This window comes from Mytilus galloprovincialis, chromosome 3 (genome assembly GCF_965363235.1).
Source record: "Mytilus galloprovincialis chromosome 3, xbMytGall1.hap1.1, whole genome shotgun sequence".
NCBI classification, from domain to species: domain Eukaryota; kingdom Metazoa; phylum Mollusca; class Bivalvia; order Mytilida; family Mytilidae; genus Mytilus; species Mytilus galloprovincialis.
The window spans coordinates 32,032,229-32,085,864 of NC_134840.1; the positions used below are offsets into that span (position 1 = coordinate 32,032,229).

The 53,636-nt window shown below is 32.7% G+C and overlaps 3 protein-coding genes across 3 annotated transcripts; all 3 read right to left on the bottom strand.

Annotated features, from left to right (window-relative positions):
- Positions 1 to 456: 456 nt before the first annotated feature.
- Positions 457 to 17,773, bottom strand: LOC143067721 (cilia- and flagella-associated protein 300-like). Its single transcript, XM_076241193.1, has 7 exons — positions 17,600 to 17,773; positions 10,179 to 10,260; positions 9,519 to 9,591; positions 7,166 to 7,332; positions 6,324 to 6,496; positions 4,941 to 5,007; positions 457 to 599 (listed from the first exon to the last, which is right to left on the bottom strand). The coding sequence occupies exons 1-7, from the start codon at positions 17,695 to 17,697 to the stop codon at positions 471 to 473; spliced, it is 789 nt and encodes a 262-aa protein (XP_076097308.1). The 5' UTR covers positions 17,698 to 17,773; the 3' UTR covers positions 457 to 470.
- A 9,359-nt stretch (positions 17,774 to 27,132) lies between these two features.
- On the bottom strand, positions 27,133 to 32,605 carry LOC143067722 (transmembrane protein 256 homolog). Its single transcript, XM_076241194.1, has 4 exons — positions 32,324 to 32,605; positions 28,891 to 28,934; positions 28,241 to 28,321; positions 27,133 to 27,391 (listed from the first exon to the last, which is right to left on the bottom strand). The coding sequence occupies exons 1-4, from the start codon at positions 32,520 to 32,522 to the stop codon at positions 27,248 to 27,250; spliced, it is 468 nt and encodes a 155-aa protein (XP_076097309.1). The 5' UTR covers positions 32,523 to 32,605; the 3' UTR covers positions 27,133 to 27,247.
- A 7,737-nt stretch (positions 32,606 to 40,342) lies between these two features.
- Positions 40,343 to 45,214, bottom strand: LOC143067724 (uncharacterized). The gene is made up of 2 exons (XM_076241200.1): positions 45,002 to 45,214; positions 40,343 to 41,536 (listed from the first exon to the last, which is right to left on the bottom strand). Exons 1-2 carry the CDS (start codon positions 45,027 to 45,029, stop codon positions 40,419 to 40,421), a joined length of 1,146 nt encoding a protein of 381 aa, XP_076097315.1. The 5' UTR covers positions 45,030 to 45,214; the 3' UTR covers positions 40,343 to 40,418.
- Between the last annotated feature and the right edge of the window lie 8,422 nt (positions 45,215 to 53,636).

Genomic DNA, 53,636 nt, shown 5'->3' on the forward strand with positions numbered 1-53,636 from the left:
AGTTGGACATGTACACCTTACAGTCCTTCCATACACCAATATATAATACTAGACCTATTGCTTATAGTATCCAAGATATGGACTTGACCACCAAAACTTAACCTTGTTCACTGATCCATGAAATGAGGTCGAGGTCAAGTGAAAACTGTCTGACTGGCATGAGGACCTTGCAAGGTAGGCACATACTAAATATAGTAATCCTATTACTCAAAATAAGAAAGAAATTAACATTAAAAAAATTCTGAGTTTTTTTTTCCGACACAGATATTTCATGTAACAAACTTATAGCTGTTAATTTCTGTGTCATTTGGTCTCTTGTGGAGAGTTGTCTCATTAGCAATCATACTATATCTTCTTTTTTAAATTGTAAACATTTCATTTGCTGCAGAACAACCCATGATGAATCAAAACATGTAAAATGCAAGCAGGGTTACTGTTGTCAGATACATAAAAAAGTAGAACAATAACATTTATTCAAAAACTCCATTTCCATAACTATGATAAAATACTGAAATATGTCTCTTAAATGGATCAACTACTAAATAAGCAAAACTTTGTTCATGATCTGTATCTGTAGGGTAGATCTGAGTATCTTCATGCTGAAAATATATAAACAAAAATTAACTTTTCTTCATAGGACTTCACAGCAAAATGGGGTTTTTTTTAATGAAAAATGTGAAATATACAAACATAGATATATATGTGTTACAGGCAATTTGTAAAATCAGGGATTTTGTAAAATCACTATAAGTTTCAGTGGTTTTGTAAAATCCCTGAAATTGTTATGGATTTTACATAATCACTGAAAATGGAGCTAGGGATTTTGTAAAATCCCTGATTACAATTAAGTATAACTTGCTATTAGAAATGTGTTTTTCTTAATATAAATTTCAGCTTTCAGCTATAAAACTTCTAAACCACATTGTGAACTCACTTAACACTTTAATCCATAAAATATATAATAATGTAGAGAAAACAAGTAAATGGGTAAACATTGTACAAGACTGGTTAAATCAATTAAGTTTTGGCCCTCTCACTTTCGATACTATTAATTTAAAATATCACATAGATACTATCCAACAAAGAATCTTTGACCAGGCATATCAAATTATGAATTATGAATACCGTTTTTAATGATTTTATCAAATCTCTACATTGAAGAACTTATAACTACATTAAAAAGTTGAGAAAGTTTAGAATCTTATTCAAAGTTATATCCCTTTGTGATAGAATACATGTATCTAATATATGACCAAAGTAAGTAAAATCTTTTTTTGTGTTTGCTTGGTTAGAACCTATTCATAAACATGCAAGTACAAAACAAAGTATTTTTACCTATACATTTTCAGTTGTCTTTTTTTTATTATTATTTTGTGAATATAAATGTTATTTTGTAGGCAAAAAATTAATATACATCACTTATTTGCTTTTTATATATCAATTTTCATGCAGCAATAAGATGATCTTGCTCTGATATCATATCATGTGCGTGTAATATTTGCCACTGGATCACATACCCTAACCCACTCAATTTCTTATACCTAACATATGTGTTTTTCTTCTCTTATGACAGCAATCAACCTATTGTTCCGTTTTTATATTTGATTTAAAAAAATTGATATAGCTGGTTTTATTTTTCACAGTAATTACAGAAAAACTATAATAAACAGTAACTTTCTTTCAAACAAGGAAGTGATAAGAGCTTGTTTTGTCTTCTTTCTGTTGCTCATTGACAAAATGTTCCAAAATTTCATCATATTTTCCCCCGGGTTACATATGTTGCACTTTAATTTTACCTCATTTATTTGAAGTAGCTTTTTGTGTGTATGTTTGCTCCTGATTTAAAGACATCTGTGTCTGACCCATTGTTCTATAGTATGTCAGTTGTAAATTGCATGACAACTGCTCACTTAATATAAAATAAAGGCTAGATTAACCCCAAACTTATTGAGTGTTACTGTTGTAGGCTTTTTTTCACAGTAATTCTTAATAAAAAACGAATGCATTTATTTTCCAAATTCCCTGAATTTAATCAGTGAATCTGTGAAAAAGATCTTAATTATTTCAGGGATTTTGTAAAATCACTAGTCAAAATCACAAATTCCCTGTAACATATACAATGTAGCTAGTATAATGGCAAACCAGATGCTTCACAGGGCACAGCTTTATACGACTGCAGAGGTTGAACCCTGAACGGTTGGGGCAAGTATGGACACAACATTCAAACTGGATTCAGCTCTAAATTTGGATTGTGATTAAATAGTTGACACAGCATAGGTTTCTGACACAGAATGATTGTGGTCTAAGGAACTTAAAATATATTTTTTTGCCTTTGGGCAATTCACTATGATGTTGAATTTAACCCCCCCCCCCCCCCCCCCCATTTTTTTTCACACACCCCTTTCCCTTTTTCCAAAACTGATCTCAATTAAAATTTTTAATGGGGTTTGCAACAATAACTACTCATTTAAATACATCAAAAAATATTAAAATGTAAAATAAAGTGATTGTTATCACTGAATGGTAAAGATTGTTTTAATTTATCAGTTGGTAGTAAAAGTGAATATACATTGTATATTGTATAAAACAATGATTTTAGTTGATTCAACTACTATTCTGGACAAAGAAAGATAACTCCAATTGAAAATTTCTTGCTATTGCACAATATTGTGCAATTAGATATTTCTTGCTATTGCACAATACTGTGCAATTGAAAATATTTGCTATTGCACAATTGAAGATTTCTTGCTATTGCGCAATACTGTGCAATTGAAAATTTCTTGCTATTGCACAATACTGTGCAATTGAAGATTTCTTGCTATTGCTAAATACTGTGCAATTGAAAATTTCTTGCTATTGCACAATACTAAATATAATAATTTTGGATCCTGATTTGAACTAACTTGAAAACTGGGCCCATAATCAAAAATCTAAGTACATGTTTAGATTCAGCATATCAAAAAAGCCCAAGAATTCAATTTTTGTTAAAATCAAACTTAGTTTAATTTTGGACCCTTTGGACTTTAATGTAGACCAATTTGAAAACAGGACCAAAACTTAAGAATCTACATACACAGTTAGATTTGGCATATCAAAGAACCCCAATTATTCAATTTTTGATGAAATCAAACAAAGTTAAATTTTGGACCCCGATTTGGACCAACTTGAAAACTGGGCCAATAATCAAAAATCTAAGTACATTTTTAGATTCAGCATATAAAAGAACCCCAAGGATTCATTTTTTGTTAAAATCAAACTAAGTTTAATTTTGGACCCTTTGGACCTTAATGTAGACCAATTTGAAAACGGGACCAAAAACTAAGAATCTACATACACAGTTAGATTCAGGATATCAAAGAACCCCAATTATTCAATTTTTGATGAAATAAAACAAAGTTCAATTTGGACCCTTTGGGCCCCTTATTCCTAAACTGTTGGGACCAAAACTCCCAAAATCAAACCCAACCTTCCTTTTATGGTCATAAACCTTGTGTTTAAATTTCATAGATTTCTATTTACTTATACTAAAGTTATGGTGCGAAAGCCAAGAATAATGCTTATTTGGGCCTCTTTTTGGCCCCTAATTCCTTAACTGTTGGGACCTCAACTCCCAAAATCAATCCCAACCTTCCTTTTGTAGTCATAAACCTTGTGTTTAAATTTCATTGATTTCTATTTACTTATACTAAAGTTATTGTGTGAAAACCAAGAATAATGCTTATTTGGGGCCTTTTTTGGCCCCTAATTCCTAAACTGTTGGAACCAAAACTCCCAAAATCAATCCCAACCTTCCTTTTGTGGTCATAAACCTTGTGTCAAAATTTCACAGATTTCTATTTACTTAAACTAAAGTTATAGTGCGAAAACCAAGAAAATGCTTATTTGGGCCCTTTTTGGCCCCTAATTCCTAAAATATTTAGACCAAAACTCCCAAAATCATTCCCAGCCTTCCTTTTGTAGTCATAAACCTTGTGTTAAAATTTCATAGATTTCTATTCACTTTTACTAAAGTTAGAGTGCGAAAACTAAAAGTATTCTGACGACACCAACGTGATACCAATATACGACCAAAAAATTTTCAATTTTTGCGGTCGTATAAAAATATAAAACATAAATTTCAGGATAGTTTTTAAAGATGCCTTGTTGTTTCTCAGAGTAATGGTCTAGATAAATCTAAGAATAAGAAAGAAAAAAAAATTGAGGGTTATCTATCAATGATGAACCAAATTGTACATTGATGTTTGGATTTTTTGTTATACTCAAAATATGTATACATGTTGTACTTCCAACAAGTTTTTGACACTCCAAAAAAATTATTGTTAATATTAGCAAACTGTCAAAAATTAAAAATATCAATAGTGTCTAAAGGGGACTATTGATATTTTTCAGTGTCAATAGTCACCAATGTTGTTTTAACAGTTCAATTAAGGTTATGATAAATCAAGGGTTCACATGCAATTCAATTCAATATTTTATTTAAGTCTCATCTCTCAATAATATATAATACAACATTACATTAAATGTAAAAATATATAGATATAAAAAGAGAGCCATTCTGTACAGAATTACAAGAGACGTTTAACTTTAAAAATTATATAAAGAATTCATCTATTATTTAAAACATATTGACAAGATAATGCATATACAGTTGTAAATTGATGTTGTAAATTGATGATTTGATTTGTATGTAAGCTGCATTTGTATTCCTGTGTACTTAACTTCATGAAAAATATACCTACATGTACTAAAACGTTTCATGAAAATAAATACATCCCAAAAAAATGTACACAATGTACAGTACTCAAGTGAAAAGTAGATTCTAAAATTGTCATTGTAGACATATAAGCCAATGCCATACATATTGGATACAATTCTCAACAAATTTATATATTAAAATTGTGAATATTTATTATATATGTACATGGTATAAGAAGTCTTACCTTTGCTGATATTTTGAACACATGTGATATTATGTTTAACTCCTTAGTTTCTGAATTTTTCTGCACACTGAAAATGAATTAAAACAAGCATTCAAATTGAGGTTACATATATCTAATATATAATGTTTTAAAAGTACACTGCAAAAAAACTTATGACTAATATAGTTCTGATTTTATTGTTCCAGTGTTAACTAAGGGACTGTATCTTTTACAAAAAAATACAATTATTCAAATCATGTAAACTAACTAAAGATTCCTTGTTTGTAAATAAAATTGAGAATGGAAATGGGGAATGTGCTTAAGAGACAACAATCCGACCATAGAAAAAAACAACAGCAGAATGTCACCAACAGGTCTTCAATGTAGCGAGAAATTCCCGCACTCGGAGGCGTCCTTCAGCTGGCCCCTAAACAAATTTATACTAGTTCAGTGATAATGAACGCCATACTAATTTCCAAATTGTACACAAGAAACTAAAATTAAAATAATACAAGACTAACAAAGGCCAGAGGCTCCTGACTTGGGACAGGCGCAAAAATGCGGCGGGGTTAAACAGGTTTGTGAGATCTCAACCCTCCCCCTATACCAATGTAGAAAAGTAAACGCATAAAAATACGCACATTAAAATTCAGTCCAAGAGAAGTCCGAGTCTGATGTCAGAAGATGTAACCAAAGAAAATAAACAAAATGACAATAATACATAAATAACAACAGACTACTAGCAGTTAACTGACATGCCAGCTCCAGACTTCAATTAAACTGACTGAAAGATTATGATTTCATCATATGAACATCAGGCACAATCCTTCCCGTTAGGGGTTTAGTATCATACCATCATAACATATATGAGAAGAACATAACCCGTGTCATGCCAACAACTGGTTTTTGAATAAATGTGTTTAGTTCCGATGCAAAGACCCTATAAGTGAATCAATATTAACGCCAAAATATGCAATCTTTAATGACCTGACAACAGTATCGTAACTATATCCCTGCTTAATAAGTCTATTCAAAGGTTTTGTTAGTTTTTGAGGTGAATACTGACACCTTTGTGCTTTATAAAGAATATTTCCATAAAAAATTGGATGTGAAATACCTGAACGTATAAGAAGTCTGCATGTTGAGCTATATTTACGAATGATGTCCTTATATCGATATATTTACTTCTATGTATTTACTTTAAACTTAACCTAAATTGTTGTAGTTTATGAAAGTAAACTACAATTGTAAATAAGATTTTGAAAATCAGATTTGTTATCCCAGAATCATTTGACTTGAAACTGTCAGATTTAAGGCAATTTGCAACCCATTACAGGATAATACCCAAAACATCTTTTTTACTAAGTTACCTAAAGTTTTTTTCTTTGACAGATAAAACAATACCTTATCAAATCTTTATATATGTTTTTTGTGATGTCTAAGTAAGGTTCAACATTATCTTCAAATTGACAAAGTTTCCCTCCAAGACAAATGTGTTTAAATATACAAAATAGAAGTTCTTCTCTCTCTGTGTCACTGTATAAACAGTAGTGATCTGAGTCATCTATCAGTAACATCTGAAAATAAATTATAAAAATAGTACAAAGCTGTGGAAAACATGAACATGTATTATGTGAAACTTCAGCAATTAAAAATGTTTTAAAATCTAATATTGCTGTAAACTGAGAATTTTTGCTTCATTCTTTGAAATGAAAGAAGAATGTGTCCCCAGTACACGGATGCCCCATCCGCACTAGCATTTTCTATCGTGAAAATCTCTAATATGGCATTAAAATTAGAAAGATCATATCATGTGTACTAAGTTTCAAGTTGATTGGACATCAACTTCATCAAAAACTATCTTGATTAAAAACTGTAACCGGAAACGGGACAGACAGACGCAGAGACCAGAAAACATAATGCACATAAATGGGGCATAATAAGCAATAAAGTGATGTAAATATACAATAGCTAAATCCCATGATTTAGAAATTTTCTGCTCCGTCTAATATTTTCTATCTTTATAAAGCAGTTTTTAAAGATAATAGTCAAAACTTGCATTTTACCCCTATGTTTTATTATAGCCATGTCAACCATTTAGGTTGGCAACTTGGGCATCAAACATATTTGTTTTTTACTTGATACCCCATTGATAATTGAGGCTAAGTTTGGTTAAATTTGGCCCAGTAGTTTCATAGTTTTTTGTCCTAAAAGTTTTAAAATATTTAATAGTTATAAAACAATACCTTTCTGAGTTCATCTGACACAACCATGTCTTCATAAAACTCATCAAAACATTTCTGTATAGCTCCAGACTCCCTCACAACACCATCATTATGAATACGATCAAAGAATGACATTGATAAAACTGTACAAGGTACAATTTCTGCTTTTACACTTGTTGCCTTTACTCCTAAAGTTAAAAATAAATATTGATATGATTTATTTATATACACGTCTCCGGGTGTGGGAATTGCCTGCTGCATTGAACCCTGTTTGTGACCTTCTGCTCCTGTCTGTTTTATGGTCAGGTTGTTGTCTCTCTGACACACACCCCATTTCCATTCTCAATTTTATGTATGTAAAGAATGCAAGTTTATATCATTGCCAACCTCATATTTTTACATTATTTACATTAAACGTAATTAAAGACAACAACACCCATCAATTACCGCATGGTGATTAATTTATTGTGGTCGACATGTTTCGCCAACAAGCGTGGCGTCTTCAGGACAATATTATACATGAAATCAAACAGTGAAGTACAAATTTTGCGGTTGTGCGGTTTGCCTTAACAATAGAGGTTGTTATGACGACGTTATAGATATAAATAGAAAGTGAAAGTGAAAGTAAAATAAGAATCTAGTATAGTTCAAAGAGAAAGTTAGTCAATAAAGTTATTAACGATGTGGTTATCTCCTATTCTTGCACGTCTGTGTAGTGGTCCTCATAGAAGTTTCTAGTGGTAATAATGTAGAAATGATGGAAGTAGCTCATAAAATGTCAGTTCATTTCCAAATTGGACAACACCCCATTGGCCATCCCGTACCAATTCAACTGGCTTCGCTCCGAGGGAGGTACTGCTTCCATTGAGTTAGTAAAAGGTGAAGTGTGTGATCGCCGCAATTTTGGGAATTGTAAATCTTGGTAGATGTGTTCATAAAAATTAACTTTGCTAATAAAATGTCCGTGGATGAAGCTTTTCTTTATAAATATGGTTTGTGGTTTATGTGGTTCATCTTGGTTCTGGTTCCTTCCTTTTTTCCCTAAGTAAAATGCCTGGTATTCCGAATTTCTTTGACTTTGTGTACTTATGTATGGTATGTAAATCTTCAGTGATGGACTTCTTCTTCTTTGTATGTTTCTGTGGTTGCTTCTGTTTCCAAATCTCTCCTTATTTTTTCTCCGTATCTGGTAATTTTTGGCAACAGATCGAGAACTCTTTAAATGGTCCGGTATTTCGTTCATGTGAACCCATGCATCCAAGAGGATCCACCTTTGCCAAACTAGCGTTGTACCTAACAACCACACAGCATGAACGAAATACCGGACCATTACGTTTATTTGCTTTTTAGTGAAAGACAACTGTGAATACCGCGTGGTATCCACCTGCTATTACCCAACCGCACGAAAACCACTTCAGGTGTTGGTTCACCATTTTTCAAGTTGAAGATTATTTACATTAATAAAAGCATTGCAATAATTTTGAATTTACAGTAATTTATAATTATGTTGAAAATCTATAAGACCAAGGTCTAACTGCAAGTATGAAACTGTAGCAAGGTCCGGCAAGCACTGTGAGATTTGTAATACAAACCAATTTAAATTTAAGAAATAATTGATGCAAGCTATACTTTAGTGTAGTTTTAACATGGGTAGGTATTATATTCTTGATTATTTTTGCCCCAGCGATAGTGAGGGCTAAAATAACACGAATATAATGCCTACCAATATCAAAACTACAATAAAGTATAGCTTGCATCAATTATTTCAATTCAGAATAGGACAATTAAGGTAATTTATATGTCCAATAAGTATAAGTGTAAAAGCATTTGTGTAGGCTCTTCCATAAACCCCCCTTTTTTGTTTGTAAAGAAGCAAACGGCTGGCACTGTGATTTTTTAGAGGGAGGAGTTTGAACAGCCAGCATGAACGTTTGTAGTATCTAGGTCAAATATGTCAATTTTGGAATGCAACACATTGCAGTCATAATAAATGAATTAGTAACATCATGTGCACCATTTAAAAAGTGTTTTAAAGTTAAGGAAATATATTAAGTGCATGATAATTTGATAAAATTCATTATTCTGAAGAAGTCAATATACGCATGTGCCATGTGCAAACAATTTTATTGGATTTAGAGCATGGGTTTGTTCACAAAGCAAAAGAAGCACTTCATATTAGAATTACTTATAAAATTAGTATACACATATCTTGCTTTCAAATACTGTTTGCAAGAAGACAATACTATTTCTTTAGATACAAGTATCAATTGATACTCCTCCTGCTCTATTAAAGTCAAGGAAGAACTTCAGAATCAATCATGTCCTAGTAATTTCAATATTCATATATTTCATTATTTTCAAATATAATTCTTACCAAGAGTTGACCATCCACCACCTGAAGATACCACTTTTAGTGTGTGAAGGACATTTGGATCTGTTAAAAAGTCCTATTAAAAAGAAACAGGGTTATGATTTTTTATCACATTTTTCCCAGTAGGCAAAAGAACCATTGTATGCATATCGGTTATTTCATTAACAAATATTGTCAATCAGACAAATTCACCAGTAAAGAAGTCCATAGTTCTTCTGATTAATGTCCCATAATCCCCACCCTAAATATGTCAAAAAGTTTTCTATTCTGTTGAAATTGCATCCTTTGTAATAAAAATGAAAACAAAAATCCAACCTAAACACAAAAGTGAGAACTTCAACTAACATTTTATTTTGTCACATATATATTAAACTTGTTTTTTTTTATACATTAAAGCCAAAACAGTGAAATCATTTGTAAACATTATCATAATGAGTGGTAAAAAACAGAAAAAAAATAATTTCTCACAAAAATATTGTGAAAATTACACAATTACAAAAGTACAAGAACTGTATAATATACAAATGTATACATGTATATATATTAAAAAAAAAATTATAATGAATACCGAAATAAAATTAAAATGTATTAAATGTTAGGGTTTGTATAGAAAGATCGTACTATACAAATCCTTGTATAATGTTACAAATTGAACACACATACCATTACAAAACTGTCTTTTTCATATGCTTGGAATGACTGGTCAAAGCTGTACATTTGTGCACATATTCTTCCTTTCATAGACCTGTAAAACAAAGCATCTTCATAGTACTCTCATTGTGTATTTAAGATTAGTAGTATAAAACATGAAGTCTTAATTTGATAGAACTTGAGTGTTGTCATAACATAATTTCTGCCCAAAACCATTAATTTCTATCTATGTAGCAACTTCTCTTAATGGTTTGATACACTGAACACATTTTTATATACATGTTCATGTAACATGGTAAAATAAAATTTAAGTAAAGTTCCATTATCAGAGTATACCGGTAATATGTATAATTTCAGATTCTATTCTGTTTCTGACCAATTAGATATAAGGAAATGTAGTATGAGTCAACTCTCCATCCAAGTCACAATTTATAAAAGTAAACCATTATAAGTCAAAGTACGGTCTTTAACACAGAACACCGAACCATTGTCTGTTTTAATCTGTTGTTCAGAATTTTGATGAATAAGTTTAAATTTTTTCCAAAAATAAGGATAATGATAATTATTTGAGACCTCTGAGGTATTACCGGAAATTTGAACCACTTTGAAGCTAACTTGAGCCGATAAATGACTGTTTGTAGCCTGACGGTAAAGGGCATTACCGGTACTACCCTCACTAATGGGATCTAAGCATGTGTTGATTAATGTGTGCAGAATGCATATTATTCGCTTTAGTGAATATTATTCCTCTGTCATCTGTTTCATTAGCCAGTCTGCAGATATCAACACACAAATACAGATTTCCTTTATAGCTCGTCTGCCTCCCATCCCTGGTCAGTATTCATTTTCAATGGCAGACAAGTAAAATTGACCCCCCAAAAAAATAGAATCTTTTTAAACAACTTCAATGCAAGAAATGTATCAAATTTTAAATATCATTTATGATCATGTGTGTACACTTAAGCAAAGAGTGCTGAGCTTGACAGTCAAAAAATACTTTGATTTCTTTGAAATAACATAATCAGTGATATTGTTGGCTTTTTTCAAAACTACCTCTACCCTTTTTTATTGGGAAAATATGCATAATTTTCATCAAATTGGGAAATTTAAAATAAACCATGAATTTGACTAAAACTTCAATTTACAGACCCATTTTCAAGAGTAAAACCCTGCTATAAAATAAGACCCCATTTTGTCAGTGATGATACATAGATAGACCCTCAAATGTGCACATATAGTCATTTTAGGCAAGAACAAGAATGTGTCCACAGTACATGGATGCCCCACTCACACTATCATTTTCTATGTTTAAAGGACTGTGAAATTGGAATAAATTCTCTAATTTGGCATTAAAATTAGAATGATCTTATCAAAGGGAACATGTATACTAAGTTTCAAGTTGATTGGACTTCTACTTTATCAAAAACTACCTTGACCAAAAACTTTAACCTGAAATTTGCACTATCATTTTCTATGTTCAGTGAACCTTAAAATTGGGGTCAAAACTCTAATTTGGCATTTAAATTAGAAAGATCATATCATAGGGCACATGTATACTAAGTTTCAAGTTGATTGGACTTAAACTTCATCAAAAACTACCTTGACCAAAAACTTTAACCTGAAGCCAAAAACTTTAACCTGAAATTTGCACTATCATTTTCTATGTTCAGTGAACCGTAAAATTGGGGTCAAAACTCTAATTTGGCATTTAAATTAGAAAGATCATATCATAGGGCACATGTATACTAAGTTTCAAGTTGATTGGACTTCAACTTCATCAAAAACTACCTTGACCAAAAACTTTAACCTGAAGCCAAAAACTTTAACCTGAAATTTGCACTATCATTTTCTATGTTCAGTGAACCGTAAAATTGGGGTCAAAACTCTAATTTGGCATTTAAATTAGAAAGATCATATCATAGGGCACATGTATACTAAGTTTCAAGTTGATTGGACTTCAACTTCATCAAAAACTACCTTGACCAAAAACTTTAACCTGAAGCCAAAAACTTTAACCTGAAATTTGCACTATCATTTTCTATCAGTGAACCGTAAAATTGGGGTAAAATCTCTAATTTGGCATTAAAATTAGAAAGATCATATCATAGGGAACATGTGTACCAAGTTTGAAGTCGATTGGACTTCAACTTCATCAAAAACTACCTCGACCAAAAACTTTAACCTGAAGCGGGACAGACGTACGAACGGACGAACGAACGGACGAACGAACGGACGAACGAACGGACGAACGGACGCACAGACCAGAAAACATAATGCCCCTCTACTATCGTAGGTGGGGCATAAAAATTGTTTAAATGGGTGTTTTTCAGTTTGTATTCATGCACAATTACTACTGAGACTGCACTGTTTGGGAAGAAAGTTGTCTTTTTGGGAATAATTTTAAGCCATTTTTTTTTCAAATTGGGATTCTTCTTCAGGGCAAAAGCCTTTATTCTCCACTAATTTAAGGCAAACAATATCACTGATAATCTACATACTCCAAGGTTTCACCACACTCTTAGGCCACACCAATTTAATTTCTTGTTCTACGGATTTTTGGACTCCAAAATTTGGGGCGAGCCGGGGGTTTGAAAATTTTAATAAAAAAATATTTAATTTGCAAATTTTTGAGGCGAAGCTTGAAAAGTAAAGGCGAGCGATTATAATTTTTTTTTGTAAACATAAAATAGTAGGTTTTGACAATATTAAAGCTTGATTTATCACTTGTACTTTGACATTTCTTTAATTTCTGAAGTATTTTTTCCCTGTTCACCAAGAAATAATTAAATCTGGTCTATGTATGTGTGACTGAAAATGAGACAATTCTCCATCCAAGTCATAATCAGTTTGGGGACAACCCCTTTATGTTATAAATATCCCTTTTACATGTTTTATGAGGGATCAATATAAGTTATAATAGATTTGTTTGTACAAAAGGGCTCATATTTTCTCAAAGAACTATATATCTATCTGGTATTAAATGGTCAAAACATGTCCAAGAATTTTGTAATATTCCTGGACTTTAACCATGTTAACACATTTACTTTAACAGTTTAATATTATTCAAAATAAGTGGACATCTCTTTTAGAAAAAGTTGTTTAAAATATGATGTAACTCAATTCTCTTTTTGAGTAAAAAATTCTAAGTTTTCAAAGGTTTTGTATAGAAGAACTATACAAATTCTTGGTATTTCTATTTTCTTTTCTACATCAGTAAAATGACCCCTTGTCTGAGGGAGGGTTGTTCTCAACCTGATAATATAAACAAACACAGGTCAAAGTACGGCCTTTTACACAGGGCTTTGATACAGACCAAACAGCAGGCTATAAAGGATCCCAAAATTATTAGCGTACACAATTCGAACAGGAAAACCAACGATCTAATTTATATATCATGTATATCCAAACGGGAAAATACCAATGAACAACATCAACAAACGATAACTGCTGAACGACAGGCCCCTCAATCAATCAGGACAGGTGAATAAACATGCAGCGGCTATGGATAGTTACTTTTGTTTCGCCAGCATACAATATAACTGCAGTTGAAGGCAAATCCTTCAGAAGTTCTTTGTACTTTATTCTAACAACGAACATTTTTTGATAGGGAATATAAGTAAGGGGGAAAGTAACCAATATTTTGTTCTTTACAGGTTTTCGCTGTTATAAATTTATATCGGAGCACTCCCGCTTTGGATAAATAGGTTTTATGCTGAAACAAATATTCTCACAGATATTTACAAAGTGTGGTGGGGTGCTTTTATGTTTAAAATTGTTATATACAGGTTAGACTGTGATTTTAAAATCAAATGTTGATATCTTTTCATAATATTTACAAAAAAAACGGTGCGGGAAATGGACATGATTACATTTCCGGATGCAGGGAGCGGGAATATAAAAAAAATAAAAAAATTCTGTTTTGAAAAAAATAGGTGCGGGCGGGTCCGTTGAACAAGGAATCAAATTGGTGTGGACTTAAAGAAACAAATTCTCTTTTTATCGAAATTGTTTAATTCAGAATGGAAACATTGGATGTCCATAAATTTTGTCAGTAAAAATGGAAACCTAAACGGAAAATTTTTTTTTCAAGAGAGCAAGGACTTATAATACATTATACGTCCTTGAAGAGAGCAATAAAATAAATTCAGTCTGGTCTCTGATATTAGGGGCGGGGTGTCAGTGAATGGCAAACAAAAATGTCAAAGCAGAACATATTCTTTCCAAGATCGAAAAACATTATCATTAACTTCAGAGTTCTGATGAGTGTAAGTTCCTGATTCCCACACTAGTAAAAGATCCAATCCTGAAATCCCATAAACATTAAGCCCAGTACCTAGAAGATCTCATCACAAATCCTGGCCAAAATGAATATGCCAAATCAGAAATTGGTGTGAAAATAATGTATCCTTTCCTGAATCACGAAAAGACGCAATATTATAATAGCCTCTCAAGTGGATCTAATTGGGGTCTAAGTGTGACACGGATTGGACGATTTTTTTGAAAGGTGACACGTGAAAGCAAAAAACATAATCTTGAAGGCAGGAAACAAAGTCTGGCGAAACACAGGAACTTACATGTGCTATTATGGCTACAAGAAGCATGATACAGGATTCTCACTAAACAGCAAGCGGGATTCAAGATCAGGCCCCCAATGAGACCTCCTCTCAAGAGGTCATAATTACAGTACAGACTGTGACGGGCGTATTGCATTTCCGCTAATTTTTCAAAGTCCCAATGCTACGTTTCCGCAAATTTAAAGTATACGTTTCCGCAATTTGTAAATATTACTTTTCCGGAAATTTACCTGGTAAATTATAAATATTTGAAAATATATTGACTTGAAAAATGTTGCTATGTCCTTATACAGAGACAGGCGAAAACAGTTTCCAAAATGACCTAAATGTAGATTAGAAATTCACGAGACATTTTAAGACAAATAGATTTGAACACTAACAAAACTGAAACTTATTTTCACTTTTAATTAGTCAATGATTTTGATTCGGGAATCGTTATACTTTTATGTTTCACCAACTTGGTATGTCTATGTAATGAAATGACTGATATTTTCATAGATGGTACATTTAAATCCTGTCCGAAATTCTTCTACCAACTCAGTTTATTCGATACATGGATGTAAAATGGTAACTACATTCGTCTTGTATTTGCGTTACTTCCACTTAAATCCGAGGAATGTTACACGAAACTGTTGGATCGGCTTATTGACGTGTGCACTACTCAAGAATAACTCTCCAGCCCGAGGTAGTTCATAATGACTTTGAATGTGTAATGCATACTGCTGTTACGAAAACACGAGTCTTTTCATGCCCACTTGAACGAGCAGTTTTACGCTAGCCATCCAAACATTTTTGTTTTTATCGATGTGTTATTGAAACTGCAAACAACATCTTGCATAAAGATGAGAACTCTAACTGTAAAAGCACCCGTTTGGAAATGTGAAAAGGAGAAGATGGACTTCCTTCTTGAACAAAATACAAAACTTGTAATCGGTGAATGTACTACTGTGGACTTTGTACGGCGTGTTGGCTACAAATATTCTGCCAGAACTGACTTATGAACTCATATCAAGATATTTCTGATTAGTGCTGACTTTTGAACATACGTTTTTATAGATTTAAATGATGAATTTTACTTGCATCAGAGGCGGATTTAGGGGGGTAGGGGGACCGCCCCCCCCCCCTTTTTGGGAAAAAAATTTGGTTGCTTATATAGGGAATCACTGAAGCGTGACTGGAGTGGGCCCCCTCTTAGGCAGTCAGTGGTCCCCCACTTATGAAAATTTCTAGATCCACCACTGTGCATGTTATGATGACCTTTGACTTACTTAATATTTATTTTATATTATGGCTTTGCTTTCGATCAACAGGTATTCCTCAATTATTTGCGGAAAAGCAATAATTTATTTTTTCCGTAATAGTTACTTTTTTTCAGGAAAAGTAAGATATTTATTTGCGGAAAAGTAAACTTTTTTTTCCGGAAACTTCATCTTTTTTTTCAGGAAAAGTAATGCCAATTTGCGCAAACGTAAAAGGATACCTTATCTTGCCTGGTCAACATCTAATGGTGGCCATTTATTGGGGTATTCAATCTTGAGATGTTTGCCATTTATTGGGGTCATAAAACATAGGTTGATGTTTTATCTAATTATGTTACCTGTTGTAATCAATTAGGGTTGAAGATTTCAACTTGTATGTTTCTTTAAAGTTTACCTGTACAGGTAACTTAGGGTTTCTTTCAAAATTGACATTTCACCTTTTTTTGAAAATGTAGAATAAGACATTGTTTTAGTCTTTGTTAATTAATATTATTTTTGATTTTTCTGTCTTTTGAATTTATTCAAATTTATTTTTTTTATTTTTTTATTTGTTTTTATTCATTTTTGTATGATTTTGTTTCTTATTCTTTTAATGTCTTCTTTAAGTAAGAATCTTGAGAAGCAAAATGACAAAAATGTCAAAGATAAAGTTTTTGACTAGCATTTGAAAGACAACAGACTATTTTTTTTTAAAAGTAAAAAAAAAAAAAAATTAATGTACATGACATGCATGATGTTCATTGTATTCAATTTTTTATTTGCATTATTTAATGAATTATCATTAATAATAACTAATAATCAAGCAAATGATATTTTTAAGAAACCATGACGGAAGTAATTTTTAGCAAGCCTGTTTCTTAACAAAATAAAATGATCAGACCATATTAATTCTCTTATAATAAATTTTTATAACATCTATTATTATTCAGGAAAACTACAAATATCATTATACGGTTTTAATAGGAAAAAAATATTTTTGTCCATCTTTTTTTTTTAAATCTGAAATCAGGAGTTAACATAATGGACATGTTGAAGAGACTTATTTTCCAAAAAAATATTTAAAGAAAAAAACTGTCTTGCTTTGCCTTTTTGAAACAAATGTGAACTAATTAAATATGACATCTTCAGTTTGGCTAATATCTGTCAGTTTTAAAAATCCAAAATTTGACAAAATACACTTATATCATAGATGGTTACACTTTTATGGTCTTAATTAAATCATTTTTTTTTTTCTGTGTACATTTATATTGTTGGAAGTGCCGGACTGGTATGATACATATTCTTGGTATACATTTGCAAATATTTCCCTAAACCCAGGTCTTTTAGATAAATTTTGGAAATTCAAGATGCTAAAACCCCTAGATCAGGTAATGCAGAATAGAGCTTCAATGTAGCTCGCAAACACAGTCAAAAGGTGTCCTTCTCTCCTGTTGAATAAAAGTCAGAATTTGGTGTCTTCAACGTACACATAGAGATTCAGACAGATTGATCTTTCTGGAAAAAAAATATTTAAGCGTCTATGGCAACAATGTTATATTTTAAAGATTCCTATTTAAACACTGCCAAAAAAGTAGCAGTAGCTTTACTGACTATTAGTTACCATTTAAGAAAGGATTCTTGACTTTCTTTACTCTCTATTGAAGAAAATTTCTTTGAATTGAGATGTTGAAAAGAGAATTTTCTTGTTTTGACTTCCATCTTGGATACTGATTGCTGCAATATTGTATTTTACCAAAATAAGTATATCGTAAACAGTGAACCAGCTTCCGAGTTAACTGTCACGTGGCTTGTCAAAATATATTTGTTAGTTACTGTACAGTATTTTTCTTTGGAACAAGACATTTCGCACATGGAGCCGGTTCGGCCTTGTAATAAAAGTCGTTTTGGTCATACTTTTATGTCGAGTGGGTGGTGGCGCATATTCAGTGGACACATTTTCGCCGTTTTGCTTTTTTTTCTTTTAAGATTTGTGTGCCTTTACCCAGGACTTGCCTTACGGCGAAAACATGCCCCCCCCCCCCATCCGGTACACGAACAACTTGACTTTGCTCTTCAGTTTACATTCATTTTTTTTCATGAAGTAAAATTTCTGAAACCTACATAAAATAGGGACGAAAGATACCAGAGGGACAGTCAAACTCATAAATCGAAAATAAACTGACAACGCTATGGCTAAAAATGAAAAGACTAACAGACAAACAATAGTACACATGGCACAACATAGAAAACTAAAGAATAAACAACACGATCCCCACCAAAAACTAGGGGTGATCTCAGGTGCCCCGGAAAGGTAAGCAGATCCTGCTCCACATGTGGCACCCGTCGAATTACTCATGTCATAACAAATCCGGTTAATAGTCTAATTCGGTAGGTCACATTCATGAAAGGGAAGGGGGTTGTAGTTACGAAGTAAGGAAAATATCAGATATCATCTGTGAAACGATTATTCCATAACGGTCAACCAACTCGTGATTGCGTCCGTAAAATTTACGAAGGGTCCAAATATTCGAATGCATGTCGTATGTTAGTCCAAATGAACGAATTATGCGGCGAATATTGGTCACTCACTCTCATAAAAAAGAATAATTTCACGTTTATATTAATGAATGATGTTTAATTGTAAAAAGGTTCTGAAGATAGTATAGGTGGAATTTTAGGCCTTGAAATTCCGATTTCGCATGCGTCGTATTTAGCCCATAAAATATTCTATCCACTTGTGGGTTTTATTTTAAAAAGAAAATTGTATGTCTGGAAAAATAGATACCAAAAGGGCAGGATCTTTTCGGGAACGTCGGGATCGGGTGTTTTTAAGCTCGGGAATTCGGGATAAACTGGAATCCGCTTGTATTACGCTACACTCAAACAAAAAGTAGTAGTCAGCCGAGAACCAGCTTAGAATCGGAATCGATACTTTCGGTATCCGGGAATTCTTTTTTTCGAATTTCGAAATGTCGGGATTTAAATTTCTTTAAATTCGTGACCTCGAAATTTCGGGATCAGGACCCCTCCGACACCCCCCCCCCTTTTTTTCCTTCTCTTCAAAAAAGGAAAATAACGAAGACGCTGAATTTTTTATTTTTGAAAACTGATTGTAACTCAATTTTTTTTATATTAACTCTTGATATCTTCGTACTCCTACTCAATTTAACGATTGTTTACATGTTATCCAGGGCCGTAACTACATTGAGGCAAACGAGGCAAATGCCTCATGTTAGAAATTTAAAAAAAAAAAAAATGAAACAAAAGATTGTCTTAATATCAAATTGTTTTCACGGAAAGTGTCTAACAAGAAGCAAGTTCTCTTCACTCTCTGGTGTCGCCCCTGCATGTTTTTCGTGATCAATGTTTCTTTTTTACTTTTAGTTTTTTTTTATGGTCTTTGTTTGAACTTCTGTGTCCCGGGTTTGTCTTTTGCTCATTTATTGTCCTACTTTATGACAATAGTCTGAGTGTTGATTTTCATTTGTAAACGTGTGGTTTTGCAATGTTGCATGCCTACCGATGTCCAGATATTGTGCGAGAAAATATTTTAAGAATATACAAGACACCGAAAAAAATGGTAGTTTCTGCATGGAGAATTGAATTTGATATCAAAGAATTCACAACTGGCTTCTTTTGGTTGGTAAAACTACATGTAGATAGCTGACATGGTTTAAATAAAAGTAAAGTCACCAATTTCCCGGTATCAAATAATTTGAAAAAAAAAGCAATAATGTATTGCCATATGACCACTTCCATTGATGGGTTAAACTTGCATTATATTTAAGTCATGTTCAGACCCTTTTACAGAAAATAAAGAAATATGGAGTAAATGTGCACGAAACCTAATCGCACACAAAGTCAATGCATAAAAATACTAATGATCAATTATTTGGTCAAACTTGCTGGAGGGTCTTCAACAATAAAAGAATCATTAATACTGTAAAACAGGGTCAAGATGGTCCCTAGTGTCGACTTAAGCAGTACTAGTATTTAAAGCATAATACTGCACTGTCACTATATTTCAATCTAGTCATAGTCATAAAAGTATCACCAAAGTCTAAGCACAATACAAGACTAAAACAGACAGACAGATCCGGTATTAATGATTATGAGAATTATGAATTTTGCTTTGTCCTACATATCGGTTTTTTTAATGTTGTCCATAAAACCTTAGTCTTAAATTACAATGAATCTATGCTCAGAATGCACGATTTTGCGTTATTTTTCTCAGAGCTTCTGGGGGCCTTGAGTGGCCCCAGTCCCTTCGCCAAAATTTTTTCGCCTCGCTCCGCTCGGCGTTATTTTGCCTGACTATTTAAAGAGGCTAGTTACGGCTCTGTTATCTCTACTATAGTCTTGGCGTTTTTCCTTTCTTGCTTGTTTCCAGAGAGTTACACACAAAACTAGACAAACTGATTCCCTCGCACTCCACTCTGAATAAAATGTATTATAACAAAGTCAATGTAGGACTTTCTTTAATATATTATTGTATCTGGGAGACACACTTGGTTCCCCTGCAGATGCAAAGTTTTTATTTTAAATAACAATTACATTCAACCGCTTATACCCCCAAAATGACAATGTTCAACTACTAATATCTCCCAAAAGGGCAAATATTGATAAAAATCGAAACCCTGTCAGACCACATGCACACCTTTAATATTTGCACAAACAGACAGAAAAGTGAAAACTTCCTTCAAACTGTAAGAGGACCGGTTAAGCGGAATAACTATACACCTCATAACTCGAGAACGGACGGACACAGGTAAATCAATATGCCCCAACTTTCAATTGTGGGGAATAACCAGAGGCTCTCAAGAGCCTGTGTCGCTCACCTTGGTCTCTGTGCATATTAAACAATGGACACAGATAAATTCATGACAAATTGTGTTTTGGTGATGGTGATGTGTTCAGAAAACGACATCTGTAACAAACATTAAACTTTTAGCTACCGCTTTACAAGCAGAGCCAAATACAATGAAAGTCCCAACTATGTACTGGCTTCCGAAGCTACACAAAACACCTTACAAATATAGATTTATTTCGTCTTCAAGCCATTGTTCCACTACTAAATTGTCTATTCTTCTTACCAGCACACTTGGTACAATTAAAAATCTGATAATAAATTGTTCAAATAAGGCCTTCGAAAATAGTGGAATTAACTACTTTTGGAGTGTCAAGAACTCGTTGGAAGTACTTGATAAATTGCATGCTTATATTGGTGATTTTGAATCTGTTCAAAGTTTTGATTTTTCTACCCTGTATACCACATTGCCTCACATTCTCATTAAGAAAAAATTCACACACCTAATTAAATGGGCATTTAAAAAGTCAGAATGTGAATATATATGTTCAAACTCTTTTAGGTCATTTTTTAGTAGCAATAAACAAAAAAACTATGTCAATTGGACATGCTTTGATACTATATATGCCCTTGAATTTTTACTAGATAACATTTTTGTTCGCTTTGGGAATTCCGTATATCGTCAGATTATCGGAATTCCAATGGGGACTAACTGTGCACCACTTATTGCGGACCTGTTTTTGTATTGCTACGAGTTACAATTTATGACAAAAATAAGCAAAGACCCATCGAAACAACATCTGATAAACAAATTTAATAATACTTTTAGATATTTGGATGATATTTTGGCTCTCAAAAATGACGACTTCAGTATGTATATTAAAGAAATTTATCCTGCTGAACTTACTTTAAATAAAGCTAATACTAACAATGACCACTGTCCTTTCCTCGATCTTGATATCTATATCACTAACGGAAAGCTGAATACTAAAATTTATGATAAAAGAGATGATTTTTCATTTCCTATCGTTAATTATCCATTTTTAGATGGTGACGTTCCCTTGTCACCATCTTACGGTGTTTATATATCTCAACTTGTACGATTCGCTCGTGTATGTAACAATGTTTTAGATTTTAACGAGAGAAATTTATGTATTACTGAAAAATTATTACACCAGGGTTTTTGATATCACAAACTAGTTAAAACATTTACTAAATTTTATCATCGGTATAAGGACATCATTCGTAAATATAACTCAACATGCAAACTTCTTATACGTTCAGGTATTTCACATCCAATTTTTTATGGAAATATTCTTTATAAAGCACAAAGGTGTCAGTATTCACCTCAAAAAATAACAAAACCTTTGAATAGACTTATTAAGAAGGGATATAGTTACGATACTGTTGTCAGGTCATTAAAGATTGCATATTTTGGCGTTAATATTGATTCACTTATAGGGTCTTTGCATCGGAACCAAACACATTTATTCAAAAACCAGTTGTTGGCATGACACGGGTTATGTTCTTCTCATATATGTTATGATGGTATGATACTAAACCCCCAACGGGAAGGATTGTGCCTGATGTTCATATGATGAAATCATAATCGTTCAGTCAGTTTAATTGAAGTCTGGAGCTGGCATGTCAGTTAACTGCTAGTAGTCTGTTGTTATTTATGTATTATTGTCATTTTGTTTATTTTCTTTGGTTACATCTTCTGACATTAGACTCGGACTTCTCTTGGACTGAATTGTAATGTGCGTATTGTTATGCGTTTACTTTTCTACATTGGCTAGAGGTATAGGGGGAGGGTTGAGATCTCACAAACATGTTTAACCCCGCCGCATTTTTGCGCCTGTCCCAAGTCAGGAGCCTCTGGCCTTTGTTAGTCTTGTATTATTTTAATTTTAGTTTCTTGTGTACAATTTGGAAATTAGTATGGCGTTCATTATCACTGAACTAGTATATATTTGTTTAGGGCCAGCTGAAGGACGCCTCTGGGTGCGGGAATTTCTCGCTACATTGAAGACCTGTTGGTGACCTTCTGCTCTTGTTTTTTTCAATGGTCGGGTTGTTGTCTCTTTGGCACATTCCCCATTTCCATTCTCAATTTTATTGTAGATCTTACTTTACTGAACATTCTTGTCGCTACAATTATCTACATCTATAATGAACTTTGCCCAGTAATTACAGTGCAAAATATTTTCTAAACATTTACAAAAATTTACAAAAATTTATGAAAATTGGTCAAAATTGACTATAAAGGGCGATAACTCCCTAAAGGGTCATTTTAAAATTTTGGTTATGTTGACTTAATTTTAGACTTTTCTTTGCTGAACATTATTGCTGTTTACAGTTCATCTCTATCTATAATCTATACTATTAAACGAGAAGACCTCATTTTGTGTGTCGCTTCTCTTCCTTCCACAATAAATCAATCATCATGCCTCTGTGTCCTATAGGTAACATGCATAGTCGCATTTGTCATCCATTCTTACGACTATTCAGATTGAGTTATTTTGGGAGAAAAACGACAAAAAAGAGTGCGGATATGATTCCGTCATCAGACTGACTTTTAGTCATAGATTAGACTTCCGGTTTGAAACATGCACAAATACAACCAATCGTATGATAGATAACAAAAATGAAAAATAAATAAGTCATTCAGAGCGTTCTCCATATCATGGTGTTTAGATCGCAAGAATCACAACTATTATAGAGGGGGAGGACAGGGGGGTATCCTTCTCCCTTCTCCCACCCCTCTTCTCCTTTCTCCTACCCCCGTTCTCCTATCTCCCATTAGAATAAAACATCTCCTTTTGAGATATTTTTTCTTGAAATATTAGATCATTTTTTAAAAGGAGAGATATTTTATTTTTTCTCCTTTCTCAAACTTTTTCTCCTTTCTCCCAGCCTTCCTCTCCTTTCTCCACCCCCTTTTCTCCTTTCTCCCACCCCCTTTCTCCTTTCTCCTACCCCCTTTCTCCCTGTCTCCCTTACCCCTGTCCTCCCCCTCATTATACCTCCTTAGAGATGACAATTATTTTTCGTGTTTATCTACATGTAAACTACGATTATACTACTTTAATATATAGAGACTCTCTGTATTTTGTCAGGGACTTTCTATGTTAGTATAGAAAGTTCCTGATTCTGTCTACTGTTTTCTTTGAAATGTTTACTATTTAAGGGGTCATACCACTTGCATAAATAAGTAAAACTTCATCTAAAACTACCTCGACCAAAAACTTTAACCTGAAACGGGACAGACGGACGGACGACGGAAGACCGAACGAACGAACGCATGGATGCACAGACTAGAAAACATAATGCCCATAAATGGGGCATACAAATTTATTGTTGAAAGGGAAAATAGTGATTTGGCAAAAATGAAAGTAAGGTAAAGATTAGAGGATTAGGCAGGACCTTTTTGGGGGCGTCGGGATCGGGTGTTTTTAAGCTCCTGGTTTTGGGATTGATCCTTACGTGATCCGGTAATATATTTTTCTATTTCGGGATTTCGGGATATGAGGTTTTTTAAAATTCTGCATCTCGGGTTTTCATGGTTTTAAGCCCGGGATTTCGGGATCAGGACCCCTCCGACCACCCTTCAAATTAGCCTTAGTCGGTCTTGGTCATTTATACAAGATTCATATCCTACCATTGGCATTTTAATAAGGCTCCCAAAAGAAAAAGCACTGATGGATTGTCCTAGCAGCATATTTTATTAGACTAATAATGGTCTATATATAAGCAGTTACATTTATTATATGTTTAAAACGGTGCAAATTTTTAATTTGATTTGACTTTTACCAAATTTTAAAGAAGCATTGTAGCAAAGGAGAAGAATAATTGTGGTCTGAGGCCAGAAACACGAAATAATTGAATTTAACAGAAAGGAAACAAATATCGGACTTTGGAAAAAGGAAGAGAGCTTTTCATACCTTTTATGGAATTCTCCATACATAATATCTTTGACAAGAAATCATCCTGTAATAGTTCACAAGCTGTATATGCCCGCGATTTCGCGGGTGTGTTCTAGTAATATTCAAGATTATAACCAAACACTGCAAAATTTTTATTTAAAATTACTATTTTGGGGACAAAAACCCAACAAGGGCTTGTCTGATTTGTCTGAAAATTTTAGGGCAGATAAATCTTGATCTGATAAACAATTTTATATCTTGGCAGATTTGCTCTAAATGCTTTGGTTTCAGAGATATAAGCCAAAATCTACATGTCACCCCTATGTACTATTTTTAGCCATGGCGGCCATCTTAGTTGGTTGGCAAGGTCACGCCACACATTTTTTAAACAAGATACCCCAATGATGATTGTGGCCAAGTTTGGTTAAATTTGGCCCAGTAGTTTCAGAGGAAAAGATTTTTTTAAAAGAATATTAAAATTTTTGAAAAATGGTTAAAAATTGACTATAAAGGGCAATAACTATATGGAGAACGATTTGATTGGCTTATTTATTTTTCATTTTTTTGTTATCTATCAAACGATTGGTTGTGTTTGTGCATGTTTCAAACCGGAAGTCTCAACTATGACTAAAAGTCAGTCTGATGACGGAATCATATCCGGACTCCTTTTTTGTCGTTTTTCTCCCAAAATAACTCAATCTGAATAATCATAAGAATGGATGACAAATGCGACTATGCATGTTTCCTATAGGACACAGAGGCATGATGATTGATTTATTGTGGAAGGAAGAGAAGCGACACACAAAATGAGGTCTTCTCGTTTAATAGTATAGATAAGCCAAAATCTACATTTTACCCCCATGTTCTATTTTTAGCCATGGTGGCCATCTTGGTTGGTTGGCCGGGTCACGCCACACATTTTTAAACTAGATACCCCAATGATGATTGTGGCCAAGTTGGGTTAAATTTGGCCTAGTAGTTTCATAGAAGATTTTTGTAAAAGTTAACGACGACGGACGACGACGCCGGACGCAAAGTGATGAGAAAAGCTCACTTGGCTCTCCGGGCCAGGTGAGCTAAAAATAGGATACTTTCATATTTGTGTTTTGTTCATATGAATAAGATTATATAAGGAGTAAATGTCAATGATACAGCATCACATTGGCACAAAGACTTTGAATTAATGCGTGCTGCTTTTCTACTGATCACTTGGCATTCAGTACCAAATACAAAGAGTGGTGTGGTCGGAGAAAGAATTATGTTACCTGGAATAACCTTTTGACTGTGTATAAGGATATATGTACAATGTGCGGAACAGCACTTTTAAAATAACCGAATAAATCCTGTCAAATATCGTTTCCTATCGGCTTACAGTATGTGTTCTACAACAACTCTTTCATTGCTTTAAACTAGCTCCACTACAACTCTCAAATAACTTATAATTCACTTCTGTAACAAAGCACGTATTGCGAATAACAGCATTAATTTATTCTGGAGTGCAAACTGTGACATTCTTTCGACTTTTGTAGATAGAATAAGTCCTTTTGGTGGTCCTTACAAGTTGGTTTTAAATTTTCGACTGTCGATTTGTACGAAAGTTTTCCTATTTAGGTCCTTCTAAAATCTTATTGCAAATCTATTTGCTGCAACTCATATAAAGCTTTCTAGAACTTCCACAATAAAAAGGACAAATAAGCTACATACACCAGGAGTGTGATAAAATGAATAGTGCTGCTAATTTTCTCCACAATATTTATGTATGTTTTGAAAATAGATTAACGACAGATTGTATGTATTCTCATGCACATTTTAATAACAGACTTATTCCTGGTTTTGAAATAAATCAGTTTATGACACAACTCGGTAACGACCCGTCTAAAGTTCTAAATCCAACAAAGCCTACCGTTACGATGATGATATTTGTTTGTTCGAAAGCAAGACTTTAAATTAATCTAATACAAACACAGTAATAACTGTCCTTTCCTAGGCTTAGATATTTCAGTTTCACACAGGAAACTCATTACTATTTAACGTCAAACGAGACGAGTTCGGTTAATCTTTCTGTTTTAGACGGTGATGTTCCAGTGGTCCAAACTTGCGGTGTTTTTATATCACAACTCGCCAACCCCATATATATATATATGTAGTGACGCAGTGGATTTCAACGAACATAATTTGTGTATCACTAGTAAAATATTTAGTCATAGATTTTGTCACAACAAATTACCTAAAAACCTTAACCAAATTATTTTATAGATACAAATGCTGGACCTATAAAAAACAAGCTTATTACTATAAACGGGACAACACATATACCAATTGTCCGGTGGTATTGCTTTAGAGTCCGTTTATTTAGATATGAACAATTAGGGAGAGGATTTCTTTATATTATGGCTCTGTTTGATAAAACGAGAAACATACTTTTTTGAAAGTACTATATTTTATTGGAATAACTTTCACAAAGCATGAAACATGTTAATGATGTACATTCATACACCTTCATATCAGGCACATAGTTTTAAATGGTCAGTTGAGCTCATAGCATCATAGCTAACCAAGCCAGAATAAAAGCCATGCCACCATAAGGTGTTATCATTCGAACTCTCTTGTCCCCTGTCATTGCATTGTAATAGCAGCTTCCAGAAAACACTAGTATTCCTAATGTCAATAAACTTCCGACCTGGAAATAATAAGCAATAATATTAAGACATCTAAATATAACCAATATTAAATCAAAGGGAAGAGCAATTTTTAAACTCCAGTAACGTTAATTCCTTTGACCCCATTCAATGAGAAATTCTTACACAAAAGCTAATTTCGAATTTCTTTTATCTTGTTTGAAGTTGGTAAAACCATAGAAGTATTATATTGACTAGTAATTATATAATACTTCCATGATAAAACCTTCTGAATTTTTGGTCCTCAATGTTCTTCATGTTCGTACTTATTTTGCCTTTTTAAATTTTTGATTCCAGTGTCACTGATGAGTCTTTTGTAGAAGAAACGTGAGTCTTGCATACACAATTCTAATACTGGTATCTATGATGGGTTTATTATCCACATTTTCCAAGGTGCAAAACACCCCAAACGTAATGGGTCGGCCCACATAAATTTTATTTTGATCCGTTTGGAACTGTAGGCGGGAGAGCGATGACATCGTCACACGAAAGGACAGAATTTTGAGGAATGATTGATTGATGATGATACCACACCAGAACAGAATGCTTGCTTCGTCACAAATAAATCAAATGATAGAAAAAAATCGTTTGAATGAAAACATTTGCAGAAAAAGAGTAATCTATATACCTTTGCAAGGAAACCATGAAAAAGCAGAACATATATTTCAACTACTGAAATAGAGCTACTATGTCTGTATGTGATGCAAAGGATTGCAATATATCATAAGCAGTGATATGATTGAATGAATAGAATGTGCAAAACAATAACACGATTATGTCACGTATCATTCCCTTCTCGTAGTTCATATATATTTTCCATGAGATCCTAATATTTTGGGAATAGCACTTACCAACACTGGTCGACGTGTCAGTGGAGATCCCAATAGGGCAAGACTATGAATAAGATGCATATGATTTCCTGAATCAAATATCTGAAAATAAAAAGCAATCACACAATTAACAAAAAAACATAAATCTATTACAATCCGCTTTGTAATTTTATACAAATAAAGATTGTCATATTTCTACACGGCATAGATACATATATCTTGCCTTGCTGTTATTTATTGCAATTTAAAAATTCTCTCTATTTATTCTACGTTTCAAGATAACAGCAAATATTAGAAATTGTTAAAAAAAAATATGTAAGAGTAATAACACTTTGTAAACTGACAGTAGGTAGACCTCAACATTCTGAACATTTTATGTCTCTCTCAGATTTTCTCCATTTATATATTTTCAATATAATAGTCAAAACTTGCATTTCACCCCTGGCCTATTTTTTCTAATGTTAGTCGTGTCGGCAATGTGTGTTGGCTGGCGGGGTAGTCTGATATATTTTTAAAACTAGAACCCAAATGATGATTGTAGCCGAGTTTGTCTTAATTTGAAAAAGTTAATGAACGAAGACAGATGACCGACGACAAACAACGAGTATAGCTACTTGGTCCTTAGGTCCTGGTGAGTTTAAAATATTGATATTTTTGTTCTATATACTGACCTTTTTTCTTTGGGCCATTTCTTTCGATTCGTCGTCTTTAAATCCTATGGAGATATGTGGAACACATGAATAATATATGAAAGAAATATGTCAAACACATAAATAATATATATTTTATTTTATGCCTAATGTATGAATAATATATATAATATTGTATAACAAAAATAGCTGTTGAATTCTGTGTTGTAGGGGAATGTCAACAATTTGAAAAGGAGAAGCCATTATGCATTGCTATTCTCACGTGGCGATTCTATTAGTTCCATTGGTAAATATACGAGATTTAATCGCCTGAAACAAGTTAGAAGGAAGATACACTTTCAATACCCATACTTTAAACAAGTTCCCTTTCTGACAGGATAGAGCTTCATATAGAAACCCAGATCTCCTATTTTGAAATGACACAATAGCTCTAATACAGACGAGCTTTATCTTTAAAGAAAGGACAGCGAGGTTTCTGGACACACAAATCTACTGTTATGTGTTGATTGATGATCGGTGATTGGTATATAAAGCCACTTCTAACATTCTTGGTTCCCTTATGGCCGCCAGTGTTTGTTGGATCCAACAGATCCACAAAACTTCGGCAGAAAAACTGTTAATCCTAGTCAATTAAAATATCAAAGATAGAAAGCACCTGCCACGTGCGGATTTCGAACTCATAACATAAGTGTTGACAGTATAAAATGAACAATTTAGACTGCCGGTCGAGCCCCCTGCATGATTTTAATGTTAGGGTTTGGACATACTAATTTTAATTTATGACCACGGTACCCCACATGTTCATAAAGCTGATAAATGAGGGGGAGTAAGGGGTTTAACTTTTATGATGTTATGGGGTTATTTAATTCTTTGTTATCTGTTATTCTGAAAATTTATTTGCTGTTAGCTGTTATTGTCATATTCCTTGTTAGCTGTTATGGGACTATTATTTTTAGTGTTATCTGTTATTGTGATATTGTATTTATTGTTAACTGTTATTGAAAATTGGAATGTTAGGATTTTGACAGCCAATCTTAAGTAGAAATTGAAGATAATTGAACATTGTGACTTGGTTTGAGAGTTGTCTCATTGGCACTTATACCACATCTTCTTATATCTATTGTAGTCTTTCAACTGGTGATATGGAAGTCACATATTTGCAGGATTTCAGTAACATACACCCCATCATATGTATTTTGGCTTTGTACACATTTGTTGTACAAATTATAACTTGTACAAATAATCATAACCATCATTCAAATTGTCAATTTCAGTCCATTTCTATTAAGGAGCTACCATTTGATTTATAGGTAGGGGAGGGGTGAGTAAAAAACGGCAGGATGAGACACTTTATGTAAAAAAAAATGAGGATATCAAACTAAAAAAAATGCAGGACCAAATAGAGTGAAAAATAAATAAGCAGGACAGAGATTACAACAACAAAAAAATGCAGGACACAATTGTTCATCCTAGCCTCCCCCCAAATATATTTGTTTTTATTAAATATTTCTTTAGCAAACACCGAAATTAATAATTTTGTTTAGTTTTAAGTGATTTTATGTCGAAAATTATAATTTGTATAATTGTATATTTTTGGTACAGATCATAATAAACTTGTGAACAATATATAAAAGGTGATTCTGCTAAGGTCGTATGGACCTAGGCCTATCCTCATCAGGTAACCCTAGCCATATGATTCCTTTTTTGTGATATTGTTCGAATTTGAGTTTTATGTATACACATGGAAAAAAGTATTGCAACACCTTGATTTTTTAAAACTTGAAAAATCAGCCTCTTTTTTTTGGATGAAATATAATAAAATATGTGTATAATATTATTGAAACATAGTTTATGATAACATTGGCATTGAAACGAACAAAAAATGTTTGAAAAAAAAAATGATTTATATAACCACAATTTTAATAACAAAATGAAGTGTTATTTGTACAAAAAAATGCATTTTACAACTTTTACTGTAGTCGAACTTTGCAATGTCAGACATTTCAAAATTAATCTTCAGATGACTGTTCACATCATGGTTGATCGTTATACGCCAAAGAATTAGTGCTTTGTGCGCAGCCTCCATTCAAACGGATAACCGCATCTAAACGTCTTCTGATTGCTTCCATAAATCGACTAATTTGTTGCTAAGGTAGCAGCAACCATTTCTGATGAAGGGCATTGTTTATTTCATGATGTGTTTGAACTGGGGTGTCCTTTCGCGCACTTTCCGCCAAATAGTGTCCCAAATATGCTCGATATGGTTCAAATCCGGGCTACGATCGGGCCAAGGAAGATGAACCGAATTCCATTTGAACATTGGATCTTCCTCCACGATGCTAATTTCCAACTTTGGCGAGCTCTGCACTACATTGGATACGGAAAACTGTGTGTCTGTTCGTTAGCAAAGGTCTCCGAAATGGTCTTATCGCACGATAACCAGTAGCGATGAGTCGATCTCGAACAGTTCTTGTTAAAAGCTTCCTGGATGGCCACCACTCTCTTTTTAGGATTGTCTTGTATGCAATGGGTTTCCTTCTGACCAACCTTCATTATGCTTGATTTTCCCTAGCAAATGGTATAGGGGTCTTCTTATCTCGGAAGGTCTTTAACAGCGTTTATTGCCTGATTTTTATTCTTAAAACGACTTATAGTGGAATGGTGATGACCAACAATACGTTCAGTTGTTACAACGACATCCCTGCTTCTGTTATGCTGATAATATGCCATCTTGCTGCAGTTAAAAGTTGTCAAGGACCCATTACAAGGTGTCAATCACATAACTTAAAAAACTTGGTTATTTAAAGTGTTGAAAACAATGAGGATAAAAACAGCTGTTTTGTTGTTTACGGGTACAGTAGCTGCATGTGCATATAAAAACTTATCGAGTCGATATTTATTGATTAAACTCTGGTGATACTTAAATAATGTTTAATTACTTCTATTTTACCAAATTATATCACAAAAAAATAAAGAGTGTTTTTTTAATTTCAATTTCAATTAGGTGTTGCAATACTTTTTTCCATGTGTATATATGGCCGGGGATAATGTTCTTTGTACTCCTAAGTGTACATGTTTATCAAATTCAAATCAATAATTATTATAACAAAAAGGAAAACATGTGGCCAAGGATACCTGATAAGGATTATATTTAAAATGTATATATATATGTCTCTGTTAAAGCCTATAGCTAGGTCCATACAGCCAGTTATATAATAAGATCTACTGTATTGGTCCTGGACCGGACTGATTTTAAGATTTCATTTACTGTTATCTGTTATTATCCCTTCTCAATCCCGTGTTATCTGTTTTGATTTCTGTTTTAAGCCAAATCAATTTACTGTTTTGTTGTGATTGGGACCCCCCCCCCCCCCCCCCTCATAAATGCAAAACTGTAAAAGTGTAATAAACTGGTTCTCAAGTTTGTTTCGTTTCAATATAGAACTGGACTTACCGTGCGCTCCATAAGCTGACATGGCAACGGCTACAGCGCCGGATAAACCTGCAAGTCTTACAAAGTGTCTGGACTGTCCGATAATCATGGTAGATTCTTTTATAACAATTCTTTCTACGGGTATCTCAACGATGCGTTCGGGGAGGAGGGAAGGAAGTCCTTTATAAAAATCAATCACTCCACCAATAATATTCGACATGACAATATTCTCAATCAAACATAATAGGCCAGTCACAAAACAATTTCGTCAATGGCAATGTATAAAACGAAAGTAGAAAAAGGGAAATAACCAGGATTTCTACGAACCGAAAGTAGAAAAAAAATATTGTCGGATCATGTATATGATTAACGTACGGAATTTTTGACTAATGATCAGTATTATGAGGCATTCATACGATTTAGAGTAAATACATACTGTAACATATGTTTTCTTACCTAAACGATATCAAAAATAAGATATAAAAGTACACAATGTATCTAAGGACAGTAAATTCTGACTATTTGACTTAAACAATCTTCAGTTAAAGGTTAAATTTAAATGCTTTGGAATTGCTACCTTACGCAATGTCTATATAAGCGTTTTATGTTTGCACCCTCTAAAAAATCAGCAAACGATGTCGTTGCTTGCATTGTGTACTTTTACTGAAAAACTTAAATTAAACCGCTGAATGGAATTGCCTACACCATATACAACACTACTACACCTCTTATCAAAGAGATTTTTTTTTCTATTCATTGGTATGGTTTTCAATAAAGCTGACTATATAACAATATCTGTTTGGGTCGCTGACATACCCGTTTCGTTAATGTAATTCCCAAATAAATGTTGGGGCATATTGTTTTACCCCTGTCTGTCAGTCCGTCTGTCGCATTATGGGTATATAGTTAATCCGCATAACTCCTCATAGAGTTTGAATCCTAGGAAATTTTCACTCTGCTGTCTGTTTGTACATATATGTCGAAGGTGTGCATGTGGTCAGTGTATTGATTTTTATTAATATTTGCTTTCTTGTGAGATAGTTGAACTTATTTTTCATTTTTGGGGTATAATCGTTTAAACTTTTAATGTTATAGATATTCCGCTTTACTCCTCCTACAGTTTGATCTGAACCTCATGTGCTCTCATTCTCAACTTTGAGTATTTAAAAAAAAACACTCTTTGCATCTGCGGGGGCATCAATTGTGTCTCCCAGACACAGTAATATTTTAAAGAAAGTCCTACATTGACTTTGTTATGATACATTTACTTCAGAGTGGAGTGCAGGGGCATTACTTTGTCCAGTTTTAATATCTATATTTTCTATGGAGATAATGTATACAGCGAAGCCATAGGTGTTCCGAAAAGGAAAATGTGCCCCTCTTATTGCAGACTTGTTCATTTATGTATCACAGTTATTTAAAAAATGACACTCCGTAAAGATCCAACGAAACACCAATTGATAGATACTGCAAACAATTCATACCTGAAGAAACGAGCCGTTTCTTTTCCAAACGGCTTATTGATGAAGTTTATAATTTCACCGTAACAGCTGTTGCTCAATCACTGCGTCGGGCATTTTTAGTACACGCATGATCACTTCACAGATTTATTATCTAAAAGTGTTTCTTTTGTTTTTCAATATAGTTTGTTCTGAATATTTGAAAGGTTTGTTCAAAATGAAAGATGGTATTATTGCGAACCCAATTGAACCTTTCCATAGATTCACCTGATAGTTACCTGTCCATTTAAACTTTTGGCAGTTCTATTGTCCCATCTAACAAATACAACAGGTATTGTTCACGGCCGACACTCGGCTAACCGAGAGATTGGTCGGTTAATCTATATTGAGTATGTGGCTATATCGGCGGTGGGTCTTTTAATCGGGTTGGCTAAAGTCTGTTAATCAGGTGTTATCTAGGAAATTATTGGAAATTCTGCATGTTTCATTGTATAACTTTTTAAATATATGTTTATCATAAAAAATATTCATGTCTAACAAAACAATTCAATGTACTGAATCCAGTGGTGTAATTATTATTTTTCTAGCTTCGATGTACGATCTATAAAATGAAAAGGCGTGTTACTCATCAATAAATTTATACACATTTTACACACACAAAATGTACACAAAAAGACACGTTGGTTGAATTAACTTGCATGCGGTATTTTGAACATCGAACAAAGGCAGGCATTATGTTTGTCAACCAAATTGATATCATTGTGTGAAAAATCTACACAAAAATCTGTATTTTTCTGACATAAATCAATCTTTATTTAAAACCTGGTCTGTTAATGGGTCGGATGTATAAAACCCGGTCTGTTAATTGGTCTGTTAAGAGTTATGAATGGCAATAAAATTATAATTTTATTGCTGTATGGGGTGTTATCGGATCAAATGGGTAGGCTCAAGACGATTGGCTAAAATATACGGAAACAACACATGAGCAATGAAACATAATATATACGGAAACACTGACATTAACAAAGAATTTAGGCCATGAATATTGAAAACTGATATAAAAATGTGTAATATTGAAGTATTATTATACATCATGTTAAAATGCCATATTTTGATTGCCTAATACGAAAGTGTTAGTTTACTCTATCACATGGCTGGGCGGGTGACAATTTTTTGGAATGTCACCCACTCGGCTAGACCAATCAAAAATTGGCAGTTTAAACGACAATGAATTGAATCTACATCAAGTTATTTTATAGACAATGCTTAAAGTTCTAATTTACTATACAACGAAGCGTGGAACGACTCAAACTTATTTCTTTTACAATTGTTGGAAAAACGTATTTCACTTGTTAATATTTTTACTTTAAAACCTATAAATCATTGTGTGTTATGCTTATTGTTGATATTAAGCGCATTTGTTCACCATCGATGGGTTTCAACTGGTGATGTTTATTTCATCATGTTCATTGTGATGTATATTTCTCAGCCAGATAGGAGGCCTTTTGAAAGGGGTATTTACCCAAAATTTAAATAAAATAAATAACAATAACAAAATAACAACAATTGAAAATATTTTTTTTCTTGATAGCAGAGCTTTTTTCCCGTGTCGGGCCTAATCCTTGTGTCGTTTATATGTCAAAGTCAATGCACTACTATTGTCTATTTACATCACTTCTGATGATTTTTCAAATACCCGTTACGCTGTCAAGTACGTGACTACATAGAAAATACTTTATAATAAAACTCATCTGTTAAAGAAAATGATGATAGGGCATTTATTATAATAAATCAAATATCACATATTTGTTACTGATACGGATAAATTTTTAAGATTTACCTGTTATGTTTCATTAAATTGTTATAATTGAACTTTTTTCCCCTCTTTTCTGCAACACTTAAATATGTGATAAATAGCTTAAAGATTATAACATGTTTTTCCATATTTGCCCTGGTATCATCCCTCGACCCATATCGACCCTCGGTTAAAGCCTCGAGGCCGATATGGGAGTCTCGGGATGATACCAGGGCTAATATAGAAAAGGGCATGTTATAATCTGTACATATTGATTTCATCCAAGAATGGTCGCATATATCATGTGGATTCTGTTTAGGTTGTCATGAATGACACTAATTTGTATCTAAATTGGTATTAACCAGTATATAAATCAGAGATAAACGTCGTAATGTTACTAAGCATCAGTAAGTAAAATATATTGGGATGCTAGAATATATAAAGAATAAAGAAATAATAATGAGTAAGATAAAATCAAATGTAGAGAAAAGTAACAGACTATTTAAAGAATATAGAAATAAACAACACCCCCAATCCGGACCCTCATTGTATACACGAGAATTTGGATGGAAACACAGAATATATATAATAATAGATAAGGACAGTAGGAAGTGATGCATTAATAAAAAAAGATAGAAAAAAATAATAACTGTTTGAGAATAAAGACATGAAACACCCCTGGGTGTTGAAACAGTAACGGATTGCTATGTACTCATATTGGTAATAAATGCTAAAAGTTTACATGCGGACAACTGCAGTTCTCCTCTGCACTTATGTAGAAAGGAACTAAACGGAATGAAATGAATTAAAACTTAAGATAACCAAATGTAGCTGCATTCGCTCCTTTCCATTTACTTCTTTAGACTTATTTGTAAACAACAGATGATTCAGTAATAGAAGAAAAGAGCCAATCGGATGATGTTGGCGATTTAGAGTTTAACGTCCTGTGACAAATATCATGTGCATATGAGAACGACAACACGTTATATGTACCCTGTGTTGTATTAGAAAGACACTTTTGGACGGATTTGAGAACGTGCTACTTTGAACAGACACAAAAATTAAGGCTGAAGAAAACGTTAATAATAAATTCATGCATATTCCAGCAGGCAATCCATATCCATGTATTGGAGTGACACACCCCTTAATAAAATGCAAAGGAAGCCAAAATAAAAATGTTCTCACTAGAAGGATACTGTTGCAGCGTATTGTCATTTTTTTTTACTCAAGAGCATCTCATTCTTAACTTTTTTAAAGGGAACATATAAAGGTAGCACAACTATTGTCGTGGCTAAACAACTCTTAACTGACACAATTTCAATTGTCCAACCCATTAACAGACTTTATTCCCATAATGTTCACTAAAACGTGGTATTACTCACGTTATATTACAATTATGAAATATTTACTAATTTCAGTTTATATTTTAGAACCAAAGTACGATTTTGTGTCCTTTAAATGATATCTAAAATTGTTTTTTTCGCCTTTCATTACAAAAATTGCTATGCGTATAAGCATAAATACTACATACTTGTGCGACGCCTTTTAGTTTTACTGAAAACTGCGCAGACTATGAAATGTTTTTACAGTTGGAAAATGTTCTATGATATATATCATTTTGTCAGACACTTTTCTTTTTTTGATTTGATTCTTATAATGTACCTAAAATCTGTATATTAAATAGATTTTAATATTAAAATTGTGCGTTTTACTCTTAACAGACGTATAACCAACCCGATTAACAGACCAACCGCCGATATAGCCGCATACTCAATATAGATTAACCGACCTATCTCTCGGTTAGCCGAGTGTCGGCCGTGTTGTTCTCTGTATAGTTGATTCACTCAGACCTTTAAATTTCTTTTAAGAGAAATATATCACTCATTGATTGATCTACCTGAGTAAAAATTAACTGCTAAATTAGATGGAAATAACATGTTTACTATTTATAAAAAACTGTATATGAGTTTGAATGTATTATATTTTCAATCTGTTGAATGTAAACACTGATTCAAACATTAATAAAAGTTGATTTCTGAAAAAAAATCAACATTATTCCTATTTCGAAAAAAAATTGATAAAAAAACCCTAAAAATGTTGATGTTTATATATTAAGGCCTTCTTAAAAGTATTCTATAACTAAACAAAAACTAAAAGATGCAAATTTTCATACGAACATTACTTTTTTTTTTTAAAAACAAACTTTTTATGATTGAATTATTATTTATTTTGAACAGATTGTAAAAAATATTTGATTTATTCTAATAAACATCAAATCACAGGCATTTTTTTTTATGTGAAACATGTAATTTCCATCAATTTAGCAGATAAACTTTTTACTCTGGTAGATTAATCAATGGGTGATAGATTTCTCTTACAAGAAATTTAAAGGTCTGAGTGAATAAACTATACAGAGAACAATACCTGTTGCATTTGTTCAATGGGACAATAGAATTGCCAAAAGTTTAAATGGACAGGTAGTTATCAGGTGAATCTATGGAAAGGTTCAATTGGGTTCGCAATAATATGGAGGAATATGGATAACGCCTATTTGCATTTTCAATCATTTTCTGATATGTTTTAATGTTTCCGTGTCATATAGGACCAAAAAGTCCAAAGTAGCTCTTTTACACTATGTCGGGATTTTATTTGCTATAGTTTATTTGTCTTCCTACCTTGATTAGGATTTTTGTGGGTTCATATTGATGTGCACTTTTTAAAGTGATATGGCGACAGATTTTGCAAGAATTTGAAAGTTTCGTAGTATTACTTATCCATTGTTAACAAAGTAAATATAAAATACAAGGCTACAACCGTTAATATGATGGCATATAACTGTTGTTATATTTAAAGCCGTTAGTAGTTTACTGCTACATATTTAGATAGAAATGACTTCCAGAGAGATAAAATTGAAGTTTGTCCTACATAATTTCAATTGAGATACAGTACAAGAATTACTGTATTGCCAAAATATGAAATAAGATTCAAATCTTGTAACAATGCTTGTTAATGGCATATACATGTACAAATGTACTGTTGAATGAAGAGATAAAATCGGACGAGAGGTCTTTTCATTCATATGGTAGTGTTCACTAAAACGTGGTATTACTCACGTTATATTACAATTATGAAATATTTACTAATTTCAGTTTATATTTTAGAACCAAAGTACGATTTTGTGTCCTTTAAATGATATCTAAAATTGTTTTTTTCGCCTTTCATTACAAAAATTGCTATGCGTATAAGCATAAATACTACATACTTGTGCGACGCCTTTTAGTTTTACTGAAAACTGCGCAGACTATGAAATGTTTTTACAGTTGGAAAATGTTCTATGATATATATCATTTTGTCAGACACTTTTCTTTTTTTGATTTGATTCTTATAATGTACCTAAAATCTGTATATTAAATAGATTTTAATATTAAAATTGTGCGTTTTACTCTTAACAGACGTATAACCAACCCGATTAACAGACCAACCGCCGATATAGCCGCATACTCAATATAGATTAACCGACCTATCTCTCGGTTAGCCGAGTGTCGGCCGTGTTGTTCTCTGTATAGTTGATTCACTCAGACCTTTAAATTTCTTTTAAGAGAAATATATCACTCATTGATTGATCTACCTGAGTAAAAATTAACTGCTAAATTAGATGGAAATAACATGTTTACTATTTATAAAAAACTGTATATGAGTTTGAATGTATTATATTTTCAATCTGTTGAATGTAAACACTGATTCAAACATTAATAAAAGTTGATTTCTGAAAAAAAATCAACATTATTCCTATTTCGAAAAAAAATTGATAAAAAAACCCTAAAAATGTTGATGTTTATATATTAAGGCCTTCTTAAAAGTATTCTATAACTAAACAAAAACTAAAAGATGCAAATTTTCATACGAACATTACTTTTTTTTTTTAAAAACAAACTTTTTATGATTGAATTATTATTTATTTTGAACAGATTGTAAAAAATATTTGATTTATTCTAATAAACATCAAATCACAGGCATTTTTTTTTATGTGAAACATGTAATTTCCATCAATTTAGCAGATAAACTTTTTACTCTGGTAGATTAATCAATGGGTGATAGATTTCTCTTACAAGAAATTTAAAGGTCTGAGTGAATAAACTATACAGAGAACAATACCTGTTGCATTTGTTCAATGGGACAATAGAATTGCCAAAAGTTTAAATGGACAGGTAGTTATCAGGTGAATCTATGGAAAGGTTCAATTGGGTTCGCAATAATATGGAGGAATATGGATAACGCCTATTTGCATTTTCAATCATTTTCTGATATGTTTTAATGTTTCCGTGTCATATAGGACCAAAAAGTCCAAAGTAGCTCTTTTACACTATGTCGGGATTTTATTTGCTATAGTTTATTTGTCTTCCTACCTTGATTAGGATTTTTGTGGGTTCATATTGATGTGCACTTTTTAAAGTGATATGGCGACAGATTTTGCAAGAATTTGAAAGTTTCGTAGTATTACTTATCCATTGTTAACAAAGTAAATATAAAATACAAGGCTACAACCGTTAATATGATGGCATATAACTGTTGTTATATTTAAAGCCGTTAGTAGTTTACTGCTACATATTTAGATAGAAATGACTTCCAGAGAGATAAAATTGAAGTTTGTCCTACATAATTTCAATTGAGATACAGTACAAGAATTACTGTATTGCCAAAATATGAAATAAGATTCAAATCTTGTAACAATGCTTGTTAATGGCATATACATGTACAAATGTACTGTTGAATGAAGAGATAAAATCGGACGAGAGGTCTTTTCATTCAAAGTTCTAGTTACTTTAAAATTAAAACATGTATAGATTACTGTGTCAAAAGTTTAATAACCTGAAGATTTTAAAACGAGAGAATAGTCCATAGAAGAGTATTGGAGTCTAGTGTTGCACTTGTTTTCATGTTTCGTATTTGTTTTTTGTCCAATACGAAAACGAAATCCTACAGAAAACTTGTCTAGTGGTAAAACTGATCTTTCAGTGATTATTTCTGAGACACTGTTGGCATGGAGCGTTATTCTCTTTGGAAGTAAAACCTGACGTCGTAACACATCGCTCTTTGCTTCTCTACTGTTATACTTGGACTTTGATGACGTGGATGTTTGGAACAATCCCAGTGGATAACACTCCACTTTCTTCATGTCATTACTTCTAACATCATATTTGTCAAAATTAAGATACTTGGATCGAGAAGGAAGTGATAGATCAACAATATTGGCTTTCATCTGAGTCGGAGAAGAGGTCATTGTCTTCGGTTCTCTGATTTCATTGTGTACTCTTTTATTATTTGCGTCACTGCATCCAAACTTATGAATTAAACAACAATGTTGGTGTGCTGTAGAAGTATAGCTGGCATTGAAGTCTGGGTTTGTACTTTTAGATTCCTGTCTATCTGTTCGAGTATTACAATCATGTGCATCCCCGTAGGTTCCACTATTTTCACTACCATATCCTCCGTTCAAAATATTTGGAACAAAAGTATTATTTTCTTCTGTATAATTTTGAAGCTTAGTGAAATCGATTTTCTTTTGATTGCAAAGTCCATTTGACTTTGCTGTAACCTCTTTGCTCTTTTTAGTTAGAAGTTCTTTATTCTTCTTTTGCATACTTTTTGGCTTTGTTAATTTCTGTGTCTTCTCTGTTGAGATCGTTCTGTCTTTGGTATCTGAAATCGGACCGTCGATTGGAATAACAATGTTTATACTTTGACGTTTGGTTTGTTGTGATTGTTTGTCTTTATCTATCTCGCCGATAGCTTTGATATCGGGTAACAGTTGATATTGCTCGTTTTCGTCACGGTCGTCTTTTATAAGACTGGCAAGTCTTCTAAGGTCATTCGACATTGTGTTCAATCGATCAAGACGAGCATTTGTGTTTTGTATAAGTGCCTTCGAAGATTCAACGAAGTTTTGATGAGCTCCAAGATTACAATGTTGATAGACATCTATAAAAGAGAAACATAAACCTTGTAAATCAAATGTACGGGTCATGAACCATAAGAGAAATGTTTATATACTACATTGTACGTCCGGAAAAATTCGGAAAGCGTCGGGATCGAGTAAATACGGAGCTTCAGTGAAAAACGCCCAAACTGCTTGATATCTGAAATAGAAATCCTACTGAAAACATTAAATTTTGCATGTGTTTAATTTTTTTTTAACTAAGAGACGTTTTGTATAGTAAGCTTGTCACAATTTGATTGACATATTTAATTAATTAAAAACACAAATAGGTTCAATTGGTTAACCTTTGACATATGTTTCCTCGACCATTTATATTTCTATAAATCATATATAGCCACACCTTCGCATTAACATATTCAAATTCGTAAAAGGCGTGCTTATATAGAAGAAGATGCTTTATTTCCATAAAATGGGCTCACAAGGAGCATAATATAATATCATTGTAATATAATATTCTTTTACAAATATAATAAACAACACATAGTTACAAACACAAATAAGAAACAACAGTTATCACATATTAGTATATATATAAAACCTTTGTCTCAGGCACACCTCTGGAAAGTAACAAAAAAGAATACTGTGAGTAGGTTAAATATATCTAGCTGAACTGCAAGAGGCACCAATGGACGGTGCTATATGGCATGGTGGGTGCATATTAAAATGTATATCGGGACATTAATGATATGGTAAGATATTGTAAGAAGTTGCACATAAATGGTATGTCATCCTCCTGCCTGGTGCAGAGGAGTCAGTACTATTTAAAGTGACACAACTGCAAGAGGCACCAAGGGACAATGCTAATTGACATGCCAAAGTGCACAAATTACAAAAAAGATAAATTATTACCAGTTTAATAAAAAAAAAATAATATCACAAACAAGAAGGTAATAGAACTTGTACGATGTGTCCTGTACCCCACCATGCCAACCTAGTGCCTAGTGCAGAAAGCCTGATTAAATATTTATCTTTTAAGTTATATTTTATCTTCATCAATTAACTCACAGATAGATATCAAAATATCAAGATTCTCTACATTAAGAAGCCATATCAGTTTTTGGCTAGGAATCAAATGCTTAAAGTTTGGGCATAGTAAGTCAATAGTGGAATTCAAATAATTTCTCTTATCTTGTAATGATGTACATGAGAATAAGAAATGTTTTTCATCATCAACTTCATTTGAGGTGAACCTGAGACATATTCTGTCTTGTCGGAGAGTACCCTGATAGCGACCTTGTTCAATTCTTAGTCTGTGAGAAGAAATACGCAATCGAGTGAAATTTCTCCTCTGCTCAGGTGATTGTAATATAGTAAGGTATCTTTCAAGACCAAAAAAAGAGTCTTAAAAGTGCTATAGCTACAAAGCTTCCCATCAGCACAATTGTGCATTTGGTTTCTCCACTGTAATTCATAGTGCTCATACAAAAACTTTTTAATTAAAATTTTGAATCTAAAGTTGCTTGCAAAGGTTAGACTGTCAACCCCATTAATTTTTTTTTGCAAATAGTTTAAAGATCCATACCAAGAGGGAATTTTTGATTCAAATAATAGCTTTGACTCTAAATATGTATCTTTTAGTAAGGGAAAGGATGAACCCAAATTTTCAAGCCGGTGCCAGTATCTGATCATAGATTTGGTGATATCAAAATGTAAAGGAAATCTCCCAAGTTCTGAAAGAGTGGCAAGGTTTGTTGCTTTTTTCCCCACATGTATATATGTAACAGTGTTTTTTTTTTATTGGAATATGTTATAAATGATACTGGTATATATCACTACGTTTTATTAAAAAAAAAACTGATGTTTCTCTGACAGAAATAAAATCTTATATAAGCTTGATCGAAGAATTAAAAAAAATGTTTTCTTCAAACTTTTTGGGGAAAATTTGGCATTTTTATCAAACTTGAACAAAACTACCAATAACAGTGTAACAGAGGCTCTTGTAGCTTTTTTGGTTAAAATGTTTGAGGAAAAACACATCTGTTTGCTCATGCTCTATTAGTCATAATCAAATATTAAGGGTTTGAAAATAAGTTATTGATCTTTAACTTGATGGTTCAATATATACGCCGAACCAGTCGTCATGCTGCTACGGTATAATCACAGATAACCAGGTATATCTTGAACAGTAGTACATAAACTGTCACTTCTCTTGTGATTAGAATTAAAATGGGATATTTCACACTAGGAGTTTATGGATACATATAAAGAATCACAGGAATATCACCAAAAATACTGTGACAGAAGTCCACACAAAACTAACATCCGATTCGTTCGTAATTTTTACGAATAACAATAAACAAGACCTCGTCTCATGTTACTCATTTTTAGTTTCTTTTCCATGGCAGAGCAAGGGGGAAATTAAGTTAGTCCCTTTTCAATGTTTTCCTTACTATCTAAAAAAAATGTAGGGTGTTTACTTATTTCCCTTTTAACGTCCTTGACTGGCTAGCCTATACAGCCCTTGCACGCCGGTCGGCCCTGTGGTGCGCTTTTTTTGGCATTTGAATAATTTAGTTTTAACCATAAAAGTTACCCACATAAATGAAATTTGCGAGATTTGAGATGAAATCAATTAAGATAACCGGCAAACATAAACACACTCTAACACGCCCTCCCTCAAAAACAAATATTATGAAATTATTAATAAAACCATAAAACAAAAATATCAGGAAATTTACAACAAATGTTTAATTTTTACATTAAAAACACCGGTAATGAATTGTCAACTTCCGTGACAATCTAAGAGTCTTTATAGATTTCTTACTAAATTAACAAACAACGTACTCTTTCACAGTGGTCGTATTCAAGTTATTATAACATGCTAATGATGCTTGATTCGACTAAATCGATAATGAAATCTTCGTTACTATGAATGTATTTACGTAACCATGGTGAAATAAAGGTTTTTGGAAAATTATTCGGAAGTATTAAGTAACTGATACCAGGTATGGATGTCAAATAGATAACCGATTGGAATAAACATCACATGCAAATTAAGGATCGTCTTAAATCCATGATGTATACGAATATATATGTAAAATACAATAAATTGAACGTCAAAATATCTGGTAGACCATGGAAGTATAATATATTACTTCCATGGGTAGACGGACTTTAATGCCCGTGTTAAACCAGTAAAATTTAAATCGTGACACAAAAAATCTGATAAAACCCCAATAATCGTATTCTTTATCTTAATATTGAAATGCATTATATAAACGTCAAGTTACATCTAATGAAAGTTATTTATAATATTTATATCGAGATTAAAAAAAAAATTCAGCAAAACAAAATAAAATAACAAATTATAATATAGATGATACTATAGTACTATAACTAATTTATATGGAAAAAAAATCCCGTGAGTTTCATCCTTCATCAAATTATTTTTAAGAATGCGAAAAAGTAATAGTGATTGTTTTCAATATAGCATGTCTCCAACTTACCTGCATGGACATTATTTCTTGGTGCCATTGCATTGGACTTATCCCACTTTTTAGCATACAAAATTCCACATCAGCATCGAATTAAAAAAGATCATGTTGTATCGGTTTCTTAGGCAGGTATATTGTAAGTTCACATGAAAAATGCAGTACTATTGGATACATAATTAATGAATGTTAATCAAAGCAACAAACATGTATTGTTACCTATAATTAAGTGTCACATGGGGTTGGAAGTGAGATAAATAAGATAACAGTTGGTACCAGGTGTGACGGGTGCAGTTCAGTGGTCTTTGATGGAGTTGTTTACTGACATTATTGATTTGTGGCTGTTATTAATTTTATATATAATTTACTTTAACCCTCCATCCCCCCAAAATAAATGTTTAATATGTATAACCACTAAAAACAGCCTTTTGCAGATACAGTTGACATTTTGATGTTTAATCTATAATTGCGGGTCATCAAACCTACCAAAACACTTACTAAAGGGAAATCCTGGACACATTATATTCTTTTGGAGTTTCAACCAAATATGAAGGAAGTGATCTTCAATCACTACACTGGATGCGTAAACTATACGTAGGTGTTCTTATAAGCTGATATTGTGGGGTCTGCAAATCCACGAAGATGTTTACAGATAGTATTATGCATGCTATATAAATTAACAGTAACGGTCGATTGGTAGAAACCTCAAATTTACGACAAAAGAGAGAATTTCAGTTTCTCACTGTGAAATTTCCATTTCTTTTAATCAACATTTCATCAGCACTTTCATATGTCCATTTTGATATGCTATTCCAGTGATTGGGTTGTTACCTATCATTGTTCGATTTCTCTGCGAGATGGATCCTGTTAACAAAAACGCCATTGTACCGATGATTTCCAGTGTAAAAGATAAGCCATCAATGTAATTTTATTATCTTCATCACGATTCGAACATTTTATAGTGTTATAACGTGTTGTTTTCATTTTTTAAAGGTACTGGATCGATACCTCTACTGGTGGACTATCAGTTCTCGAGGTTAACACCAGCCAAGTAGTTAGTACTTCGGTACTTACATGATTTATAACAAATATTTCTAAAATTGCCCGTTGATAATTTGAAATTTTTAAAAACTAAGGTTGCAACTCTCTCAGGAAAAGAATATCGTAGATAGATTTGGCAATTGTCTGTCCTTTTTGTTTACATAGCTCTTTAACTGTTTCGGTTCATATCATCGTTGGCTTTCAATGATTTAGTTTGAGAGTTCTGGAACTATAGCTTGTAAAATGACGGTAACATGATGGGTACCACAAGACGAGCTGGAACTGCTGACGCTACTACTGGGAATCTTTGTATTATGAGCCTCATAAAGGCAAACCGCGACTTTTTGTTTGGGTTTGTTGTCGGTAATGTTTTAGTTGTTAAGGCGAAGCAAGCACCAAGGGACTATTTTCTAGGATCGTGGACTTAACAGCTTTCGCAAATCTCCTCGTACTTGATGCAGAGAAAAAAACATAGAAATTACAAAAGTTCGATGTCGTTCAAAGCAACTAACATATATTGCAATAAAAGGGTTTAGAAATAGTTAAAGATTCTCAACTGCTGCTACAAGTAGCAATGATAAAGGAATTGTATGATTCTATTTCTAAATATGGTATCGAGGAGTCATACATGCAGTTCTCCTTCTGCTGGAAACCTGCTATAAAATTCAAACTTTTTACCGTTTTAGCGATAAATTAAATTTACCAGCAGCATGCAGTATGGATTTTTGTCACGGTTTATATTCCATATCAGTCTATAGGTCGATTTCTGAAAGGGCATCTTTAAATTATATCTTCAACTATGTGAATGTGGGGATTAACAAATTTAACACATCACCACGAAAAAGAACATGACATTCATCCTCCACATCTCGAGAGTTAATTTATACCGTGAACGAGAAGAACTATCTCATATAGGACCCCGAGGTACCCTGATCCATACTTTAGGCTGGCTTGGCAATTCTTGAGTTGTGTGATGCCTATAATTCTGAGTTTTGTTAAATGTCATGATATGCATACGGTAAATTTTCGCAAATATATGTTAATATATAATTATTTAATGATATTTTTTTTAAATTTTAGAACCGTGAAAATTTTTAAATGATCGGATGAAATTGATCCTCCCTTTTAAAGTTTTTTTTAAAATAAATATTCTTTATATTTAAACCTTTTCCAACTCATTCGATGTGTTAATGTGTTTTCAAGTTGATCTTACCCATGCGATATTAAAATAATAGCAGTCATAGCAGTTTACATATGATTATTTTCCAAATGCCTTGTGGAAAAGTTAAACTGAAAATAGAGGGACATCATATGGATAAGCTCCGGCATGGTGCCGGGGACTCCGTTCATTTCTCAAGTTATTCTTTTATTTTTTCATACCATTTTTTTTTATCTCTTTTCTTTACAGTATGTTGCCAATTATTCTATATTCTTTACATTTTAAAAACGCATTATCACTGGTCAAATTTTATTGGCTTATGTCTTTTCTTTACTATTTTTGCCCACTATTGATCAATATTCTGCTTTTCACCCATTATTCTATATTCTGTCATAGATATATGATTCTGTTAACCCCACGAAAGTCCTAACAACAGTTACAATTTATGTTGAAACAATCAAGATTATTTACTAAATGAAAATTAACTCCCCCTCCTCCGGTCCCCATAAAAAGGGGGGGGGTGTTCCATTCACACAGCGGGATAGATATGGCACAAAATGTGCACCTGAATATATATATATATATATATATATAAATATATATATATATATTCGCAAATTTTTGGTTCTTCTCTCGCCGGGATTCGAACCCATGCTTCTGTGATATATATATATATGCGTAAAGCAAAATTATATCCGGTTGAAATTTGATCCAGAGGAAAAAATGTCACAGTAGTTGTTGTTATTTTTTTTATCCGGAGGAAAATATTTCCCTGGGATATTTTTTCCTTTGCCGTGAAATTTTATCTGGGTAGTTAAACTATTGAATAGTTATTAGAAAAAAATTATCCTTTACAAATACTATGAAATAATAATAGTGTATTTGAATTCAACCTATTTTGTAAAAAAAAAATATTATAATGGGAATTATTTCACAAATTATCATTGAAAAAATTTCCTGAAGAAATTCAAGTAAATATCATTCTTTTAAAAAGAAAATTATCATTAAATATAAGAAAGAAAACCAGAAATAATTTCAAAGATCGTAACTGTGATTAAATAAGGTAAGTGAAATACATGTACTTTGGAGAACAGCCCGGATTTTCCCTGATATTCAACATTGAAACCATGTAAAAGTGAGTTGTTTTCAGATCTCAGTACAAATATAAATTAAAACGTAAAGGTAGAAATATAGTTGCATTACTACTGTTAACAGTAATGGAAGAATTTGATTATGATAATATTTTTAACTATATAAATAGTCTGGGGACAAAGATGTTGTTGTTGATTATATGGAAATCAGATAAATTATAGCATAACAATATATTGAACAAAAGCAATTTTAACAGCTGGATACTATTTACCTGTGAAATGTTATCTGTCTTATTAAAAATTCATGTTGTAAGTCATCTTGTTATATAAATGACTATATACAAAAATAAAAAATAAGATTGAAGGAAAAATTTCACTATGAAATAGATTCAGGAATATATTATATTAATATCTTTAAAATATAAATTGCTGATAATTACCTCCCTTTGATAAATTATGCAAATTTGTTCTACCTTTGTGAAACATTTTATAATTAAAGTTAGGTATATATTGATTGCGAGTAACTTACATACTAGTTAATGGGACTATATTTCACAAGGTTCTGTGAAATATGATACGCCAAATATATACCGGTACATACTATCCACATAACAGATAGATTTTCACTCCTCTAGAAAATTTCTACCTGTGAAATATCATGCCTGGAAAAAATTACCGTGACAAATTATCCTCAGGACAGAGGAAGACAATCTCCGGCGCCGAGATCACATATCCGTTCCGTTCAATACTTTGTAACACTACACTCATATTGGTGGCACGGTAGTATTTCCTGGCCCATAAGGGATAATGATAGCCTTTTTAGAATTTTCACCACTTTCTAACACTGCAAAAAATTTTACATTCACAGTTAACTGAAGTACTTTCATTTTACTATTCAGAAATGAATTTGAATATGTATCATGACCGTTTACTTTTTTTGCTATTTTTAAAAACCTAAGGCTACTAGTACTTTTAGGTCTTTTATGGTGCAGTGAATACAAAATTTAAAAAAATTCTCAAAAATTCATTTTCATCTGTATGTAAAATTATTTCATATTTTTCTACACCTGATTCATCCCTCAGTTTGGGAAAGTATGTTCAGTTGATACTGTATTTTTTGTCCAATCGCACTGTTTAGATACATTAACCTAAGTATAATACACAAAAGAGCAACCTAAATTCTGGAATGCAAATACTACCGTGCCACCTATTAGCAGGTGGCAGCTGACTAAAGTTCTCGTCAATTTATTTCCCTGAGAAACAATTTCCCCGGGAAACAATGTATTTTTAAAACCACCGATAGCCGATGGAAAACCATACGCACAAAATAGTGCACCATACTTCTATTTTAGCAGACACTGTATACTGATTATATTACGTAACACAGATGACAGACATTTATTAATAATGTTTAAATTTTAAGAAAAGGGGTCATATTCATTTTTCATAGATTGATTAATTATTTTCTTAATGATTCTAGTATATAGTAGGGGAAACATTGTTTATGTCAAACAAGTTTGCATTCACTAGTTTGTCATTCTGTCCGTCAGGACAATTTTCAAAACATTTTACCCGCATGTTTGAATATATTTATTAGATATTTGGTATAAACTATCATGAACATTTCATAATATTACTAGGGGGGGATATTTTTTTTGTGTTTCCAGTTGAAACATTTTTTTTTTGTGTTTCCAGGGGAAACATTTTGTCATGTTTCCAGGTTTGTCTAAAAATTTGTTAACTACTTGTCAATATTTTCCCCCTCCTAGTATGGGTTTATCTTAGAAAATTTTAATGTTTCCAAGGAACACATTTCATTCTTTTTTTTATGTGTTTGGCAGGGGGAACACAGATTTTTTTTTTTGTGTTTCCAGAGTTGTCTAGTAATTGATTTTTAACTACTTGTTAATTTATAATGATGTCGCCTAGTATTGGTTTCTCTGCTCCTGAAAGATTTCATTTTCATGTTTTGTGGACACATTTAATTCTAATCATTTTTCGTGTTTCCAGGAGGAATATTTTTTTCTGTGTTTCCAGGGGAAACATTTTTTTAGGGTGTTTCCAGGGCAAACTATTTTTGTGTTTCCAGGGGAAACAATTTTTTTTTTGTATTCCAGGGGAAACACTTTTTTAATGTATTTAAATAGCCCATCCGAGCTCACCCATGAGCATGAATGTTAGGCCCGGTGTTTCTGCCGTGTTTGGGGAATATATCCCTGAGTCCTGCTTCATCAGTGGTCGACTCAATAAGTTGTATATTGGCGTATTATTTATGTTTTTTGTTTTATTTCGTATATTATATTGGACCATACACCGGTTGTCTTTGAATAACATATTAGTTAATTATGATTTATTTTTTGTGAGATCAGTATCATATTGTGTTGTGAAAGGTTGAGCAAACTATACCCACTAATGCTTTGATAATAGTTCTTGTAAATTTGTATGTCTTTTATAAGCTATAATAGGCTGGCGATTAAATATGTTCAAACAATTAGGGTTTAATGAAATAAGGTTCCAGTGTTTTGTAATTATATTTTTCAGTTTCTGTATAGATGGGTTGAATTTTGTTAACATAACTAGTGGTTGTTCCCGTTTCGTTTGGCGTTGTATAAGCAGGTCTTTCCTTTCTATATTTTGTGTTTGATTAAAAATTTCGTTGATTTCGGATATTTTATATCCTCGTTTGAGGAGACGTGTTTTAAAAGCTTCTAACTGTTTTTTAAGTTCAGTTTTGCTACTGGTGTTTCTGATGTATCTCAATACTTCACCCTTGATAAATCCTTTGAAAACACTTTTCGGGTGTGAGCTGTATCTGTGTAGATATTGAAATATTTCAGTTGGTTTGAAATAGGTTTTAATGTCTAGTATGCCTTCGTTAAAGAATCTTTCTCCTTTATAGATGACAGTGTCCAAGAATATTGTTTCATTACGGGAAAATTCGTAGGTGAACTTCAAGTGCGGATGTGTAGTATTAGCTATTGTAAATAGTTCGTGTATTTCTTCTATAGGTCCGGAATATATAATCCAGCCATCATCCCTAAATCTGGAAGTCATTATCATTTTGTTTCTGTGCTGAAAGCGTTGTAAAACGTTTTCAAGAATGACGAACATTGTAAGATCTGCCAATTCAGCTGACGCCGATCCGCCCATAGGCACGCCCAAGGTTTCACGGTAAAGTTTATTGTTAAAAATAAATTCATTGTTTTCTAGAATAAGCCTTAATAGGCAAAGTATACTGTCCTTTGGTGGAACTTTGATTTCATACTCACTTGGATCAATATTGGTCAGTGCCGTGTTAGTGGCTTCCAGTATTTCATTAAATGTAAAGCAAGTGTACATGTTTTTTGCATCGAATGTTACTAGATAGCAGTCTCTTTGGGGTTTTATATTTTCAATCGAATTAATAAAACTTGACGTATCTTTTATATAGAGAATAATACATGGCAAAATCCGTATCATATGTCGTATCATCCCGAGACATCAATATCAGCCCGAGGGCCCTTAGGCCCGAGGGATGATATTGGTCGAGGGTGATACGGCATGTGATACGGATTTTGCCATGTATTATACGCTTTATCATATATTTCAACAGAAGAGTTTTATATTATATGAACTGTTTTCTGATCCATAGCACTGGGTTACCTTCAGTTCTGCTTTTGTCTTGTTTCAAAGCTTTAACATAACTGCTCAATTATTTATACGAAGCACCTAGGTTACCTTACAATCTGTTGTTTTGAAAATATTTTGTTTATTATTGTATTATTGAGTGTTTTGTATTTTTTATAGTTGCATTTAGTGTGCCAAAAAAATTGTTGTAAAAACTTGATGTTCGTGACGTTACATACCAAACAATGACGTCATTAAAAAATTGACCTATTTTTTTTTTTATTTTTTTTTAATATTTTTTTTTTTTTTTTTTTTTTTTTAATTTAAAAAAAAAAAAAAAATTTAATAGAAAAAAAATTCTTCAGCAAAAAAAAAAAAAAAACCCCAAAAAACTGACTTAAGTTTAAAAAAAAAAAAAAAAAAAAAAAAGGTATGCGATACGGGTTTTACCATGCGATACGGGGTATGCGATACGGGTTTAGCCATGCGATACGGGGTATGCGATACAGGGTAGGTGATACAGACTGGAAAAAAGAACCTTTATTAGATATACAAAATAGCTGTATTTTGTACTAAATATATGATAAATATGTATATTGTTTTTTAACAAGTGGAACAAGAAAATAATCGATATAGTGCCCAATATTGTGTAGGGGCGTACGACATAGTGATACAATTGGTCTGCCTGGAATTAAATTTTCTCGTCTAGCTGTTTCATTTCTCTCCATTTCTGATAGTATATTTTGGGATAGTTTATGTATTTTTGGCAACAAATAGAATTTTCCTGCTTTAGTTGTATTGATGTTTTCTTTCAAATATTTGAATGTTATATTATCAATATAATTATCATTATGTAGGTCTCTGATTATACTAAATGCCGTTTCAGCTACCTCCTTTACGTTGGATTCAACAATTTCTTCGTAATGTATATTATGCAATTGTCTTAACCCTTCACGTAAATAGTTGTCTTTGTCAAGAATACATAGTGTTGAGTTTTTGTCTGCTTTACGTATTATAATGTTATTATTTTTCTTTAGATTCCGAATAGCTGACAATTCCTCGGCGGATATATTTCTGGTGTGTTTGTTTATTTTCATTCTACTAAGTTCTATTTTTGTTGAGAATATGTAATTTTCAATTGCTGGACAAGAATCCGGCGGTTTATATCCTGAATTTATGTAAAAAGGGTGTCTCTTGTAAATTCTACCATCATTATAGAGAAATCGACATCTAATAAAATTGAGAATGGAAATGGGGAATGTGTCAAAGAGACAACAACCCGACCAAATAAAAAACAACAGCAGAGGGTCACCAACAGGTCTTCAATGTAGCGAGAAATTCCCGCACCCGGAGGCGTCCTTCAGCTGGCCCCTAAACAAATATATACTAGTCCAGTGATAATGAACGCCATACTAATTTCCAAATTGTACACAAGAAACTAAAATTAAAATAATACAAGACTAACAAAGGCCAGAGGCTCCTGACTTGGGACAGGCGCAAAAATGCGGCGGGGTTAAACATGTTTGTGAGATCTCAACCCTCCCCCTATACCTCTAACCAATGTAGTAAAGTAAACGCATAACAATACGCACATTAAAATTCAGTTCAAGAGAAATCCGAGTCTGATGTCAGAAGATGTAACCAAAGAAAATAAACAAAATGACAATAATACATAAATAACAACAGACTACTAGCAGTTAACTGACATGCCAGCTCCAGACTTCAATTAAACTGACTGAAAGATTATGATTTC

Bases quoted from the DNA above. Each gene is read 5' to 3' on its own strand.
- LOC143067721 (XM_076241193.1), bottom strand. From the start codon at position 17,697: ATGGAAGTCAAAACAAGAAAATTCTCTTTTCAACATCTCAATTCAAAG. The intron at 5,008-6,323 runs GTATTGTTTTAT...ATTCATTTTCAG, and splicing joins ATATATAAAGATTTGATAAG to TGTGCAGAAAAATTCAGAAA. The intron at 600-4,940 runs GTAAGACTTCTT...ATATATTTTCAG, and splicing joins TGTTCAAAATATCAGCAAAG to CATGAAGATACTCAGATCTA.
- LOC143067722 (XM_076241194.1), bottom strand. From the start codon at position 32,522: ATGTCGAATATTATTGGTGGAGTGATTGATTTTTATAAAGGACTTCCT. The intron at 28,935-32,323 runs GTAAGTCCAGTT...ATATCTCCATAG, and splicing joins GTCAGCTTATGGAGCGCACG to GATTTAAAGACGACGAATCG. The intron at 27,392-28,240 runs GTAAGTGCTATT...TATTATTTCCAG, and splicing joins TGACACGTCGACCAGTGTTG to GTCGGAAGTTTATTGACATT.
- LOC143067724 (XM_076241200.1), bottom strand. From the start codon at position 45,029: ATGGCACCAAGAAATAATGTCCATGCAG. The intron at 41,537-45,001 runs GTAAGTTGGAGA...TCTCTTTTATAG, and splicing joins AAGAAATAATGTCCATGCAG to ATGTCTATCAACATTGTAAT.